This window comes from Hemitrygon akajei, chromosome 3 (assembly GCF_048418815.1).
Source record: "Hemitrygon akajei chromosome 3, sHemAka1.3, whole genome shotgun sequence".
Lineage (NCBI taxonomy): Eukaryota > Metazoa > Chordata > Chondrichthyes > Myliobatiformes > Dasyatidae > Hemitrygon > Hemitrygon akajei.
Window position 1 is genome coordinate 161477952 of NC_133126.1, and position 56395 is coordinate 161534346.

The 56395-nt window shown below is 43.2% G+C and overlaps 1 long non-coding RNA gene across 2 annotated transcripts; it reads right to left on the reverse strand.

The window, feature by feature from the left end:
• Positions 1–929: 929 nt before the first annotated feature.
• Positions 930–54838, reverse strand: LOC140725565 (uncharacterized). 2 transcript variants are annotated; one of them, XR_012098375.1, is made up of 6 exons: positions 53487–54838; positions 50938–51169; positions 46352–46428; positions 28882–28980; positions 28582–28696; positions 930–1025 (listed from the first exon to the last, which is right to left on the reverse strand). It is a non-coding gene; the product is annotated as an uncharacterized lncRNA (long non-coding RNA). The 2 variants fall into 2 exon arrangements; XR_012098374.1 differs by lacking the exon at positions 930–1025 and having other exon boundaries at positions 28433–28696.
• Positions 54839–56395: the final 1557 nt, after the last annotated feature.

The window sequence follows — 56395 nt, forward strand, 5'->3', positions numbered from 1 at the left end:
GCAGCCAGCAACCAACTAAAAAAGGCTCCCTTTATTCCCACTCTTTGCCTCCTGCCAATCAGCCACTTCTTTATCCATGCCTTATCTTTCCAGTAATACCATGGGCTCATGTTTAGCAGCCTTGTATATGGCACCTTGTCAAAGGCCTTCTGAAAATCCAATTACACAACATCACCGATCATCCCTTGTCTATTCTCTTCAAAGAATTCCAACAGATTTGTCAGGCAAGATTTCCCTTGAGGAAACCATGCTGAATGTGACTTATTTTATCATGTGCCCCTAAGTACCATGAAATCACATCCTTAACAATCGACTACAATGTCTTCCCAACCACTGAGGTCAGATTAACTGACCTGTAATTTCCTTTCTTCTGCCTCTCTCCATTCTTGAAGAGTGGAGTGACATTTGCAATTTTTCAGTCTTTCAGAACCATTCCAGAATCTAGTGATTCTTGAAAGATCATTACTAATGCCTCCACAATCTCATCAGCCACCTTTTTCAGAACCCTGGAGGGTACACCAGCTGGTCCAGGTGACTTATTTACTTCAGACCTTTCAGTTTCCCAAGAACCTTCTCTCTAGTTGTGGCAGCTTCACACACTTCATAACTCCTGACACTCTGGAAAGCTTCTACCAACACTGCTAGTGTCTTCCGCAGTGAAGACTAATGCAAAATACTTATTCAGTTCGTCTGCCATTTCCTTGTTCCCCCATTACTACCTCTCCAGCATCATTTTCCAGCAGTCCGATATCCATTCTCACCTTCTTACACTTTATATATCTAAAGAAACTTTTGGTATCCTCTTTAATATTGTTGGCTAGCTTTGATACAGCAACACATGTTCGAATCAGTAAAATTAGCAATGAAATTACCATTTGGTGCAGAAACAATTTTGGCTTACCAGTACCTTCGGAGAAGGAAATCTGTCATCTTTGCCATATGGATGTTTCCAGACCCACCAGTTTGAGTACTTCCTCACTTCAGGGATGGACAATCCATATCCATATGCATGAAACATCCATATCCTATAAGGGAATTAATTAAAATTATAATAATTGCACAAGAGGGGAGGTTTAAACAAAGATGATTAAGTGCAAGGAACTTAATTCAGGTGGTGCTTATGAGATGTCGTAATATCCTCTGATTACATGACTATATAAATCTACACAAAGAGAAAACAATGTTATTGTTTTATAAGGATGCGTATAATTACAGATGCCATCAAAGATGTTATAAAACCTTCTGGCAATGTCATCTATGGAATGCAACTCAAACCAGTGAATAGTGTTGTGTTGGTAGCTTGGAGTTTTCACTTAATTACTTTTGACGGTTAATCGAGAAATGTAATATTTTCATTTCTTTTATTTCTGTAAATTATTTTTATATGACATTTTTATTTCAAATGTAAATTTGTGCACTGTGTAGACTTACAAAGATGACATCATCTTTCGAATTTTGCTGGCGGGATGAGATGGTGAGGGGGATACAGACAAAACAGTAGGACAAGTCGTGTGGGCTGAGTGGCCTATTTCAGTGCCATTCTACTTACTTCCATCATAAGGATTAAAGCATGGTCAAATACATTGCTTTACTCTGTAGGTTCTGTTAAATTTTAAACAATACTTCTAATGTTGATTTCTGAATTTGCTTTATATGCTTTGAAGTTTAATACATGGATGTTTATTTGACTTAGTTTTACTTCTTGCATATTTATGATGTTCATAAGTGCATCTTTGTGAAAACAGCTTACCAGTCAAACAGGAAATTCATCAGCACACTCCAATGGCCTGAATGATTTTACTTAGAACCATGCATGGTTTTCTTGATGTTTTTTAAGAAAACTGCCAAATACACATTTTTCTAACCTGCACAATGGCTTAATGATCTATCCCAATGTTTATTATTTTATAGAAGTAAACTGAACAGAAAGAATTTTCCCTTTTATTAGTGCTAAAATAAGCCCATCATATTATGTCTATAAAGATTGTTCTTTTCAATCAAGTATGTTAGAACAGCAAATTTGCAAATGCTCTCAAAATAGATGGCTATATCACAAACAGGATCATGTTTCAGAAAGCTGCCAATCATATGTTAAGTATAATCTTAAGAGATATAAATTTACTATCCGGATACCTACTGCCCCCAAGAATTCATCCAAAACAATAGGTACTGTAGAATGCCCATGTCAGTGTTTGATCTGTTGTTGAATAACAAATATTTGAACACTATTTACAAGACTTGGCTCATCTGATGTTGTTATACTAACTACTCATTACATCCATCCTTTAATGCTCCTGCTAAATGCTATCCATCCTTATACATATAGTTTCCTAAAAAAAACACCATCAAAATTCTGTCATAATAGTTTTGTGTTGTGACTTTGGAAGGACATGGTTGGAACTTCTAAACACATCTTGTTTACATGATTTTCACCAAATTCCCCAGATTTCCTTTCACAATCACTCTGGGAGTTTAGAAGTATCCTGAAAGGATTGGTAGCTCACTAAGTATAGTGAAAACTTTATTTTTATGTCGTATTTTATATATGAAAAGGCACTACCTTACAGTTATACCATGCTTAGTGAAAATAAATATTCTTTAGTCATACTCTGCCCACTGAATGCCTTCATTGTTCTATCAAACTCTTTGACAGAAGGATAAAAACCTTTGAACGTCTGATGTTGGCTACCTTAGGTCCATTACTGGTTCTCTTCTTGACCTACTACAGGTTGCCTTTAGAGCAAATTGCTCAGTTGAGGATGCAGTTAACTTGTGCCTTCATACATTCTTCAGCATTTGGGCTCCCCCAACACCCATGTGAGGATCTTGTTTGTGGATTTTAGCTCCACCTTCAATACTATGGTTCTAGAGTTGCTCCACACCAAACTAACCCAGTTAGCTCTACCTTACGGTATCTGTCAATGGATTACGAACTTCCTGACAGGAAGAAAGCTGTTTGTAAGGCTGAGCTCCTACCTGTCCAATCCAATGTCTATAAGCAGAGGCTCTCCCCTGGGCTGAGTTCTGTCATTCCTCCTGTTCTCACTTCTACAAGTGACTGTACTTCCACAGGCAAATCCATTAAACTCCTAAAGTTTGTGGATGACACAACTGTAGTTGGTCTCATCTCTAATAATGAGTGACTTGCCATTAAACAGAGGTAGAGTGTTTTGCAGCCTGGTGTGCTCATAATGACTTGGAGTTTAATGCTCTCAAGACAGTGGAAATGAGGACTGACTTCAAATGACAACCTCTTATCTGCCATCCTCACTTGCAAATTAATGCTCAGGCTGTGTCAGTAGTTGAGTCATTCAAATTCCTGGGGACTATCATTACCAATACATTGAAGTGGGACAAGTACGCTATGCTCATTACTAGGAAAGCCCAGAAGAGATCATTCTCCCTACGCAAGCTTAGGAAACTTAACATCTCAGGGTGTATTCTGATGAATTTAAACGCGGTCATCATTGAGAGTGTTGTGACTAACTCTATCACCATTTGGTTTCCGGCTGTCCCATCCCTCTCCAAGTCCCGGTTGCAGTCCACTCAGAGAAGAAGACCATCGGCTATCATTTTCCAATATTAAAATACCTGCTTGTTGGCAGAGCGAAGAAAGAGAGTTGGAAAATCTACTGCTGACTCCACCCACCCTAACAGTCACCTATCGCCAAATTGCCAACAGGAAATGCTACAAGTCCATCACCATCAGGACTACACATCATCTCCAAAGCTTCTTTCCTGTAGCTATCCAAAGGTAACATCCCCAAAACAGATCACAAAGCAATTCCTTTCACTTCTTTTACAGCTTCTTTTCATGTTTGATATGGTTCCACTACTGTTAGAGCCTGTAATCTACATTCTGACTGTATGACTTTGGGCCAAACAGATGATTTGGCACTTTGCTGTCTCTGAGAGGATTCCACGAGGCTGCGACCAAAACGCGCGGTATGGAGGTTAAAAAGCCTGGAGATGGTGCGTGGGCTCATGATCAACTCCATTTCTCACTAATCTCACCAATTAAAGTGCCGAGGCGGGTGTTGACCAGACTGTCGCTTGCTGCTGCCAGAGAAGGGGTCTGTCTGTGTCAGCCTCACCCTCTCTCATTCACTGTGCCCGAGGGGAGGACCTTGCATTCGAGTGATTTCTCTCTCCCTCAACGATGTTGGCAAACAGGGCCAGAGCAAAGTTTAATTGTTGCAGATTGTACATTTGGACTCTAATCCAGTTTTTATGATGTGTTCTATGTCTAGTTCTAGTTGCTCTTTTTTTTTGTTACTACTATTGGGCAATTTTTGAATCGTGTGACCTATAGATAATAAACATTGAGCTGAACTGTGCTGAAATACGCATTTTGTGTTTTATATTCTGTGTTTTAGTTCATAAAACCATAAGAGATAGGAACAGAATTAGGCCATTTGGCCCTTCGAGTCTGCTCTGCCATTTCATCAAGGCAGATCCAGTTTCCCTCTCAGCCCCAATCTCCTGCCTTCTCCCCGTATCCTTTCATGCCCTGACTAATCAAGAATCTATCAACCTCTGCCTTAAATATACCCCATGACTTGGCCTCCACAGATGCCTGTGGTGACAAATTCCAGAGATTCACCATTCTCTGGCGAAAGAAATCCATCCTCATCTCCATTCTAAACAAACACCCCTCTATTCTGAAGCTGAGTCCTCTGGTCTTAGACACTCCCACGATAGGAAACATCTTATCCACATCCATTCCATCAAGGCCTTTCAACATTCAGTATGTCACCCCTCAATCTTCTGAATTCCAATGAGTAGAGGCCCAGAGCCATCATACACTCCTCATACGACAACCCTTTCAATCATGGAATCATTTTCATAAATCCCTTTTAAACCTTCTCCAATGTCAGCATATCATCTTGTTGATAAGGATCCAAAACCACTTAGAATACTCCAAGTGAGGCCTCACCAGGGCTTTATAAAGCCTTAACATTACATCCTTGCTTTTATATACTAGTCTTCTCAAAATGAATGCTAATATCGCATTTGCCTTCCCCACCACTGACTCAACTTGCAACTAAACCTTTAGGGAATCCTGTACAAGGACTCCTAAGTCCGTCTATACCTCAGATTTTTGAATTTTCTCTCCATTTAGAGACTAGTTCATGCTTTTATTTCTTCTACCAAAGTGCATGACTATATACTTCATGACATTGTGTTTCATCTGCAACTTCTTTGCCCATTCTTCTAATCTGATCCTTCTGGAACTTCTCTACTTCCTCCAAAACTACCTGCTCCTCCAACTATCTTCATATCATCAGCAAACTTTGCAACAAAGCCAACAATTCTGTCATCCAACTCATTGATATATAACATGAAAAGCAGTCCCAATGCAGACCCCTGTGGAACACCACTAGTCACCAGCAGCCAACCAGAAAAGGCTCCTTTATTCCCATTCTTTGCCTCCTGCCAATCAGCCGATGCTCTATCTATGCTCGTATCTTTTCTGGAATACCATAGGCTATTAACTTGTTAAGCAGCCTCATGTGTGGCACCTTGTCAAAGGCTTTCTGAAAATTCAAATACACAATATGAACTGATTCTCCTTTGTCTATCCTGCTTGTTATTCCTTCAAAGAATTCCAACTGATTTGAAAGGCAAGATTTCCCTTGAGGAAACCATGCTGACTATGGCTTATTTTACCATGTGCCCCCAAGTACCCTGAAATTACATCCTTAATAATCAACTCCAATGTCTTCCCAACCACTGAGGTCAGACTAACTGGTCTACAGGTTCCTTTTTCTGCCTCTGTGACATTGGCAATTTTCCATTCCTCCAGAAATATACCAGAGTCAACTGATTCTTGAAAGATCATTACTAATGCCTCCACAATCTCTTCAGCCATTTCTTTCAGAACCCTGGGGTGTATTCCATCTGGTCCAGATGATTTATCAGACTTCTGAGTTTCCCAAAAAACCTTCCCCACGGTAATGGCAACTTCTCATACTTCTGCCCCCGGCACTCGTGAACTGCCAGCATACTGCTAGTGTCTTCCACAGCGAAGGCTGAAGGAAAATACTTATTCAGTCTGTCTGCTATTTCCTTAACTCTCATTACTACCTCTCAAGCATCATTTTTCAGCAGTCTTCTATCTACTCTCATCTCTCTTTTACAATTTTTATATTTTGAAAGAAACTTTTGTTATCCTCTTTAATATTATTGGCTTGCTTAACTTTGTATTCCATCTTTTCCTTTTAATGAATTTTTCATTGCCTTCTGTAGATTGTTAAAAGCCTCCCAATCTTCTAACTTCCCACTATTTTTTGCTTTATTGTATGACCTCTCTTTGGCTTTTATGTTAGCTTTGACTTCACTTGTCAGCAGCAGTTGCATCATCCTGCCTGTCGAATACTTCTTCCTCTTTGGGATATGTATCCTGTGCCTTCTGAGTTGTTCCCAGAAATTCCAGCCATTGCTGCTCTGCCATCATCCCTGCTAGTGTTCCTTTCCAATCAATTTCGGTAAGCTCCTCTTTCATGCCTTTACTTCACTGTAATACAGATATATCTTACTTTAGCTTCTCTTTCTCAAACTGCAAGATGAATTCTATAATATTACGATCACTGGCCCCCATGTGTTTCTTTACCTTAAGCCCTCCAATCAATTCCAGTTTATTGTATAACATCTACTCCAGAATTACCTTCCCTCTGGTGGGCTCAACCACGCGTTGCTCTAAAAAGCCATCTTGAAGGCATTCCAAAAAGTTCTATTCCTAGGATTCAACACCAATCTGATTTTCCAAATCTACCTGCTTATTGAAATCTCCCATTACTACATTACTATCATGATATTTCCCTTTTGTCATGTATTTTGTACCTCCTGTTATGATTTGTAGACCACATCTTTATTTTTGATTCTTTTCGATTTTTTTTGTTACTGTTGGGTTTTTTTAACGTGGTGGGGGGGTGTTTAATGTTTAATGTTTTACTTTGAACTGGTTGATTCTGTGGTTCTTTGTTTTGTGACAGTCTGTGGGGAAGTCTGATCTTCATATCATACTGCATACATAGTTTGATAATAAATATACTTCAAACTTTTGACTCCCAACATATTGATGCAGTTATAAAGAAGGCAAGACAGCGGCTATACTTTATTAGGAGTTAGAAGAAATTTGGCACGTCAACAAATATACTCAAAAACTTCTATAGTTGTACCATGGAGAGTATTCTGTTAGGCTGCATCACGGTCTGGTATGGAGGGGCTACTGCACAGGACCGAAAGAAGCTGCAGAAGGTTGTATATCTAGTCAGCTCCATCTTGGGCACTAGCCTACAAAGTACCCAGGACATCTTTAGGGAGCGGCATCTCAGAAAGGCAGCGTCCATTATAAAGGACATCCAGCACCCAGGGCATGCCCTGTCCTCACTGTTACCATCAGATAGGAGACACAGAAGCCTGAAGACACACAGTCAGTGATTCAGGAACAACCTCTTCTCCTGTGCCATCCAATTCCTAAACGGACATTGAAGCTTTGAACACTACTTCACTTTTTTTAATAAACAATATTTCTGTTTTTGTACATTTTTTAATCAATTCAATATACATAATTGATTTACTTGTCTATTATTTATTTTTTTAAATTTTATTTATGATGATGATTATTATTTTCTCTCTGCTATATTATGTATAGCATTGAACTGCTGCTGCTAAGTTAACAAATTTCACGTCACATGCCGGTGATAATAAACCTGATTCTGATTCTGATCCTGATTCAGGTGTTATACCCCAACTGCAGTCTTTCCTGCTGCCATTGTTCTGTTAATACTTATTTGGGCTATTTATATGTTCACAGTTATTTAAGTTTGATTACTGATCGTTAACTTTCTTTCAGCTGTTGATTGCTCATGGCTGTTTGCACTGTTGACTTTTAAGTTGTTGGCTGCTAATGTGTTGTCTACTATGCTGTTGTCCTGTGTTGTATGCTTAGCACCAAACCACAATCACTTCTGGCAATAAAGTGATTCTGATTCACTCACACTGACAGAAAGCAAAAAGTAAACAATGATTTTGCATGGTTTAACCCATTCCTTGCTCTTACCTGTTGCATTTTCCCTGTGACTACTCTCATTCTTTGAAGTTGAACTTGAGGTCTTGCTGGCATCAAGGCTTGTGAGTGAAAACCAGACTTCATATAGTGGATCCCAAACTCCCAGCTCAGGCCATCCTGTTGTCATTTGGACAACTTAATGGCAACAAAGAGCTTCTTAACTGATTTTAAATGCCTCATTCATCAAAAAGGTAGGAAATCAGGTTTATATAGCTACTTAGAATGTTAAAGACAATATATTTATATAAATAGCAAAACAAATTAACTTAAAATTAGCTCAGTGACCCCATCCAAGGCAACGGAGTCAGTCAAGGCTCCATTGGGACGAAGGTAAGGAGACTGATGAGAGGTAGATCCAGTATCCCCAGCTCTGTTGAGCTTTACCCATGGATTGATTGCTGATTCCGGGGGCAGAAACCGAGGACAGATGTACTTGGATCAGACCTCCAATACATTCCCAACCTGGGTTGCAATGCACCGGCACAGGAACACCTGACCCATGGATTGATTGCAGCTAACTAATAATTCACATGAATCTATAAGCATGTGATCAGCATAATCTTTTTCCTTATAGGTATAATGATCATTAAGATGGCGATGATAAGTGGCAACTCTTTGCTCAGTTAGGAATCATCAAATATTCCCATTTAGGACTACTGCAGTTGAAATCTACAGTCACAGCCATGAATATTTCAACAAGCAGCATTGTTTTCAGGCAATTAAAAAAATCTATTAATCCCTTAACCATCAGGCTCTTGAGCAAAGTGGATAACATCACTCAACCCATCAGTGCATTGTCCCCACAACCTATGGACTCACTTTCAAGGAGTCTTCATTTCATTTTCGCAACATCTATTGCTTATTTATTTATTTATTTATTTATTTATTACTATAATTATAATTTTTTCTCTCCTTTCTATTTGCATAGTTTGTTGTCCCTTGCACTTTGGTTGTTTGTCCATCATACTGGGTGCATTTCTTTCATTGGTTCTATTGTGTTTCTTGGATTTACAGTGTATCCTGCAAATGCAAGAATCTCAGGGTCGTATATGGTGACATACTTGTACTTCGAAAATAAATTTACTTTGAACCATGTGCCTGTGCATCAGCCCTTCAATATGATGCCAAAGAGAAGAGATTATTAAGCAAAATTAGGGCACAGCACTGGCCTGAAGTGACAATCAGTTAAGGGACAGAAAGCAGGGATTATGAAGTTTCCTGACGAAGAGTCTTAGCCTAAACTGTTGACACTTTATTCCTTCGAAGTTCATTTACTACAGAATACAACTCTGAGATGTGTCCTCCCGCAGCTAGCCGTGAAACAGAGAAACACAATGGAACCGCTCCCAGAAAAACTTCAAACACCCAATGCGCACAAAAGGGAACAAATTGCGCAAATGACAAAAAGCAGCTGAACAGCACATAGAATATAAGTGTCAAACAGGAGACCAGGAGTAGTCCAGGTCTAGATTAAACTGAACAGTTTAGTTCAGTTCAGCGCTACTAGCTGACTGCAAGCCACAGAGCCAGTCTTCACTGAAGCGCCCCGGTACTTACCCATCGCCCCGATCAACCCGTTCAAAAACAGCAAAAAAAGAGTAACCAGAAACTGGTAATACATGCAACGTGAACCGCAAAGTCCCCAAAACTGAGTCCAGAGCTGTGAGCCTCACCAATCAGTCTTTGTAACATGAAACCCAGGACTCCTGCATTTTCCTCTGTGAGCATAGAATAGTACAGCACATTACAGGCCCTTCAGCCCACAATGTTGTGCTGACCCTCAAACCCTGCCTCACATATAACATCCCACATTAAATTCCTCCATATACTTGTCTAGTAGTCTCTTAAACTTCACTAGTGTGTCTGCCTCCACCACTGACTCAGGCAGTGCATTCCACACACCAACCACTCTCTGAGTGAAAAACCTTCCTCTAATATCCCCCTTGAACTTCCCTCCCCTTAACTTAAAGCCATGTCCTCTTTTACTGAGCAGTGGTGCCCCGGGGAAGAGGCACTGGCTGTCCACTCTGTCTATTCCTCTTAATATCTTGTACACCTCTATCATGTCTCCTCTCATCCTCCTCTCCAAAGAGTAAAGCCCTAGCTCCCTTAATCTCTGATCATAATCCATACTCTCTAAACCAGGCAGCATCCTGGTAAATCTCCTCTGTACCCTTTCCAATGCTTCCACATCCTTCCTATATTGAGGCGACCAGAACTGGACACAGTACTCCAAGTGCGGCCTAACTAGAGTTTTATAGAGCTGCATCATTACATCGCGTCTCTTAAACTCTATCCCTCGACTTATGAAAGCTAACACCCCATAAGCTTTCTTAACTACCCTATCTACCTGTGAGGCAACTTTCAGGGATCCGTGGACATGTACCCCCAGATCCCTCTGCTCCTCCACACTACCAAGTATCCTGCCATTTACTTTGTACTCTGCCTTGGAGTTCGTCCTTCCAAAGTGTACCACCTCACACTTCTCCGGGTTGAACTCCATCTGCCACTGCTCAGCCCACTTCTGCATCCTATCAATGTCTCTCTGCAATCTTTGACAATCGTCTACACTATCTACAACACCACCAATCTTTGTGTCGTCTGCAAACTTGCCAACCCACCCTTCTACCCCCACATCCAGGTTGTTAATAAAAATCACGAAAAGTAGAGGTCCCAGAACAGATCCTTGTGGGACACCACTAGTCACAACCCTCCAATCTAAATGTACTCCCTCCACCACAACCCTCTGCCTTCTGCAGGCAAGCTAATTCTGAATCCACCTGGCCAAACTTCCCTGGATCCCATGCCTTCTGACTTTCTGAATAAGCCTACCGTGTGGAACCTTGTCAAATGCCTTACTAAAATCCATGTAGATCACATCCACTACACTACCCTCATCTATATGCCTGGTCACCTCCTCAAAGAACTCTATCAGGCTTGTTAGACACGATCTGCCCTTCACAAAGCCATGCTGACTGTCCCTGATCAGACCATGATTCTCTAAATGCCCATAGATCCTACCTCCAAAAATCTTTTCCAACAGCTTTCCCACCACAGACGTAAGGCTCACTGGTCTATAATTACCCGGACTATCCCTACTATCTTTTTGAACAAGGGGACAACATTCGCCTCCCTCCAATCCTCCAGTACCATTCCTGTGGACAACGAGGACATAAGGATCCTAGCCAGAGGCTCAGCAATCTCTTCCCTCACCTCATGGAGCAGCCTGGGGAATATTCCATCAGGCCCCGGGGACTTATCCGTCCTAATGTATTTTAACAACTCCAACACCTCCTCTCCCTTAATATCAACATGCTCCAGAACATCAACCTCACTCATATTGTCCTCACCATCATTAAGTTCCCTCTCATTGGTGAATCTGAAGAGAAGTATTCATTGAGGACCTTGCTCACTTCCACAGCCTCCAGGCACATCTTCCCACTTTTATCTCTAATCGGTCCTACCTTTACTCCTGTCATCCTTTTGTTCTTCACATAATTGAAGAATGCCTTGGCGTTTTCCTTTACCCTACTCACCAAGGCCTTCTCATGACCCCTTCTTGCTCTTCTCAGCCCCTTCTTAAGCTCCTTTCTTGCTACCCTATATTCCTCAATAGACCCATCTGGTCCTTGCTTCCTAAACCTCATGTATGCTGCCTTCTTCCACCTGACTAGATTTTCCACCTCACTTGTCACCCATGGTTCCTTCACCCTACCATTCTTTATCTTCCTCACCAGGACAAATTTATCCCTAACATCCTGCAAGATATCCCTAAACATCGACCTCATGTCCATAGTACATTTCCCTGCAAAAACATCATCCCAATTCACACCCGCAAGTTCTAGCCTTATAGTCTCATAATTTGCCCTTCCACAATTAAAAATTTTCCTGTCCTCTCTGATTCTATCCTTTTCCATGATAATGCTATAGGTCAGGGAGCAGTGATCACTGTCCCCCAGATGCTCACCCACTGACAGATCTGTGACCTGACCCAGTTCATTACCTAATACTAGATCTAGTATGGCATTCCCCCTAGTCGGCCTGTCAACATACTGTGACAGGAATCCATCCTGGACACACTTAACAAATTCTGCTCCATCTAAACCCTTGGATCTAATCAAGTGCGAATCAATATTAGGGAAATTAAAGTCACCCATGATAACAACCCTGTTATTTTTGCACCTTTCCAAAATCTGCCTCCCAATCTGCTCCTCGGTATCTCTGCTGCTACCAGGGGGCCTATAGAATACCCCCAGTAGAGTAACTGCTCCCTTCCTGTTCCTGACTTCCACCCATACTGACTCAAAAGAGGATCCTGCTACATTACCCACCCTTTCTGCAACTGTAATAGTATCCCTGACCAGTAATGCCACCCCTCCTCCCCTTTCCCCTCTCTCTATCCCTTTTAAAGCACTGAAATCCAGGAATATTCAGAATCCATTCCTGCCCTGGTGCCAGCCAAGTCTCTGTAATGGCCACTACATCATAATTCCATGTATGTATCCAAGCTCTCAGTTCATAACCTTTGTTCCTGATGCTTCTTGCATTGAAGTACACACACTTTAACCCTTCTACCTTACTACCTTTATACCCTTTATTCTGCTTCTCTTTCCTCAAAACCTCTCTATATGTTAGATCTGGCTTTACTCCATGCACTTCTTTCACTGCTCTATCGCTCCGGGTCCCATCCTCCTTGCAAATTAGTTTAAACACTCCCGAACCATGCTAGCAAACCTACCAGCAAGGATATTGCTCCCCCTCGAGTTCAGGTGCAACCCATCCAATCTGTACAGGTCCCACCTTCCCCAGAAGAGATCCCAATGATCCAAAAATCTAAAACACTGCCCCCTGCACCAACTCCTCAGCCACGCATTCAACTGCCATCTCCTCCAATTCTTACCATCACTATCACATAGTACTGACAGCAATCCTGAGAACGCCACCCTTGAGGTCCTGTTCTTCAGCCTTCTGCCTAGTTCCCAAAACTCACACTTCAGGACCTCATCCCTCTTCCTGCCTATGTCGTTGGTCCGAACATGTATCATGACTTCTGGTTGCTTTCCCTCTCGTACCAGGATGTTGTGCACCCGGTCAGAGACATCCCGGACCCTGGCACCCAGGAGGCAACAAACCATGCGGGTGTCCTTCTCACATCCACAAAATCTCCTGTCTGCTCCCCTGATTATAGAATCTCCAATGACGACAGCTCTCCTCTTCTCCATCCCATCCTTCTGCACCACAGGGTCAGACTCAGTGCCAGAGGCCCTGCCACCGTGGCTCACACCTGGTCGGTCGTCCTCACCAACAGCATCCAGGACGGTAAACTTATTATTCATGGGAATGGCTACAGGGGTGCTCTGCACTACCTGTCTACTCTCCTTTGCTTTCCCCCCTCTGGCTGTCACCTAATGACCTGCTTCCGGCAGCCTAGGTGTGACTACCTCCCTGTAGCTCTCATCTATGACTGCCTCATTCTCCCTTATGAGTCGAAGGTCATCCAGCTGCTGCTCCAGATTCCTCACACGGTCTTCCAGATCGCCCAACCTCAAGCACTTCTGGCAGATGTGACTCTGCGGGAGAGGGGAGTTCCCCCAAGACTGCCACATCTCACAGGAGAGGCACATCACCGTCTCAGAAGGCATTGCAAAGACCAGCTAGCGAGAAGGAGAGGAGGACATGTCAAACGCAGGAGAGCAGCACCAAACACCAGCATGTCCTTCGCTCTCATCTTCGTCGACTTCAAGCTTGCTTGACGCCTCAATCGGAGAGAAGGAATGGACTCAATCAAGAACTCATGCCCCATCTCCAGGCTTCCAGGCCACCAAGCCACACAGTCTGACCCCAAACTCATTGAATTCCCTTGGAGAGAGCGAAGTGCCAGATTGCTCCATTGAACCAAGAGCACAACATCAAAACACTGGTCATGTTATTCACCAGCGCCATCTTTCTGTAGATGCTACCAGACCTGCTTAGATCACCCAGCATTTTGTGTGTGTTGCTCGAGATTTTCAGCATCTGCCGAAGCTCTTGTGTTTATAAATGGGTTATATTTGCATTAAAGGCTGTGACAAAGAGTATTGCAGTGATCAGTGCTAGTTCCCAGTTGTTCAGAATCCAGTTCAATGATTTGCAAGAGTGGATCATGCATCATATATCTAAATTTGCTAAAGACAGAAGATAAAAATAAAATGCTGGAAACACACACCAGCACATGTGGAAAGAGAAACCAACTTAAAGCTTCAGCTCAAGGGCTGTTGATCAGAAATGTGAAAGTGAAAGTAAGAAAATAAATTAAAGTTGCCAAGAGGGTGGGGTAGAAATGGATTGGTCAAATGAAATCTTACTCATAGGGTGAGGTCATGGTTACTGTAATGATAAGCTATGACCTATTAATGATTAGGAAGGGTGTGTGTGTGTGTGTGTGTGTGTGTGTGTGTGTGTGTGTGTGTGTGTGTGTGTGTGTGTGTGTACACGCGCAAGAGAGAGAGGAGGATGAATGGGAGGAAGAGGAGAGGGAGACATACTAAGAAAGGGATGTGTAAAAATTATGAATTGCAAGTTAGTGCTGGAGGAAATATCCATGTCAAGTTAGTGTCAGTGGAGAGGGGAAAATTGTATTACGGATGGACAACCCACAACAGAACTAGCTAGTCCTGACACAGAGAAAGTGAGTTTACTGAAATTGATCCATTTGATATTGAATCCTGAAACTTTCAATGTGCCCTTGAATCAGACGATGAATCAGGTTTAATATCACTGGCATACACCATGAAATTAGTTAACTTTATGGCAGCAGCGGATTTATTCGCCCTTTCAAAGCGAACATAAAAGGTGTAGAGCTTGTCTGGTAGTGAAGCATCACTGCCATTCATGATGTTGGATTTTGCTTTGTAGGAAGTAATGGCCTGCAACCCCTGCCAGAGTTGACAGCAATTGTGTATCAGGGTTCAATTCCCACCATTGCCTGTAAGGAGCTTGTGCTTTTTCCCCGTAACAGCATAGATTTCCTCCAGATGCTCCAGTTTCCTCCCACATTCCAAAATGTATGGTTAAGGTTACTGAGTTGCAGCCAGCACAGTCCTCACTGATTTGTTTTGACACCAATGATGCATTCCAGTGTATGTTTCAATACTTCAATGAAGAAGTATTGAGTACAGCAGTTGAGGTGTTACATTGAAATTGTATAAGATGTTGGTGAGGCCTAATTTGGACTATGGTGTGCAGTTTTTGTCACCTGCCTACAGGAAAGGTGTAAATAAGATTGAAAGAGTAAAGAGAAAATGTACAAGGATTTTGCTGGGATTGGAGGACCTGAGTGGTAAGGAAAGATTGAACAGGTTAGAACTTTATTCTCTGGAACATAGAAGATTGAGAGGAGATTTCATAGAGGTAGACAAAATTATGAGGGGTATAAGTAGGGTAAATGCAAGCAGGCTTTCCCCACTGTTGGATGAGATTACAACTAGAGATCATGGGTTAAAGGTGAAGCTGAATTGCTTAAAGGGATCATGAGGGGAACCTTCTTCACTCAGAGGGTGGTGAGAGTGTGCAACAAGCTGCCAACGCAAGTGTTTTCAATATTTAAGATAAGTTTTGATAGGTACGTGAATGGGAGGGATATGGAGGGCTGTGGTCTGGGTGCAGATCAATGGGAGTAGGCATTTTAAACAGGTTGGCATGGACTAGATGGGCCAAAGGGCCTGTTTCTGTGCTGTAGCTTTCTATGACTATGTGGCCAATAAAGCTAACCTTTTATAATCTTTATAATTCCACCCTGATTCTCCTACCACCCAAACACTCTAGGAGGAAGTTACATTGGCCCATAAACCTACCGACTAGCGCATTGCTGAGGTTGGTAGAGGAAATGGCAGGACCATACAGAAATGAAGTGAAGATACAATCTCCGTACAGAGAGCAATGGGACCCTTGGAGCTGTAAGAGAATAACACAGCCTGCTGTGTCACAGTGCTTTAGGAGCATCTTGAAGCAGAAAGGAGAGGTGGCAGGAACAGGGAATGGGAAGGCTTAACGAGAGGGAATTCATGTTGTCAGAGATTCATCAGCTGAAGGATCAGCTTCTAATGGTGGAGCAACTAATCTCATCGATGAGCATGAAACTGGATATAGGGAAGCTCAAATGCTCTGTAGGCTCAGAGGGCTGGAGACAGAGTTTACTGAGACAGGAGGGGCCGTTGTCATTGGGGGACTCAAAGGGTGAGAACTCTAACAATAGCCAGGAATCAGTGGAGTACAGTTGGAAGAGATTGGACCCAGCCAGCAGTTTTGAATGAACTCAAGTTTATGAGTAGCAAGTGACAATAGGAACGGTTTGCAATAATCAGGGCTAGAGAAAACAAACATAAGGATGAAGAAACAAGAAACTGCAGATACTGGAATCTGGGGCAAAAAAAATATAAGATGCTTTGGGAACTGGGTGGGCCGGGCAGCATCGGCGGCGAGGAATAGACAGCCGATGTTTCGAGAGGAGAAATAAAACACCTGGCAAGCAGGAGGTGCAGATGGCCACGGCGGTGGAGTCCAGGAACCTGGCAAAGCGATCCCATGATGGTACCCAGTCTCCGCGATGTACACATAAGGAGCAGGAGGTGCAACAACCAATACCCAGGCATTTGCATCTGAATGCTTGTCTCACCTGGAAGGGCTGTTCATGGAGGTGGTGAGATTGAAGGCGTAGGGGCAGGTGTTACACTTCTTACAGGGGAAAAGTGCCTAGAGAGAGGGATAACTGGGCTAGAGAATAATCCCCACAGAAAGGAGTGGGGAGGGGAAGAGGTGACTGGTGGTGGAAAAATGGGAATTTCTGCAGCAGCTGAAGTGAGGCTGAGGTGGAGTCAGACAATATTCTGGAAGTAAAAATAGGACATCAAAATTATATCCTATATATACACACACACATACATATAATCTAAAACACAAAATCAGCCCAGGTATGACAAAGTGGGCATGATGGCACAGAGGTTAGCTCAATTGCTTTACACCGCCAGCGATCATCAATTGGAGGTGAATTCCCACCGCTGTCTGTAAGAAGTTTCTTCTTGTGACAATGCGGGATTTTCTCCAGGGATTTCCACCCACATTCCAGAGGCAGAACGGTTAGGGTTAGTGAGTAATCGGCACACAAAACACTGGAGGAACTCAGCAGGCCAGGCAGCCTCTGTGGAAAAGAGTAAACAGTCGATATTTTGGGCCAAGACTCTTCATCAGATCTGGAGGAAAAAAAGATGAGGTCCGAGTAAGAAGGTGGGGGAGGGGAGGAAGGGATTCAAGATAGTAGGCGATAGGTGAAACCAGGAGGGGTAGGGGTGAAGTAAAGAGCTGGGAAGTCGATTGGTGAAAGAGATACAGGGCTGGAGAGGGGGAATCTAATAGGAGAGGACAGAAGGCCGTGGAAGAAAGGGAAGGGGGAGGAACAACAGGGGGAGGTGATAGGCAGGTAAGAAGAATCAGTGAGAGAGGGAAATGAGAATGGTGAGGGAGAGGAGGCGGGCCATTAGCAGAAGTTTGAGAAACCGATGTTCATGCCATCAGGTTGGAGGCTACTCAGATGGAATTTAAGATACAAGGTGCTGCTCCCTTTTGCAGCGACAATAAATTTCTGCTAATCCAGCTTTTTTTTTAACTTACTATTACTTACTGAGATACAGTGTGGAATAGGCTCTTTTGGCCCTTTGAGCCATGCCGCCCAGCAATCCCCTGATTTAATCTGAACCTAATCACTGGGTAATTTACAATTACCAACCAACCTACCAACTGGTCCGTGTCTGGACTGTGGGAGGGAACTGGAGGAAATCCATGCAGTCACAGGGAGAATGCACAGATTCCTTACAGGCAGTGGTGGGAATTGAACCCAGGTCACCTATACTGCAAAGCATTGTGCTAACCACCATGCAACCATGCCCCCCCATTTTGACAGTCTCACAACTTAGACACTAGGGAAAGTTCAAGGTAGTAGGCAAATTTGTAAATCTGGGTGTCATTACAGCCATACAAAACTGATGTAGGACTTTTGAGTGACTGTTATTGAAGGTTGAAATAGCAAAGGGCATGATACAGAAAAGGAACGGCAGGCCTTACAAGGCATTCTCCAGCTAAAGAAGGAACTAGCTGAATGTGATCTCATCATGATATAATCACAGAAAAGTACAGCATAGAAATAGGCCCTTCAGTCCATCTAGTCCAGGCCAAAACCATTTAAACTGCCTAATCCTATCGACCTACACCAGGACCACAGCCCTCCATACCCCTACCTTCCATGTACCCATCCAACCTTTGCCTAAATTTGAAATCGAGCTGTCATGCACTCCTTGCGCCGGCAGCTCATTCTACACTCTCATGACCCTCTGAGTGAAGAAATTTCCCTTCATATTCCCCATAAACTTTCCACCTTTCACCCTTAACGCATAACCTCTGGTTGTAGTCCCACCCAACCTCAGTGAAAAAAGCCTGCTTGCATCTATCTTATCTATACCACTGATAATTTTGAATACCTCTATCAAATCTCCTCTCAATCATCTACATTCTAAGGAATAAAGTTCTAACCTATTTAACTCAGGCCCTGCAGACCCAGCAACATCTTTGTAAATTTTCTCAGTATTCTTTCAACCTTATTTACATCTTTCCTGGAGGTAGGTGACCAAAACTGTACACAATACTCCAAATTAGGCCTCACCAACATCTTACACAACTTCAACATAACATCCCATCTCCTGTACTCAATACTTTGATGGATGGTAAAGAGGAGACATCAGAGGAAGATCATTTGGTCTCCTAAATCAAAGGTTTGAATACTGAGATGTAGATTACCTTTGGCATGCTCACGTTACCTTGATATTATCTTTAATCTGAGCTGTTTAGTTACAGATGGAGGAACCTGATTACTGAGTTACAACATACTCGAAGCTCTGGGTCATTCACAAAGGAATATATTAACAACTTGTTTCAGACTTCAGTTAGTATGTATTGCAGTGGCAAAGTAAGACATTTCTGTTTGTACCTCTGAACTAACCTTAACAACATGTTTTTTATGTAGGGGGTTTATCAGATGTAGGCATAACACTAATAGACTTACCATATGCATTCTTAAAAGGCATCAAAGTTGTAAATCAGATTATCTGCATTTAATACTCAACACCCACATTCTTCTGAAGATTTGCCTTTACATAACTTTAACAAGCATTGTTCTTCCCACGCACAATCACCCAATTATAAAACAAATGAAAAATCTTATCACGCGCTTTAGATTTAAAGGAACGCATTATCTTAGCACCTGTAAATAGACATTGGCAATTGAAAATTAGATCAAAATTCATTACGTGAAATGCATTCAGCTCTCAACTGTGAGAGATCTCAGTTCTGAAAAATTCGAAACCTCCCAAGCACCTACAACTCAGATCAAAATCTATGTACCCACATTCTCTACTTGACATGACTAAATGCTCCACACACACTCTACTAAAGAAACAAGAACTGAGAATTTACTGGATGGCACAGCTCAGTAAGTATAAAAACAAATGACTGACATTGAAAGGAAATGGCCTGTCAATATATCAGAAAGTCCTAATTTCTCTTGTTGGAATGAAACGTTCAAAGTCCCAGAACAATTAAATCCCAGATCTGACAATCTCAAAATAACTTGCAAAATTGGCCATTCTTAAGGCAGTTGAATCATGATTTCTGACAGCTTTTGTGTTGTGCTAGGTAGTGACGAGGATGGGCTACCGTGGGAGAGAGTGAGTCAAGATGCTTGGGCACTGGGTAGTCCAGATGTGTTTTTTATTTGCAGGATTTAATGCTGGACAGAACCAACAGCCGAGTCAGAGCTGCTGAAAGGATAGTTGCTGACTTTGTGATAAGTGATAATGGAGAAAGAATTTTTTATTCAGATAAGGTGTAGGAAGGAAAAGTGTGCCGTGGTGTGAAGGGATATTACAATCGAACAGCAAGAGTCATATGGGAAATGTTTCACAAGCAGATCCCTGCCCCAAGAGCACAGCTCCAATGCAGGAAGATTAATGACCATAGAAGTTTAGAAAAAATGCAATGACAGAGCACACATTAATCTACTACTTAGTCCTTTTAGACTATAGACGAATGTTAACATTTCAAAAATCCAGCAAGGTAAATAAAGCTATGTGGGAATTAAACTCACAATTAAGACCCTTTCTTTTCCCGTGGAATGACTGAGTTATATATATTGCTGTGAAATCTTAAGTTGCAAACATAACTTTTAAAATTTCATCTTCTATAAATATCTGTAAGAGAGAAATTATAGCTCTCCAGTGGGTGTCATTTAAACCCTCTGTCTCAGTACTCATCCAGAGAAATTGACATGTAATTCATGTGAGTGACAAGCCACAGAAGGACAGCACACATCCATTCATCAACCCGAAGGAAGGAAGAAGATAGTGGGCCCACTCGACAGATTTAATGAAGGAAGGATATTATGGAAGGCCATAGTCAGAAAGAGTTACAGTTTCATAAGATTCATTTCAAGATCTCTGTAGGAGCAGATACGCAAGAGAATGCTATTTTGCTGAAAACTTTCTCCTTTATTTCTTCCTGATGAAGAAAGCAATAATAAGCAGAGAGGAAGTAAGACTCAGAAGCTGTTACACAGAAAATATTCATCATTCACCCACACTGTAATTCACAGTTTCATTTGCACTGAACTGCCCAAACAGATATAAATAGCATGAACACAGAAAAGCAGCACAGGAAAGGACCCTACCGACCATTTTGTCAGGGCCAACTTTAATCCCATTTGCCTGCGTGTAATCTGTTCCTGAACTAAGGTTAACCCCTGAAAATACAGATGTTAAAAAGAACATCGATTGCACATGAAGGTACAGCAAAACCATTTGGATATTGTTTGACAAATAGAAAATTTAGCTCACTGAGACCAAAGACAACAAAAATAAGAGCTTTTCCATAATTTCCATACAGCAAGAAAACATTGCTTGGATCTAGATGAAGGTAAAGGCCTCCTACACACAGAAACTTATATGAATGTTAAGGAATGATCTTCAAGATTTGTACACTATAGAGAGGAATATCTTAATATCCAGATCTCAAAACAATTCTACATGACAAACTAGCCTGTGATCAAGCTTGGCAATTCCCAGAATGACCTGCAGCTGGAAATGACTGCAGTATTAGATGAAATTAGTCCAGATGTTCAATGGGATCTACATCTGGAATGTAAAGTATACAGTACACTGGATAGGTTTTGTGTGGACATTTGGAACAAGCAGGCAAGGAGGTTGTTCTACACCTCAATGTCAATGCACCTGCATAATAATGGACATTTGGATGTTATATAGAAGTCACACAATAACCAGCTATTGAAAACTCTTACCTTTAGTTGACACAAGGAAATCATCTTTAACACTGCACTAAAATCTTCCACTTGATACACATTTCTATACAAATATCTAGAAACTAAAAGATCTTTTCTCCTACATTTTCCTCCCACATTTGCACCATCACCAACATTCACCTGTTTCTTTCTCATTTCTCAACTGGGGCCTTCTATGAACCACCAAAGTCCGTTAAGCATATCCAATCAATTCATCTCTCCGAGGAATTGCCTGCAACTCCTTTTACCGGGTCTGGCACGTCAGACGCATCACTAAAAGGCACTAAGTAAAAATTTGAAGATTCACCTCCAGTAATCCACTGACATTCCCCACAATGCTGATTTCAGCGTGTGAGAAATAGGAGTAAATAGTTTTTGAAGCAGGTAACTGCTATTGTGTATCTACAAAGTCCATGCTTAAAGTGATGCAGCTTTGGAAAGAATTAACATCTACATCTCGGGCTTTTGTAGGGAATTGCAGAGGGAGGGCATTGGAAGCCAACATTCAGTCAACATTCAATCAGTCAGTAATTTGCATGATGTATCTGTTCTGTAACACTTGGTTTTATGCAGAATTGTGAACAGGTAAATCCAATAAATGAGGAAATCAAAATGGTGCTGATAAGTGGCCACAATTTGCATGCAGCTCCAAAATCCACAGTCACTGCCCTGAGTACCTCAGAAAGCAATATAATTTTAAGACGTTTAAAAAAATAATTGATCTTCAAAATCAGCAGACCCCAAGCAGCAGACTCAGGTTGCGAGTGCAGTTCCCTTTTAAGAAAATGGAAGTGAACAAGGTGCGCTGATCTACATGTACGATTGAAACGCAGAGGCCTTAGAACCCCACTCCCAACTATCCGGCTGGTGAATGTACAGTCTCGGCAAAATAAAACTGAAGACCACAGAGCAAGATTGCAATATGAGAGGGATGTCAGGGACTGCTGTGGACTTGGCTTCATGGCTAACACCCGCCACTTTGGTTGCAGTGATGTAGTCTAAAGGCTTCACCAGTCACTATAAAGACAGATCAGTTTAAAGGTAAGGGAGGAGGAGAATGCTTCATGATCAGCTCATCGTGGTGCACAGATATGATGTTCTGTCTCAGTCTGGCTCACCTGACCTGGAACACCTAGCGTTAAATGTCATTCATTTTATCTGCCAAGGGAGTTTTCTGGCATTCCACCTCAGACTAATATCAGGCAAGTAATGGAGGTGCTGGGCACTGTATTCACCAGTCACAACACTCTGCACCCTGAGGCCATTGCGGGGGATTTCAACCAGGCCAGCTTGAAGAAGTCTCTGAACAACTACAACCAACGTATCACCTGTGGAACCAGAGGAGCCAACACTCTTGACCACTGATACGCCAACTAGTGGAGTGGTGTCGCAGCAACAACCTGGCACTCAATGTCAGTGAGACGAAAGAGCTGATTGTGGACTTCAGGAGGGGTAAGACGAAGGAACACATACCAATCCTCATAGAGGGATCAGAAGTGGAGAGAGTGAGCAGTTTCAAGTTCCTGGGTGTCAAGATCCCTGAGGATCTAACCTGGTCCCAGTATATTGATGCAGTTATAAAGAAGGCAAGACAGCAGCTATACTTTATTAGGAGTTTGAAGCGATATGGCATGTCAATAAATACACTCAAAAACATCTTCTACAATGGGTGTTTTTCTTAATTATTATGAATTGTACTTTAGATATGTTTGCTTTGCACTGTATAAACCTCTTTTATTGTTTTTCTTTGTTTTGTTGCATTGTAAAGACTCATTAAAAATTAATTTTTAAAAACTTCTATAGTTTTACCGTGGAGAGCATTCTGACAGGCTGCATCACTGTCTGGTATGGAGGGGCTATGTACAGGACCAAAAGAAACTGCAGAGGGTTGTAAATCTAGTCAGTTCCATCTTGGGTATTAGCCTACAAAGTACCCAGGACATCTTCAGAGAGCGGTGTCTCAGAAAGGCAGTGTCCATTATTAAGGACCTCCAGAACCCAGGACATGCCCTTTTCTCACTGTTACCATCAGGTAGGAGGTACAGAAGCCTGAAGGCACACACTCAGTGATTCAGGAACAGCTTCTTCCCCTCTGCCATCCGATTCCTAATTGGACACTGAATCTTTGGACACTTCCTCACTTTCTTTTAATATACGGTATTTCTGTTTTTGCACATTTTTAATCTATTCAATATATGCAATTCATTTATTTGTTTATTTATTATCATTATTAGCATTTTACTTTTTTTTCTCTGCTAGATTATGTATTGGTTTGAACTACAGCTGCTAAGTTAATAAATTTCATGTCACCTGCTGGTGATAATAAACCTGATTCTGATCCTGATCCTGATCCTGTTACACCAGCATCAAGAACACTTACCATACCATCCCACGTCCACACTTTGGAAAGTCGGATCACCAGGCTGTACTTCTGTGGTGAACTACATATACCTGTCTGGACACGCCCCCACCCCCGCTGACTGCTCCTGTGGCTCCTCCCACAGACCCCTGTATAAAGACGATTGGAGGCACTACTCCTCCCTCAGTCTCCAGGATGCTGTGTGGTGGTCTCTTGATGCTGACTGCTCTCTTCCAGATAATAAAAGCCTACCTCTTGCCTCACATCTCCGAGAGTTATTGATGGTGCATCAACTTCTACTCCTGGTGTTTTGACAGAGACTAAAGACCGCAGCACCAGTGGTGAGGATCAAGAAGGAAGGGTCAAGGGAGGTGACAGAGCACTTACAGGACGGCTTTGAGTTATTGGACTGGACAATATTCAAGGATTCATCTTTGAATCTGAATGAATATGCCACAGTTGTCACCAATTTCATCAGAATCTCTGTGGATGAGGGTGCGCCTTTGAGAACATACCGGACATACCTAAACCAAAAGCTGTAAATAAACCAGGAGATTCATATTCTGCTGTGGCATTCAAGACTCGTGATCGAGAACTACACAGGAAGTCCAGGTATAACTATTCTAAGGTTGAGAAAACAATTCCAAATGAAGTTAGAGATGGAATCGGATGTGTGTCAGCTCTGGCAGTGTTTGCCAGCCATTACTTCATAGAAGTGACACCTAACATCATGAATGATTGTGATGCTCCATTCACGGATGAGCTCAATGCCTTTTATGCACGCTTTGTAAGGGAGAATAAAATCACACCTGTGTGAATCCCTGCAGCATTCTGTGATCCCGTAACCTCTGTCTTGGAGGCTGACATCACATCATCTTTCACGAGGGTGGAGCAGAAATAACATCTCTGATGCACCATCAATAACTCTCGGAGACGTGAGTCGAGATAGGCTTTTATTAGCTGGAAGAAAGCACCGTCAGCAGCGAGACCACCACACAGCATCCTGGAGACTGAGGGAGGAGCAGTGCCTCCATTCACCTTTATACCGGGGTCAGTGGGAGGAGCCACAGGAGCAGTCAGCGGGGGGGGGGGGGGGGGTGTCCAGACAGGTATATGTAGTTCACCACATTCTCCTCCTCGACAATCGACACTGGTGCTCCTCAAGGATGTGTGCTTACCCACTGCTCTACTGTCAATACTCCCACAATCCTGTGGCCAGGCACAGCTCAAATGCCATCCATAAATTTGCTAATGGCACAACTATTGGTTGATAGAATTTTGGATGGTGATGAGGAGGCACACAGAAATGAGATAGATCAGCTGGTTGAGGGTCGTCACAACAACAACTTTGCACTCCATGTTAGTGAGAGCAAGGAATTGACTGTGGACTTCAGGAAGGGGGAGTTGAAGGATCACACACTAGTCCTCATCGAGGAACCAGCGGTGTCAACATCTCTGAAGATCGATCCTGGGCCCAACATATTGATGCAATTACAAAAAAGGCACAATAGTGGCTATATATCGTTAGGAGTGGCTACATATTTCAAATTCTGATATATAGTTTTTAAAAATTATGTATTGCAATGCACAGCTGTTGCAAAACAACAAACTTCATGACATCTGCCAGTGATATTAAACCTGATTCTGATTCTGAAATGGAAAACAACCTGACAGTAAAATGTCAGTGTGGTTCACTTGTCTGCCACTTCTAACCTCCACTGGGACAGGCAATCCTTATAAGTGAATAATTAACCTTTAATAATACCTTTCAATATAATTATTTCAGCAAGAGGAAATCATTATTAAAAGCTCTTCATTCACTGCGATATGTAAACACCGGTTAGAAAGTTTCACAATTTATCAGATTACAGAAGAGAATCATATTCCTCACACGCTCAATACGCGCCTGGAGTGCACCGCCTATCTGTTCAATAACCTCACAAAGGTTCCATAGCCATTGAAATCTCATAATGCCTCTATGCAGAGAGGTATTAAAAGGAGCTCCTCCAGGGAAATTAAACTGAGTTGTGAACAATGAGATGCCAACAATCAGAGGTAAAAGAGGATATCTGAATCAGCAGATGGCAAGAGATAGATGATAGCAAGTACTAATCAGTTTGCATAATGCACACGTAGTTGTCAGAATCCAATAGAGTGAAATGGGTACAGCACCCGGTGAAAGTTAGTTCACGGCAAGACTTGAATTACTGCAGAACAGCAAACAGGTAAGCTGGTGACCTACTTTTTGACAGTTAAACCAATTGAAATCGCAAATATTATTCATCCAGTTCTTGCTCCAGTCCACTCCAATTCTTCAAATTTTTTTTATGCGTGCTGTGTACTGGTTGTCATTTTGTCATGATCATTATTTTCTTATGTGAAATATAGCAGAGTACAAAATCTGTAGAGGATTACAGGACAGTACAAAGAACATTTGAAAAAATAATGATTGAAGAGATGTCCACAGAGAACAAATACAGAATACCAAGGTGTCTGTGAGTTTCACAGTGATTTGCCCCGCTAATATGAATGAGACCGAGGCTTTGGGGCCTCTCTGGCTGCTCCGAGCATTTGACTCAATTCAGTTTGGAATGCTGTTGCTTGCTTCTATTGTTTGCATGATTTGTGTTTCTCTCTTCCTCTGCGCATGGGGTGTCAGTCTTCCTTTTTTAAATTGGGTTCTTTCAGGTTTCCTGCTTTGTGGCTGCCTGTAAACAGACAAATCTCGAGGTTGTATAATTTTTACATACTCTGGTAATAAATGCAACTTGAATCCTTTGAACATACAGTACATAACCTGTAACAAGACCAGTGAAACAAGGACTAAAACAGGTGGAGTAATAGAGTCATAAAGTGTGATAAAGGCTCCTTGACCCCACTAGTCCCTACTGACCACAGTGCCCACTCAGCTAGTCCCTGTTTCTCACGATCAGCCCATATGTCTCCAAGCCCCACGCTCCATGTATCCACCCAAGTGTTTCTTCAATGATACTAATGTACCACTTCATCTGTCAGCTTATTCTAAATATTTGCAACCCCCTGTGTGAAAAAGTTTCCCTTCCGGTCTCTTTTAAATCTTTTCCTTCTCACCCTTTACCTATGCTCCCTGGATTTGGACTCCCCTATGCTGGGGAAGAGACTGTTGCCATCCATCTTCTGTGAGCTTCTCATAATTGTAAACATTTCTATAAGGTTGCCAATATTTTCTCCCATGGATAATGACACTTCAACTAAAGAGAACAGCTTCGATCCATCTGCTCTATCCCGGTCTTTGTGATTTTATGTATGTTTATCAGAGAGATACCCTATCATCCAAGCCAAATTGCATTAGAACATCAGACACAGAAATAGGATGAGGTCTTTTGGTTCCTCGTACCTCCTCAATCATGCTGTTGTTTTATTCAGCGCCAATTTCTTAAACAAACACCAGAGCCTTTGATTTGCTCAATATTCTAGTACTTCTGCCTCTTCATCTTAGACATTTCCAGATGCAGGGCCAGATTAAGCTAGTGCAGGGCCTGTAGCATATGCTATAAAGGGGCCCTACATTTTTAAAAATGCACATAAATATTAACACATAAATTATTTACTTGCATAGTAAAGTAATACAATTTTTTCATTTGCTATACAGCCAGATAATACGACAAATATCTGACATTTCAGTAATAGTGTTACTTACATGTAGGTATGAATTTCAAATGTCAAAAGTAACAAAACTACAATTTAAAAGTTGCATTTTCTAGATTTAGCATGAGCAAATATGTTGATGATACTGGAAATGTCTATTTCACGCAGAAATTCATGCTCAATGCTCATTAGAGTGAGATTGTAAAATCTGTTTTGACCCATAGTGCTCCTTAGTTCATTTTTAATCCTTTTCAGTTCTGAAAATGAGCGTTCTCCACTGCAGTTGGTAGCCACGAGTGACAAATAGATGCGCAAGGCATTTTCTACATTTGGAAAACATGACTCCAAAGAATTGTCAGCTATCAAACGGTACAACTGCAACTCTACAAGCTCTTGTTTGGCACCAATATGAGAAGCAAGATCAGTTTTCAACATTTCAGTAAACTACACAAATTCTTCATCAAGACTTTCTTCCAGATCTTCCGGATATGATTTAATAAGATTTGATGACCTTTTTTACAATCTCTTCAGCTGTAAACGACTGTAACTGATGAAAGAATCCAGTCTCCATTTCTTTCACAAGGTGGGAATCAACAAGTTTAGCTTTGTTTTTGTGTATTGGCAGTGAAATTAAAGCTTGTCTATGTGAGGAACTTTCTTCATGTCGATGTAACAGATTGCTTGCATTTTTCCAGTCATTGAACCCCTCTTCACTAAACTTTGATGAACACCCTGAAGTCATAACCTTGTATGGGAAACAGAATAGGCTTCCTTTGCTTTCTGAATAGCATAACCAATTTCTTGCATGTGGCTTGTTTGTAGGTTTATGAACATATATAAAATAAGACTTCTGACAGTGCTGGGATTTCTTTTCATTGTCATACAATTGCATGAATGAAGAGACGTCACTCTCAGCATGTTGACATTCATCAATTCCCTTGGCTATTCACGATCACAATCATCTAGATTGTTTGACCATTCACCAATATCATTAGAGCACTTGTTCTTTCGCATTCAGTGGATGCTGGCTGGTGCTGTATCATGTCTTCTGCCGCATGATAGTACTAGTTCTTCCTATCTTTCCAGCTTCAGCCGTTATAGCACCATCACCATCTCCATGAACATCACAATATTCTGTCAACTTACGTGTTTTTGGTATCACAAGCTGGTCTCTTCTTTCTTTTTCTTCCTTTGCTTTACGTGTTGCTCTTCAAGAAGCATAATGACGTCCAATATCTCTGGCTCTATTGCTCATTGCTATCTGCAATGGAAAAAATAATGAAATATGCACTTAAAAACAAATAGTTTATGTTACAAAAGCCAAGTAGTGGTATCAACAAAGACTAGTGATCAATAACAAATTTATGTGACTGCTGTGGCTATGAGTGAGTGCGTGTGGATCACAGGGACTCAACAACCAACTAGGAGCAGTGTTCTGAAAATTACCTGTTCAGTTGCTTAATGAAACTCATTTCAATTGGGAAATACTGGTTGAAACTCACAGTCTAATCCGATCTTCTATGTTCCTGAGATGGTTTGGACTACCTAAAATCAGGGGGGAGAAAAAGAGGAATCATGAACTGGGTCACATAAAACTGTTGAGTCGCACATCCCTCGTCGCAGGCTCACCGCGGCGGCACACCCTCCGGCGGCGTAACAGCGCACGCTGCAGCGGCTTGGGAGCGTGGGAGATAGCACAACGGTCACTACGACACAGCAAGGACCTGACATGCGCCTGCACACACATACCATACAGCTCCCCCGACATGAAAAGAACAGCGTTGCCAGATCGTCGTGAGAATACGGAGAGATGCTAATTTCACCAGACTTCGACCTGCAAGCATTTAGTGCGGGGCCCATGAAAATGCACAGCCCGTAGCATATGCTACTTTTGCTACTAGGTTAATCCAGCACTGTCCAGATGTCATTGTTATAGAGTTACAAGGCATGGCAAAAAGACCTTCAGCCCTTCAAATCCATGAATAATCAGATGGATAATGCATGAATCTAAAACTTAAACACAGCATCTTGAAGCCAACGACATTAGTATTTGTGGAATATTCTCCACCTCGTGTGTCATCTAGTACATGTAAACCTTTCCTCCAAACCAATTTGCATTCAACTTTCTTTCTGCTAAAATATATGATGATGTGGTTGCACAATGTGGTGATATTTCATCACTACGTGCAACCGCAATCTGGATCAAATAAGCTGCAATACCTGTGTCTGTGTTTGAACCAGCACAGGAAGAGGGACTTCTGCATACTTGTCATACCCCAGAAACGGGTGGGGAAACTGTCCTTGTTGGGTCTCAACACCTCCCTCTGTAATTCTTAACAGTAAGGCCACGCTCAGTCCGGGTGGGCAGCAACATCTCTCGTCCCATGACGCTGTGCACTGGCGCTCCCCAAGGCTGTGTGCTCAGCCCCCTGCTGTTCACACTGCTGAGGCATGACTGCATCGCGGGATCCAGCTCAAACCATGTCACCGAGTTTGCGGATGGCACAACTGTGGTTGGCCTTGTCAAGAACGATGATGGGACGGAGTATAGACAGGAAGTGGAGTGACTGGTAGACAGGTAAGAGAAGAGCAGCCTATGCTTTAACGTGGAGAAGGACCACAGAAATCATTGTGGACTTCAGGACAGGTGTAGACAAGCCATTCCCCTCTGCGTATACATGGCTCCTCCCTAGAGAGAGTTAAGTGCACCAAGTTCCTGGGAGTTCACATCACGGATGACCTCATCTGGTATTAATATTTCTTCCCTGAACAAGAAGGCACAGTATTGCCTGCACATCCTAAAAAGATTGTGGCAAGCAAGGCTCCCAAACCCTCCCCCATCTTAACTGTGTTTTATAGGAGCACTGTTGAGGGTGCCCTGACGAGTTGCATCTCCATCTGACATGGGAACAGTTGAGCATCAGACCGGGAATCCCTTCAAAGGATTGTGAAAACAACTGAGAGGATCACAGGTGTCTCCCTACCATCCATCGGGCATATTTATCAGGAGTGCTACGTACACAGGACCTTAAGTGTTATTGAGGATACCATCCATCCACCATTCTCTTTGACTTTCTACCATTAAGCAGGAGACTATGATACATAAACAAGAATTGTTAGAATGAGGAACAATTTCCTCCCCCAGACCATTAGGCTTCTAAACTCCCGGCTGCAACATATTCAAAGTGTCACTAGTTAATCTGTTCCGTACCGTCCAATATTTAATATTAATGCACTTTAATTTGTTATTCATGTGTGGTTCATCTGTAGATTTTATCCTTACCTTCATAAGTAATTGTGTGGTATGTGTACTACTGTACTTTACACCCTGGTTCGGAGAAACGTTGTTTTGTTTCCATACAGTGTACATTAAATGGTTAAATGCATTGTACGCATGTATATAGTTAAATGACAATAAATTTGACTTGACTTGTCCTGACAGAATCATGGCCCCAGGTCACTGCTCCAGACTCTGCCATCCAACTAGAATGCCTAATCTCTTCTTGGGCGGACAGAAACGCTGTGACCTCTGGCAGGGCCAGTGGAAGAGGACTGTGTGTCTATATCAATAAGAACTGGTGCATGAATACCTCGGTAGAAATGGCCCTCTGCTTACCACAGTTAGAGATTTAAATGGTGAAGACAGGCCCTTTGACTTACTGAGGGAGTTCCCTGCCACTGTTATTATTGCTGCTTACATCCCCCCCCCCGTGTGATAGTGCTGCAGGAGCGCCAAATGCACCTCAAACCCACCCATCCTGATGGTGTCTTCATTGTTGCTGGCAACTTCAATAACGCCAACTCCAAAACAATCTTGCCAAAGTTCTACCAGTGTAACAATTTCGCAACTACAGGAAAAGATATATTAGACACTGTTTATACCAACATTTGTGGAGCCTATGAGACTGCCCTCTCACACTCACCTCAGATACTCAGACCACATATACATTTTGCTAATCCCTGTGTACAGAGCACTGGTTAAACAAGTCAAACCAGTTCACAGGGAGATCAGAACCTGGCCAGAAGGTGCCAACTCAGAGATACGGGACTGCTTCAAAAGCACAGACTGGAACATTTTCAGGGAGTCGGCTGTAATGTATGGATCTATTTCTTTCAAGACAATGACCCTCCACAACCTATGCACTACATATTGATCTGCTGTGCATGTGCTGTTTTCTAAGTAATGCTCTCTCTCACTGCAATGTGAATACACCAGTTAAAGCCATCATCCACATGCTTGCTTTTATTTAGTTGATATGTAGTTGTGCACAGACACAACAAATTGGTGATGAGTATGAATCTGAATGTCAGCGACATCAGGAACTGCATTCACAGTTATGAGATGAAACAGCGAGAGTTAAACAGCACAAGAAAGCCTAAGTACACATGAGTAATAGTGAAAAATGTGCTGAATTTAAAGTGAAAATAACGTAATGATGGCTTCAGTTGGGAAAGGTGACAAATTTGATCATGCCAATGAAGCCTAAGACAAAGTCATATATCGAGTGTTGAACTATATTGTACAGTAATGCGAACAACATGGAAGAGCAAAAGAAAGTCACTACACTTCTTAGCTTATTGAGTCCAAGAACATACAGTCTTTTACACAACTTAGTCACCCCTGAAAAGCCAACAAGGTGTTCGATGAAACTGTTAATAATTTTACAAAATCACTTGAGCCCTAAACCACTGGTAATAGCTGAGAAACTTAGATTTTACAAAAGGAACCAGTCAAAGGATGAAAACTTTTCTGAATACATTGCAGAACTGCACAAATTTCCCAGAACTGTGACTTTAGAGATGGACTTTCTGATGCATTAACGGACGTGCTTGAATGTGGCATGCATAGTCAAAGCACTCAAAAGAGGCTATTATCTGAAAGAGACCAAATCTTGGAATGGGCATTGACAACTGCAAATCATTAGAGACTGCAGCAAAGGATGCTGGTTGAGTGAACTTGGCCTTTTCTCCTTGAAGCAACAGAGGATGAGAGGTGACCTGATAGAGGTCTATAAGATGATGAGGGGCATTGATCGTGTGGATAGCCAGAGGCTTTTTCCCAGGGCTGAAATGGCTAACACGGGGGGGGGGGGCATAGTTTTACGGTGCTTGGAAATAGGTACCGAGGGGATGTCAGGGGTAAGTTTTTCCACACAGAGAGTGATGGGTGCATGGAATGCACTTCTGGCGGCGGTGGTGAAAGTGGATACAATAGGGTCTTTTAAGAGTCTCTTAGATAGGTACATGGAGCTTAGAAACATAGAGGGCTAGGGAAATCCTAGATAGGAAAACCCAGAGTAGGTTACACGGTCGGCACAACATTGTGGGCTGAAGGGCCTGTGATGTGCTGTAAATTTCTATGTTCTATGATGCAACAGAACTACAGAAAAGGCAGATAAAAAGCACAACCAAGCGAAAAATCTCAAACACAAAACTAAGCAAATGGATAAAGTTACTGAATGTAAAACAGAATCAGACAACACAGAGTCTGACAAAGGTAAAATGTCATGCTTGGAACTGCATAGTGTAACTGAAATAGATCACAAAATCATCTGGATCCCAACAGATGTGTCTGGTGTAAAACTGAAAATGGAGCTGGATACAGGGTCAGCTTTTCCATAATTTTCAGAGGCCAACTAAAACAGACTATTTTCTAAGATACCATTAGGGAAGACCTCAGTGATGCTGAGGACTTAAACAGGTGAATAAATGTCTCCCAAAGGCAAACTGAAAGCAAATGTGACGTAATGAGGCCAATCACAGCAGTCAGAGCTTGATGTATTGAAAAATGTAAGGCCAGCAATTTTCAGACATGAATGATTGAGAAAAATCCAACTAAACAGGCACTCAATCAAAGCTCTCAATGTGACATCAACAGGCAATGGCAGCCCAAATTAGATAGAGCTAGAAAGAGCTCTTAAAGATAGCAGAGTCAAGGGATATGGGGAGAAGGCAGGAACGGGGTACTGATTGCGGATGATCAGCCATGATCACAGTGAGTGGCGGTGCTGGCTCAAAGGGCCAAATGGCCTGGTCCTGCACCTATTGTCTATTGTCAAATAGTAGCATTAACCAGAGACGGGCACAGCTGCTTAATGCTAATGAGGTGTTCAAGAAGGGAATTGGTAAACTCAAAGGCATGAAGGCCAGAATTGAACTATGTGAAACAGCAACACCAAGATTCCATAAACCACGGGTAATGCCTTATGCGCTACATCCTAAAGTGGATGCTGAACTGCAGAGTTTGGAAGCACCCGGAATTCTCTCCAAGGCTGAGTGGAGGGATTGGGTCATGCCCGTTGTCCCAGTGATCAAGAAGGCCAGAGCCACACAAGGTAAACATCAACCTGGTGCCGCGTACTTCACACCGCCATGAATGGAAGATGCATTTTCTTCTTTGGCTTTCAAAGATTGACTTGTCACAAGCTGATCTGCAAGTGTAGATTGATGAGTCATGCAGGAAGCTCCTCACAATCAACACTTACAGGGGACTGTTCCAGTATAATCGTCTCGCCTTTGGCATCGCATCAGCTCCAGCAATCTGGTAAAGTTCTCCAAATAGCCCAGGAACACACTCTTACCTTGATGACATCATCATGACAGGCAAGAATGATGAAGATCACCTCCAGCACCTTGATAAAGTGCTTACCAGGCTGATTGAGTATGGTGTACACACAAAGAGAGAAATATCTGAGTTTTTCAAGACTGAAATCTCATACTATGGACATGGCATGGCGTACATAAGTCACAAAAGAAGACTGAAGCAGTGCTACAGGCACCTAAACCAGATAATGTATCACAACCCAGGTCATACTTGGGCCTCGTAAACTACTACCATTGGTTTCTCACAAATATTGCTACAGTGTTGCACCAATTGAATGCACTACTGTTACAGACAGCAGCAAAGTGGGAATTGTCAGAAAGATGTGAAAAAGCAATCAAGGAAATAAAAACTAATATCTTTCGATGAACTGCTCACCCATTATGACCCATCCCTGCCCACCAGACGGATGTGCGATGCATCCTCTTATGGCATTGGGCTGAAAGCCCAGTTGTGCTTGCTTCAAGGTCACTGACAAGCACAAAATGCAAACAGAGAGGAGGTAGAGAGGCTTGTCAAGACATGCGAGAACAACAACCTGAGTCTCAATGTGGGCAACTCAAAAGAGGTGATTGTGAACTTCAGGAGACGTAGGTCGACCACTCCCTATTGCACATCAATGGCTCTGCCGTAGAAAGAGTGAAGAGCACAAAGCTTCTTGTGTGCACATAACAGATTATCTAAACCGGACCCGTAACACTTCCTCACTAATCAAGAAGGCACAACAGTGTCTACACTTTCTGAGGAGATTGAGGCAAGCAAGACTCGCTGTCCCCGTTCTAACAACTTTCTTCAAGAGCATCACCGCAAGAGTCCTGTATCATTGTGTGGTAAGGAAGTTGCAAGGCATCGAAATACAAGACCCTACAGTGGATAGTAAAAACTGGTGAGAGGATCACTGGGTCCTTCCTCCTCCCTCCCCCCACCCCCCCCCACCATTTGTGACATTTACTTGGAGCACAGCAGATGAAGATCATTGTCACTCATCCCACTATCTCCTTCACCCACTGAAGGAGGGACAGGAGCATCAGAACTAGGACTGCCAGACTGGGTAACAGCTTCTTCCTCTAGGCTGTGAGACTAATGAATAACCTGCCACCACCGAGGTCTTGTCAATAGGTTATCAAGTTCTTTACAGTTTACCTGAGCACTACATGCATTTTGAATTATATTTTATTAACTTATTTATGGTACTATTTTGGGATTATGTTATATGTTTTGTGGGTGCACTGTGATCTGGAGTAACGTAGTCAGTGAACAATGAACTTGACTTTGAACTTGTTAATGTCCACCCATCCCCATCTGGCCTGAGAGTATGTCTGATTTTGAAGAATGAGATAGAGAGCCCTGGATTGGAACCATGTACCTCTCATATGTCTTCCAAGATAACTGTGCAGAGATAGTTTCTTTGGCAGTTTGTCCTTTCTTTGCTCTCTGCCTGTCCTAGTGCTTAAGTGCGAGTTGTTCAGAGAAAATGATAAGTTCCAGGTTAACCATGTGACACTAAAGTGCTGGTATCAAATATTCCCGTTACAGTCTGCTACCACTGAGTGCCACTGAGGTCTGTATAGTTAGTAACATCGTTTTAAGGTGATTAAAAAATCTATTGCTTATATAAAGTCGACAGAACTCAAACTGCAGTCTTTAAGACAGTGGAAGAGACTATGTCACTCTGGTTTAAAAGTTTGTCTAAGAAAGCATGGTTTTCAACTCCCTCTACCAACCACCTTGCTGGCAAACACACTGTCTCTGGTAAATAAAATTGAAGACGTCAGGGCTAGATTGCTATACCAGAGGAACATTAGGACCAGTTGTGTTTTTTTGGTTCACGGAATTTTATCACTGACTTCATTGGATGAATGTGTGCCTATGAGAAAATATTCTATATACCCAAATCAAAAGCCACGGATGACCCAGGAGGTTTGTAGTCTGCTGAGGGCTAGATCTGTGGTATTCAAGCTGGACATCCCAGGTCTGTACAGGAAAACCAGGTATGATTTGCGGAGAGCTATTTCAAGAATAAAGGTACAATTCTGGACGAGGATGGAGGCAGACTCAAATGCACGTCAACTCTGGCAGGGGTTTGCAGGCCAGTACTTCCCACAAAGCAAAACCCAACATCATGAACGCCAGCGATGCTTCACTTCCAGATGAGCTCAGTGCCTTTTATGTTTGCTTTGAAAGGGAGAATTATACTACAGCTACGTGGATCCCTGCAGCATCCTGTGACCCTGAGATCTCTGCCTGGGAAGCCAATGTCAGGCTGTCTTTTAAGAGGGTGAACCCTTGCAAGGTGACAGACCCTGATGGAGTATCTGGTAGGGCTCTGAAAACCCGTGCCAACCAGCTGGTGGTGGTGTTCAAAGGCATTTTCAATCTCTCATTGCTGAGTGTGGCCTCATCATGACAGTAGACGAGGCCATGGATAGACATGTCAGAATGGGAATTAAAATGGGTGGCCACTGTGAGATCCTGCTTTTTCTGGTGGACACTCAGGTTAGAGGAATAACACCTTATATTCTATCTGGGTAGTCTCAATCTTAATGGCATACCCTTTTCTCTCTCTCACCTCATCTCCTTGCCTGCCCATCACCTCCTTCTGGTGCTCCTCCCCCTTTTCTTTCTTCCATGGCCTTCTGTCCTCCCCTATTAGATTCCCCTTTCTCCAGCCCTATATTCCTTTTGCCAATCAACTTCCCAACTCTTTACTTCACCCCTTCCCCCTCCCAGTTTCACCTATCACCTTGTGTTTCTCCCTCTCCCTTCCCCCCCCCCCCTCCACTTTCTAACTCCTGACTCCTCATCTTTTTCCCCCCAGTTCTGCTGAAGGATTTCGGCCTGAAACATCGACTGTACTCTTTTCCATAGATGCTGCCTGACCTGCAGATTTCCTCCAGCATTTTGTGTATGTTGCCTGGATTTCCTGCATCTGCTGATTTCTGATTCTGACTGGGTTCAGTTTAGGGGCCACTGGTTTGACAGAGCTATGTAATCTTCTTTGTATTGGGTGTGGCTGGAATGTTGATTAACTAATTCACTCTGCTCAGAGTGCTGGGCACAACAGGCTGTACACAGTTTCTTTGTGGATACTGCTGAATCTGCTGGATAATTCATCATTTTTGTGTACGTCTCTTTAACCAGGAACACAGAAAATTCTCAAATCATGTTTATATATCTGGTTCCCCATCTCCAAAGAAGTGACAGTAACATAGAACCATAGAACATTACAGCACTGAAACAGGCCTTTTGGCCCTTCTTGGCTGTGCCGAACCATTTTTCTGCCTAGTCCCACTGACCTGCCCCTGGCCCATATCCCTCCATACACCTCTCATCCATGTACCTGTCCAAGTTTTTCTTAAATGTTAAAAGTGAGCCCACATTTACCACTTCATCTGACAGCTCATTCCACACTCCCACCACTCTCTGTGTGAAGAAGCCCCCCACTAATGTTCCATTTAAACTTTTCCCCCTTCACCCTTAACCCATATCCTCTGGTTTTTTTCTCCCCTAGCCTCAGTGGAAAAAGCCTGCTTGCATTCACTCTATCTATACCTATCATAATTTTATATACCTCTATCAAGTTTCCCCTCATTCTTCTATGCTCCAGGGAATAAAGTCCCAACCTATTCAACCTTTCTCTGTAACTCAGTTTCTCAAGTCCCGGCAACATCCTTGTAAACCTTCTCCGCACTCTTTCAACCTTATTAATATCCTTCCTGTAATTTGGTGACCAAAACTGCACAACAATACTCCAAATTCGGCCTCACCAATGCCTTATACATCCTCACCATAACATTCCAACTCCTATACTCAATAAAAACACAAAATGCTGGCAGAACCCAGCAGGCCAGACAGCATCTATGGGAGGAGGTAGTGACAACGTTTCGGGCCGAAACCTTTCATCAGGAGAGCTGATGAAGGGTTGATGAACCCTCCTGATGAAGGGTTTCAGCCCGAAATGTCGTCACTACCTCTTCCCTTAGAACCTTATATGTTCGACCTTGTTTTTTTCTTCCAAAGTGCAATACCTCACACTTGTCTGTATTAAACTCCATCTGCCATTTTTCAGCCCATTTTTCCAGCTGGTCCAAATCCCTCTGCAAGCTTTGAAAACCTTCCTCACTGTCCACTACACCTCCAATCTTTGTATCATCAGCAAATTTGCTGATCCAATTCGCCACATTATCATCCAGATCATTGATATAGATTACAAATAATAATGGACCCAGCACTGATCCCTACGGCACACCACTAGTCACAGGCCTCCACTCAAAGAAGCAATCCTCCACTATCACTCTCTGACTTCTCCCATTGAGCCAATGTCTAATCCAATTTACTACCTCTCCATATATACCTAGCGACTGAATCTTCCTAACTAACCTCCCATTCAGGACCTTGTCAAAGGCCTTACTGAAGTCCATGTAGACAACATCCACTGCCTTCCCTTCATCCACTTTCCTGGTAACCTCCTTGAAAAACTCTAATAGATTTGTTAAACATGACCTACCACGCACAAAACCGTGTTGACTCTCCCTAATAAGTCCCTGTCTATCTAAATACTTGTAGATCCTATCTCTTAGTACTCCTTCCAATAACTTACCTAATACCGATGTCAAACTTAACGGCCTATAATTTCCTGGATTACTTTTAGAGGCTTTTTTAAACAACGGAACAACATGAGCTATCCTCCAATCCTCTGGCACCTCACCCGTAGATACCGACACTTTAAATATAACTGCCAAGACCCCTGCAATTTCAACACTAGTCTCCTTCAAGGTCTGAGAGAATACCCTGTCAGGTCCTGGGGATTTATCTACTCTGATTTGCCTGGAGATAGCCAGCACCTCCTCCTCTTCAATCTGTATAAGTTCCATGACCTCACTACTTGTTTGCCTTATTTCCATTGACTCTATGCCAGTTTCCTTAGATGCAAAAAACTGATTTAAGATCTCCCCCATTTCTTTTGGTTCCATACATAGCCGACCAGTCTGATCTTCAAGAGGACCAATTTTATCCCTTACTATCCTTTTGCTCTAATATACCTGTAGAAGCTCTTTGGATTATCCTTCACTTTGACTGCCAAAGCTACCTCTTGTCTTCTTTTATTCCTCCTGATTTCTTTCTTAAGTATTTTTTTGCACTTTTTATACTCCTCAAGCACCTTATTTGCTCCCTGTTTCCTATACATATCATACATCTCTCTCTTCTTCTTTATCAGAGTTCCAATATCCCTCGAGAACCAAGGTTCCTTATTCTTATTCACTTTGCCTTTAATCCTGACAGGAACATACAAACTCTGCACTCTCAAAATTTCTCCTTTGAAGGCCTCCCACTTACCAATGACATCCTTGACAGAGAATAACCTGACCCAGTCCACTCTTTTTAGATCTTTTCTCATTTCTTCAAATTTAGCCTTTTTCCAGTTTAGAACCTCAACCCAGGGACCAGATATATCTTTATCCATGATCAAGTTGAAACTAATGGTGTTATGATCACTGGAACCAAAGTGTTCCCCTACACACACTTCCATCACCTGTCCTAACTCGTTTCCTAATAGGAGATCTAATATTGCATCCTCTCTAGTCGGTACCTCTATATATTGATTTAGAAAACTTTCCTGAACACATTTTACAAACTCTAACCTGTCTAGACCTTTAACAGTATGGGAGTCCCAATCAATATGTGGAAAATTAAAATCCCCTACTATCACAACTTTATGTTTCCTGCAGTTGTCTGCTATCTCTCTGCAGATTTGCTCCTCTAATTCTCGCTGACTATTGGGTGGTCTATAATATAACCCCATTAATGTGGTCATACCTTTTACATCACCAATAAAGTGACCATCTCCTTTTTGTTCCTCCATTGTACCCATTTTGTCATATTTTTAAATCTTTCTATATTATTAGCATTAATGGATTCCTTAATCAATATTGCATTGCTACCCCATCCCCTACATCTCCCAGCATTCCTTGCCCTGTCAAATCTGTACTTGCTACAACATGAAATGTTGAGTTGCCATTTTTGCCCTTCTCTGTGATATCTTATTTCCACATGCTGATCAATACTCTAAGTTCATCGGTCTTAGTAGTCAGATTCCAACCATTAAGGTGAGTGATTCAGCCTTGCATTCCTCTCATGTGCCTTATCATGGCCATCAACAAGAGATTCTGCAGATGCTGCAAATCTTAAACAGCAAACACAAAACGCTGGACAAACTCAACAAATCAAAGCTCTGTTTACCAGACTGACAGACATTTCTCCTCTATTTAAAGACACTTCTCCACCAATTATATGTTAATTTTGGGTCCCATTCCCCTGCTAAATAAGTTTAAACACTTCCCTACATAACTAACAAATCTTCCCCTGTTCCATAATATCTTCTGATTTACAAACAGAAGATATTAAAAGCACACAGGTTAAACTCATTTCAGTTACAGCACATCCTCAAAACTTCTCAAATTCCAATGCTGCCTCGTAATCAAATCCCTATAGATCAGTATAATCAATGCTCCATCTAATCAATCACCATCAATCCTGCAAATAGCAGCAAAACATTTTACACAGCAAAAGTGAGGGACTTCCAAAACCTCCGTTCTCTGTGCACACTGCAGCCACAGGACTATGGCAGTTTTTTAATTTGAAAGCACTGGTAACATATCAGCACTACAAGAATAATCTTCTCACTTTGTCAATTTGTGCTTACCGAATAGTACAATATTTCTTTCACAATTTTTGGTAGCATACAGAACAAATAAAAAATATTTAAACCAACTTAAACAATAAGGAAATTTTTCATAACCTTCTCCCAGCAGCCGGTATCTCTTACTCACTTCTAAAGAGAATGTTGTGCTTGTGCCTGCATAACCCTTCAGGCACCAGGGATTCCAAGAGGAATTTAGTGGAACAGCAAAGGCAAATGTATGAAAGATATTTCCAGGGTAGTTATGGAATACAGGACTTCCACAGGAAAACACAGTTAATCCCAGTCAAATTGAGGATCTAGGACAGTATGTCTGACATCATAGGACTCAGGTGGTGCCTTGCAACACAGGTGCAGTGCCATATTGCAGACAAAATACAACAATGACGTAACACTGTCCTTTCAGAGTGATGCAAAAGATTCGATGACACACCTCAAAGAGGGTTTTTTGCCCATCATCTCTCAATTTAATACTATTAATACAGATTTTCCTACCATTTAGCTTACTGTTCATTAGACACAGCTGTGTGTAAACTGACTAAAATATTTTAAATTTTAAATATTCTTCAAAAGTGCTTCTTTTGAATATTCTTTTCACCGGATGCGGTGCAAAGCGGGGGGCGAACATAAGTGGAGATGTGGAGAAAGCGAACCAGCTGAACAACTTCTTCAACAGGTTCGACAGCTCAATCTCATCCTCACCGCAGAAATCCACACCAGGCTTACTTCCCTCACAGGAAAATAGCCACTCACAGGAGACCTTGCCCTCGCCCAGGATTACGGCTGCACAGGTGGAAGGTCAACTGAGGAAGATCTGTACCAGCAAGGCGGCTGGACCGGATGGAGTTTCCCCACGATTAATGAGGGCCTGTGCGACTGAGCTGGGAGAACCACTACAGCGCATCTTCAACATGAGCCTGGAGCAGAGAAGAGTACCCAGACAGTGGAAAACATCCTGTATTGTCCCGGTACCGAAGAAACCACAACCAAAAGAGTTGAATGACTTCAGACCTGTTGCCTTGACGTCGCACGTGATGAAGACCATGGAGCGGCTGATAATACAGAATCTGAGGCCACAAACCAGGCACGCCCAGGATCCTCTTCAGTTTGCGTATAAGGAGAAGGTGGGAGTGGAGGATGCTATCACGTATTTGCTGCACAAATCACTCTCTCACCTAGAGGGGGTCAGTTGTGCTGTGAGGATTACATTCCTTGACTTCTCTAGTGCCTTTAACACCATCCAGCCCAAGATCTTAAGGCACAAACTAACGGAGATGGGAGTAGACTCTCACATGGTGGATTGGATAGTGGACTACTTGACAGATAGACCTCAGTATGTGCGGTTGGGAGACTGTAGGTCTGACACAGTGGTCAGCAGCACAGGGGCGCCGCAGGGAACCGTACTCTCTCCGGTCCTGTTCACCCTGTACACATCAGACTTCCAATATAACTCGGAGTCCTGCCATGTGCAGAAGTTCGCTGATGACGCGGCCATAGTGGGGTGTGTCAGGAATGGACAGGAGGAGGAGTATAGGAAACTGATACAGGACTTTGTGATATGGTGCAACTCAAACTACCTGCGTCTCAATATCACCAAGACCAAGGAAATGGTGGTGGACTTTAGGAGATCTAGGCCTCATATGGAGCCAGTGATCATTAATGGAGAATGTGTGGAGCAGGTTAAGACCTACAAGTACCTGGGAGTACAGTTAGACGAGAAGCTAGACTGGACTGCCAACACAGATGCCTTGTGCAGGAAGGCACAGAGTCGACTGTACTTCCTAAGAAGATTGGCGTCATTCAATGTCTGTAGTGAGATGCTGAAGATGTTCTATAGGTCAGTTGTGGAGAGCGCCCTCTTCTTTGTGGTGGCGTGTTGGGGAGGAAGCATTAAGAAGAGGGACGCCTCACGTCTTAATAAGCTGGTAAGGAAGGCGGGCTCTGTCGTGGGCAAAGTACTGGAGGGTTTAACATCGGTAGCTGAGCGAAGGGCGCTGAGTAGGCTACGGTCAATTATGGATAACTCTGAACATCCTCTACATAGCACCATCCAGAGACAGAGAAGCAGTTTCAGCGACAGGTTACTATCGATGCAATGCTCCTCAGACAGGATGAAGAGGTCAATACTCCCCAATGCCATTAGGCTTTACAATTCTACCGTCAGGACTTAAGAACTTTTTAAAAGCTATTATTAATGCTTTTTGAGATAGTGATTTAGATGCATATCATATTTTTTACTGAGTTAAGTATTGTATGTAATTAGTTTTGCTACAACAAGTGTATGGGACATTGGAAAAAAAGTTGAATTTCCCCATGGGGATGAATAAAGTATCTATCTATCTATCTACCTCTATCTATCTATCTTCAGCTCTGAAGCTTTTGGACCTATTACAGGTACTAGATAAAAGAAGATGTTGATTTTTAAATTAACATAGTTTCCCTTTTAAGTGAATTTACTTTTCCTTACTTTTCTCTTCATCTCTTTTATCCTGCATTCTTGGTGTCTTTTGAAGTCCTGACGCAGGTTTACCTTATTAAACTATTTGTCATCTTGTATTAGTTGATACCCTTCAATGCTCATGTTTCGCTTGCCATTTTTTCCAGATTTTGCCCTTCAAACTAATGAACTATATGCATAATTGCTCTTCTTTATATCCTGTTTAGAATTCTTGTCCAAAACCAAAGATGTTCAGCGTGGTTTAGCTTGTTTTCTATGGATTAATGTTAGTCTTTAAATATCTAACTTGCAAGAATTAAAGGATCCCTGATTATTCTTAGCTAATCTTTACAAGCTGAAACACTTTTAATGCAAAGCTGAAAGTGTGTAAGCAGGTTTGGGAGTGTTTCTCACCAAATTTGGAGTTTGACAAATGTACTGTATATTTTTCCTTCAGCATTGCAGCTTTTTAGTAAATGACTCCATGAATGCAGTTTGTTGATTTTCCACTTGCCTCCTAAATAAGGCTGCAGTACCACAGTCAGCACCTGCAGATTTATGTTCAACACTGGTATTACTATAGCTGCAATGGTAGCACAGCAGTTAGCACAATGCTTTGCAATGCCAGCAATCATCTGTTTGTAGGGAGTTTGTACAGTACGTTCTCTCTGTGACCCGTGTGGGCTCTTCAATTTCCTCCCACGTTCCAAAGGCATATGGTTAGGGGAAGGCTTAGTGAGTTGTGACGGCACCAGAAGTGTAACACTAGCGGGCTGACACCACACAGCATAATCCTCAGACTGTGATGGTCATTGATGCACAATGATATTTCACCATGTTTTGACGTACATGTGACAAATAAAGTTAATCTTTATATAGGTGATATCTGTTTAACTTGAAATTGGAGATGTCTGTGGGACCCAGGCAAAAGGATCTTTTTAGAGTCTTCATTTGCATTGTGGTTAGAGGTAGAGATTTTTGCACTTTGCTACATGGTGCCATCTATTCAAAACTTTATCCCTATAGAGCACTGGATTGAGTAAGCATATAGTTTTGGAAGGATTGCTCAATTTCATCCTGTGCAAGATGCCGACATGCTGTATGCATTTAACCTTATGGGAACTGTGTCTGAACACTGAAATATATTGCAGCTTAATGGGATTTTATTCCAGCACCGTACAGCTGGTGTGTGTCATGTGAATTAATTCTAATAGCTTGGCATCAGTCAGGATGTCTTTATTTTCCAGTAGTCTGTTATTCCAACTGCATTTGAACTACCAAATACACCAATGGACAGCAAGAACCAGATCTACAGTCAACACAGCTCATGACTTGGATGTGAAAGTGTGACTGTGCAGTACATTAGTGTGCTGCAATGATACTCTCGACATCAATACCACTGATAGATTGTTGAAAGCTGTCATACGGACTTGGCCCCATCCATATTATATGGCATAATACCGCAGGACAGGAAAAGGAAGAAGGAAATTTTATTCAACTCATCTGAGCACAATACTCATTATGTCTATGCTAACTCCCTCTGGAGTTAACTGCAATGCAGATTTAAACAAAACAAGACAAGCTGGAGCTTTAGGAACAAAAATATTGTGCTATTATATAGAAAGGTCATCTAACCGGGAGACTGTTTTCGTGTTGCCTAATGTTCCTACACATGCCTGTTGCATGGCTGAAGGAAGACTGCTGAGTTTCAGTGGAGGAGACTACAACTTGCCTCACAGGATGATCTCAAACAGCTCTTTATCCAGAAGCTTGCAAACACCTGTGCCAGCAGACAAGAAAGGCTTTGGTAGAATGCCAGGAGAGAGCGAAGTATACTCCTGATCCATCTAGTCACCACAAAGTGGATGAGACCCATCCGTCCTGGCACATTTTTGAATATGGTTTCCTGGTTAGTTCTAAAAGCCTGTAAGCCATCTCGAGCACAGGTGTCTGAAAGCTGAGTTACTGTTATGGCCTGGGGATATTGTGTGGCTTTGGCTTGTGCACAAGAGATATCAGTGATTAGATACCACCCATAGTGTGTCGGTGTTGGGCCCAGCAGAGATCTTCAGAGATATTGACACCCAGAAACTTGAAACTGCTCACACTTTCCACTGCCAATCTCTCAATAAGTACTGGTGTATGTTCTCTCAACTTCCCCTTCCTGAAGTCCACAATCAACATTGTGTGTAAGGTTGTTGTTTCAACACCATTCAACCAGCTGGTCTTTCTCAAACCTATACACCTCCATGTCACCATCTGAAATTTTGCCAACAATAGTTGTGTCATTGGCAAATTCATAGATTTTGTTTGAGTTGAGCCTGGCCATACAGTCATGGATATAGAGAGAGTAGAGCAGTAGGCTATGAACACTTACTTGAGGTACAATTTCCAGGTACTACCAATCTTTAAAGTTTGTCAATTGTACGAAGTGTGTTTTACAACCACAAGAGAATCTACAAGTATTGTGGTTACAGTGTACCGTAGAGAGCAGAAAGTGTATGGATATCAATAGATCTCTGGATTTGTGGAATTTAGAAGGAAATAGGATTTGAAACAGTATTAATCATGACCTCATTAATTAATGGTGGGGCAAGCTCCAGAGAACATATCACTTATTACTTATCTTAGGGTTTTATGCTTTCATGGCAACATTGGCCATTTTCAGAATATGATTGGACTGCCACTGGTGTGCACAGCCTATGGAAAGTGATATCAGAGCCGTTGGCGTTTCGGTCCATGAAATCAGTGACCGCTTTCATTCCCCCACTTAGTTCCTTGTAATCAATCTCCCACACATGCCCATTTACACCTCGTCTTTCCCTGTGACTCAGCTGAACTAGGGGGTTCTTGCCCCAGTGCCACTGCACCACTCAATCAACTCATTTCATGAAATATGGAAAATACATTCCTGACCAGAGCTGTGGAGTCACCAGTAATAAAGAGAAAATAATTAAATGCAATAGCATTTGTGTGCAAAACTTAACTGCACTTTTTAGTAGCTGGACTGGTACAGAAATCTGATAGTATGTATATTGCATTCAAGCTTATGATATGCCATGTAAATTCCTGCCCTGTGTATAATTCCCAGTAATGTTTAGCACACTACAATATTGCATTGTTAAGAAGTAGGTGTACTTTCAGTCCAAAACCAACAAGCTGATTTGAGGGGACTTACATTTCAAATAGGTTTGCTCTTTATTCCGCTTTCAAAGTTGATTTTCTCCAATGCACATGCTCAGTCTTTGTGGAGTTCTGAAAAATATGAAACAGGAACTTCCAGGCACTCACATCAAACTTCTGGTTTACTGATGTTCCAGTTCACTTATTCTGCTTATTGTAACTGACACATACTGTAAAGAATCCATTTGATACACTAACCTTAACCAGCTCATACATATGTACACTTTTAGACATTTAAAATTTCAACCTGTGATTAATTGTAATTGTTAAAGCCTTCCATGTTAAATAAAACAGAACGCAAATCCTTTACAATTCCAATCTAGCTGTAAGACTTTTAGTCTGGTTTTTCTACACTCCCACATGCACCCAAGCCTTACAGTATTTAATATTGATAGTGAACATTATGGACCACATTTGAACATATAAAATTAAAGATTTTTTTATTAATACAAGAGATTCTGCAGATGTTGGAAATCTTGAGCAATGCATACAAAATACAGGAGGAACTCAGTAAGCTAGGCAGCATCTACAGAGGGGAATAAACAGCTGACGTTTTGGACCAGGAAAGCAGAAAACTGTTGGAGAGATGAGAAGTGTCAATAGGATTTTGGACACTGAGGAGTTCAAAGGAAATGGAAATTGGATTGCAAAGTGGACTTAAAGTAGAGAATCAATCATGATCTTATTGTTTAGTGTCAGGTTCTTCTGGTTTCTACTGATGATACAGTCTAATTATTATGCCAGTGGAACCTCTCTACAAAATTTGCAATTAAGGTCTTACACTCAAAAGCCATGCCAGTTAATTCGTCTCTCATTAATAACACTGACACCACAGCTGTAGACAGCTGTTTATTTTTCATGCTTCCTTTAAAGTATGAGTACTTTTTCCAAACCAGATATTAAATAACCTGCAAAGACTTTTCAAATAAGGATCTTGAAGGGTTAAGTTGTTCCGTGCCTTGGCATTTCAATTGTGAGATTACTGGTACAAATCGATACATGCTCTATTTCTTGGAATGGACGGGTGTTTGCAGCTCTCTGTGCTGTAGCTTACTGAGGACATGGCTGCAATAGTGATAGAAATTAGCCCTAAACATGTGTTTCAGGAAATGAGTCGGCACAAGTTGGGAACGTCTGGAAGATTACATATCTGATTTTCTAACAATTCAGTTTGCAAAAACAACTGGTGTCACATTAAACATTGACTAGTTGACTGAAGCCACTATATAACATGAAACATGACATACCATATACCACAGGAGCTAATATATAGCAATAAAATTCAGGAATTTGCCAAGGTGTTTGCAAAAGTAAGTCAACTAATGAATGTGTATGTTTTGACCTAGATGCAGTGGCAATATTCAAAAAGTCATTTAGGAACACTAACCACTGGCAGATCAGAAAAATAGGTGGGAGTTCAAAGACTCATGTGATATCTAAACACTGCAAATATTCTCATATTAATTAATAAAGGGACAACTTAAGAACCAAGAACCACTGCAATTAAGAAAAAAAATCATCACAGACACGAGTTTTGCAACATCAGATTGTTGAAGGGAGAACAAGGGAAAAATACAAAGTTTACGGATATAATAAAGTAGGCAAAGAAAAAGGAGGACACATTGAAAGAGCTGTAAGAATGCTAGTAATGAATACTTGGATAATGAACCATCAAAGAATATAAGGACAATGAGCCAGTGGACTCAATGAAGCCAGTTGTCCAAGCTGCAAGTCTCCCCTCTCCACGCAACCGATGTTGTCCAAGGGAAGGGCATTAGGACCCATACAGCTTGGTACCGGTGACGTCGCAGAGCAATGTGTGGTTAAGTGCCTTGCTCAAGGACACACACAGCCTCAGCCACGGCTCGAACTAGTGACCACCAGATCACTAGACGAACACCTTAACCACTTGGCTACGCGCCAACACAATTTTACCCGTAGATATTAAGGGTATCAAAAGACTCTGGATGTGATTGTGCTCAAGAGAATGTAGGAGATTCACCAAGATATTACCGGGATTGGAGAACTATAATTAGGGAGAAGGATTGGACAGGCTGGACTTGCTTTCTCTGGAGGCTGAGAAGTGATTTGAAAGAAGTATACAAGATCATCAGAAACAGATAGGGAGGAGAGTCAATATCTTTTTCCCCTCATGGTAGGTGCATCACAAGCAAGAGGGTATACCTTTAAGATGAGAGGTAGGAAATTTAGGAAGAAACTTAATGGTAATTTTTAAAATTATTATACAGAATGTGGTAGATATCTGGAACCTGTTGACTGAGGAGGAAATGATGGAATCAGATACAATTATTATGGTTAAGAGTCATTTAGACCGACACTCGTATAGGCAAGGTATAGAAGGAGCAACAGAGAAAAAGCATTGATGAATTCAGAAGGTCATGCAACATCAATGGAAGGATATATTTTGGGATGAGACCCTTCATCAGGACTGAATCAAAAAACAGGGGAGAGATGGGGGATGGGAGGGAATGGAACACAAGATGAGTGACAGGTGGATTCAGGTGGATCCAGTTAAGGCAGGTTATAGGCAGATGAGGCAAGGGCAATGGAAGAATGATGCAAGAAGCTGGGAGGTGACAGGTGGAAGTGACAAAGGGCTGAAAGAGATGGAATCTGATTGGAGAGGATTGTGGACCCATGGAATAAAGGAAAGGAGGTGAGGAGGGAACCTGGAGGGAGGAATGTGGTGGGTAATGGTCAGCTTGTGAGGTTGGGATAGCAAAAGAAATAGCATGATGGGGGCTGGTGGAATAAGGGAAAAAAAGGGACAGAAGGCAGTGATTACCTGAAGTCAGAGAAATCGATGTTCATGATGTCAGGATGGAAACCTACCAAGGGAAATGATGAGGTGCTGTTCCACTATCTACATCTCACCTCAGCTGGACAGCAGAGGAGGCCATGCTGGTGTGGGGATGGAAACTGGAAGTAAAGTGGCTGGCCACTGGGATATCCCAGCTGCTACAGTGGATGAAGCAAAGGTACTGGACAAAATAATTGCCCGATCTATGTGTCAAGTATTATTGAACTAGAGGAGGCGCACCAGATGCAATAAATAACACCACTGGATTCACAGATGAAGGACTGCCTCACCTAGAGGACTGTTTAGGATCCTGAATGGTGGTGAAGGGAGGTGCAGAACAGGTGAATTGGTTGCAGGAGTAAGTGGCTGGAAGGAGATGGCAGGGAGGGACGTGGATAAGGGAGATACGGAGAATGCATTCCCTGCGGAAAGTGGAGAGGGGAAGTAAGGAAAGGTGTAAGATCGCCATGGTAGCGCTGCTGTTAGTGTGACACTATTACAGCTCAGGGCGTTCCAGAATTGGGAGTTCAGCTCCAGCGCTGTTCTGTAAGGAGTCTCTGTACATCCTCTCCGTGGAATGCATGGGTTTTCTCTGGGCCCTCCAGTTTCCTTCAAAACTCCAAAGACATACTGGGGAGGTTAATTGGTCATTATCAATTGTCCCTCGACGAGCTAAGGGTTAATTTGGTTTCTGGGGGTTGCTGGAGCAACGTGGCTCAAAGGGCCATCAGGACCAGCTCCGCCCGGTATCACTAAATAAATAGATGGTTCTCGTGGGCAAATGGGATTTCTGTAAATGGACAAAAGGGAGGGGTGAAGGCCCAATCACAAACAAGGGAAAAACTTGCAGATGTTGAGAAATCCAAGCAAACACACACACAATGCTGGAGGAACTCAGCAGGCCAGGCAGCATCTATGGAAAAGAGTCAACAGTCAACGGTTCAGGCTGAAACCCTGCATTGGGACCAGAGAAACAAAAAAGATGAGGAGTCAGAGTAGCTCCCATTTTCTTACTCCAACTCCTCATCTTTTTTCCAGTCCAGAGAAAGGTTTCTGCCCAAAACATCGACTGTTTACTCCTTTCCATAGATGCTACCTGGCCTGATGAGTTCCTCCAGGTGTGGGTGTGTGTGTGTTGGGTGAAGGGCCTAATTCTGTGCTTTACAATTCTACAACTCAGTAAAGGATATGGGATTAGTCACTGTGTGATGCACCATCAATAACTCTCTGAGACGTGAGGCGAGATATAGGCTTTTATTGACTGGAAGAAGGAACAAGCAGCAATTGACCACCATGCTACATCCTGGAGACTGAGGGCAGGGCTCAGGCCCCAATCGCCTTTATACCGGGGTCTGTGGGAGGAGCCACAGGAGCAGTCAGCGGGGGGTGCGTGTCCAGACAGGTATATGTAGTTCACCACATTCACCCCCCCTTTGTTTTAAAAGAGAGTCCCCATGGGGCGAAGTTTCTTACAAGTATATTTACAGGTTAAGTCTATCAGGTGTTCGAATCTGTCGCTGCGATCTATGTAGCACCGGCTGTGATTGCACAGGTGCCGGTGGTGATTGCACCGGAGACGGTGGTTGTGCTGGTTCCGGCCTAACTGGAGGTGTCAGTCCACTAGGCGTCAGTGATCCCTCATGTGTGTGCGAGGTGGCTGGTATATGCGCGTGCGAGACGCCTGGTATAGGAGTGTCGTGAGGAGTCTGTGTAGCGCTCGGTGTGTGCGGTGTCACCTCGGGTACAGGGTTCATAGTTACCGTGGAGTGTTCGGGGTAGGGGTCGGCTGCTCCTGCGGGCGCCAGGTCGCGGACGGAGACCGTGTCCTCCCGCCCATCAGGTAAGACCACGTAGGCATACTGGGGGTTCGCATGTAGAAGGTGAACCCTCTCGACCAGCAGGGAGTATTTATTGCTCCTCACATGTTTCCGGAGCAGCACTGGCCCTGGGGATGTCAGTCAAGCTGGTAGGGTGGTCCCAGTGGCAGACTTCCTGGGAAAAGAGAATAGGTGCTCGTGAGGTGTGGCATTGGTGGACGTACATAACAGAGAGCGGATGGAGTGGAGTGCCTCGGGGAGGACCTCCTGCCATCGAGAGACCGGCAACCCTTTTGACTTAAGGGCTAAAAGTGTGGCCTTCCACACTGTGGCATTCTCCCTCTCCACCTGTCCATTTCCCCGGGGATTATAGCTCGTGGTCCTACTAGTAGCAATGCCCCTAGCTAGAAGGAACCGGCGCAACTCGTCACTCATAAAGGAGGACCCTCTATCACTGTGGATATAGCAGGGGTATCCGAACAGAGTGAAGAGGTGGCGCAGGGCTTTTATGACGGACGTGGCAGTGGTGTCGGGGCAGGGGATAGCAAAGGGGAACCGCGAGTACTCGTCGATAACGTTGAGAAAGTAGACATTGCGGTCGGTGGAGGGAAGGGGGCCCTTAAAGTCAACACTCAGTCGCTCAAAGGGGCGGGTGGCCTTGACAAGTTGTGCCTTTTCAGGACGGTAGAAGTGCGGTTTGCACTCAGCGCAGACTTGGCAGTCCCTGCTCATCGTCCTGATGTCCTCAAGGGAGTACGGCAAGGTTCCGGGCTTTCACGAAATGGTAAAATCGAGTGACCCCCGGATGGCAAAGATGTGCATGGAGGGCGTATAGCTGTTCGAGCTGCGCGCTGGCACACACTCCCCGGGATAGGGCATCAGGGGGCTCATTGAGCCTTCCAGGCCGGTACAGGATATCATTAGTTGTAGGTGGAGAGTTCTATTCTCCACTGCAAAATTTTATCATTTTTGATTTTGCCCCGCTGTTGGTTGCTGAACATGAACGCAACTGAGCGCTGGTCGGTCAGCAAGGTGAACCTTTTGCCGGCGAGATAGTGCCTCCAGTGCCTAATAGCTTCCACTATGGCCTGGGCTTCTTTCTCCACTGCAGAGTGCCGAATTTCAGGGCCTTGAAGGGTACGAGAGAAGAATGCTACTGGCCTTCCTGCCTGATTGAGGGTAGCAGCCAGCGCGAAGTCGGAGGCGTCATTCTCTACTTGGAAGGGAATGGTCTCATCCACCGCGTGCATCGTTGCTTTGGCAATGTCCCCTCTAATGCAGCTGAAGGCCGCGCAGGCCTCGGCAGAGAGGGGAAAAGTGGTAGACTTGACCAGGGGGCGGGCCTTGTCTTCGTAATGGGGGACCCATTGGGCGTAATAGGAAAAGAAGCCCAGGCACCGCCTGAGGGCTTTGAAGGTGGTGGGAAGAGGGAGTTCTAACAGAGGGTGCATACGGTCGGGATCAGGGCCAATGACCCCGTTTTCCACGACATACCCAAGGATAGCGAGTCGGGTGGTTCCGAACACACACTTGTCCCTGTTATAAGTAAGGTTCAGGGCTTTGGCCACTTGGAAAAATCGTTGGAGGTTGGCGTTGTGATCCAACCAGTCGTGACCACAGATGGTGATGTTATCCAGATAGGGAAATGTGGCCTTCAGTTGGCACTGGTCCACCATCCAGTCCATTTCCCTCTGGAAGACAGAGACACCATTTGTGACACCAAATGGGACGTGCAGGAAGTGATAGAACCTGCCGCCCGCCTCGAAGGCGCTGTAGGGGCGGTCCTCTGGGCGGATGGGGAGCTGGTGGTAAGCGGATTTCAGATCTATGGTCGAGTACACCTTGTACTGAGCTATCTGGTTGACCATATCCGCGATGCGGGGTAGGGGGTACGCGTCAAGCTGCGTGAACCTATTGATGGTTTGGCTATAGTCCACGACCATCCTATTTTTCTGCCCGGTCCGACCAACAACCACCTGGGCCCTCCAAGGATTTGTGCTTGGCTCAATGATCCCCTCCCTGAGCAGCCGCTGCACCTCTGACTGAATGAAGGCCCTGTCCCCCGCGCTGTACCTCCTGCTTTTAGTTGCCACAGGTTTACAGTCGGGGGTCAGGTTGGCGAACAGCAGTGGGGGAGGGATCTTGAGGGTGGAGTGGCTGCAAGTGGTGTCAGTAGCGCAGCTGTCGGCATGGTGCTGGGTGGGATGTGTGGTTCAGTGTGTGTGTGTGGTCAGTAGCGGGGTATATGACAAAGTCCCACAAAACTGAGGATTCCTGACAGTGAGTGGTGGGAGGGGCCCGTCATATGCCATAGTCACACTTTCGAGGTGGCTCTGGAAGTCCAGCCCCAATAGCACAGGCGCGCACAGTTGAGGCATGACCAGTAGCGCAAAGTCCCGATATTCTGTGCCCTGCACCACCAATGTCACTACACAACCCACCCAGATGTCTGTGGAATGCGACCCAGAAGCCATGGTGACCCTCTGGCTTACCGGCCGTGTCACAAGTCCGCAGCGTTGCACCGTGTCCAGGTCAATAAAACTCTCAGTGCTGCCCGTGTCAAACAGGCAGCTAGTCCTGTGCCCCACCACCAGGATGTCCATCATTGACCTTGCAAGCTGATGTGGGGCGCTTTGGTCGAGGGTTACGGAGGCCAGAGTTGAACTGCCGTCTTGGTGCCCGGTAAGCACCCGTGGGTCGGGGGTGGGGCGAGGTGGCGTCGACAAAGATGGCTGCCCCCATCCGGGCAGGCAAGATGGCAGCCCCCATGCCTCACACGCAGCACTGCCCGACCCCGCTCGTGGTTTATACTTACAGACCTTGGCGAAATGGCCCTACTTCCCGCAGCTGGAGCAGGTCGCTTCTTAGGCTGGGCAGCGTTTTCAGGGGTGCTTTCCGAGTCCGCAGAAGTAACACAGAAGTTGCAACCGGCAGCAGTTGTGGTTGGGTTCGGGGAGTTCGTGGAATCACGACTGGCAGCGGTGTTGGCAAATTCGCTCGCGGGAACCGGCGGCTGCAGGGTCTGAGGTGTCCACGGGACCTGCGGGGTATCACGCGGCTGGACAGCATCAGTGTTGTGCAGAGCGGCCTCCAGCGTGTCAGCCGTCTCGATCGCCGAGCGTAAGGTAAGATCGGCATTTTCCAGCAGCCGCTGGCGCCCGTACACTGACCTGATCCCCGTAACGAAGGCGCCTCTTACCAGGAGCTCCGCATGCTGTTCCACCGTGAGAGCTTTGCAGTCGCAAGTTCGCACGAGTGTCTGTAGGGCTCGGAGAAACTCGGCGCTCGACTCATCGGGTTGCTGTCGTCACGTCGCTAAGCGATGTCTTGCGTAGACGGTGTTCACTGGCCGCAGGTACTGTCTTTTGAGGGCGTCCAGTGCCCCTTGGTAGGTCGGCAGGTCTCTGATAAGGGAGAATACTTTCGGGCTGACCCTGGAAAGGAGGATTTTGTGCATGATAGCGGGCTCAGTCACGTGAATCTCTTCCAAGTATGATTGGAAGCATGCAAGCCAGAGTTCAAAGGCAAGAGCTGCTTCAGGGGCTTGGGGGTCCAAGTCCAATTTTTCCGGACATAAAATACTTTCCATGTTTTAAAACTTCCAGTCAATAAAATTGATGCACCATCAATAACTCTCTGAGACGTGAGGCGAGATATCGGCTTTTATTGACTGGAAGAAAGAACAAGCAGCAATTGACCACAATGCTACATCCTGGAGACTGAGGGCTGGGCTCAGGCTTCAATCGCCTTTATACCGGGGTCTGTGGGAGGAACCACGGTCAGTGGGAGGAGCCACAGGAGCAGTCAGCGGGGGGTGCGTGTCCAGACAGGTATATGTAGTTCACCACACTGTGCAGTGCTGAAAAATGGCACCAAAGTGAAAGGGCAGCAGGCCGAATGGACTTCCCTAGCTTTCCTCAGTCAGGAGTCTTGGGAATCCTCTTTCTCACAGGGCAGTGACAGCAGTGTGTCTGATTTTTTTTTTAAAAAGGCAAGGGTAGGTAGAGGTTATTAAACGAGATGAATCAGATGGGAATGCAGTTAGTTCACATCAAATCAATGAATTAGCAGGGGTAAGTAACTCAACTCTTGCGCATAATTCATATGCTCATATTGTATATTCCTTAATTTTTCTTCAGTTCCTAAACTAAAATACTGAGGAATCAACAAAAAAGAAAAAAAATTAAATGGTTGAGCTATTTATTTAAACAAATGAGAATTCACATTTTCAGTTATTTCAGAGTTGTTGTTAAATAGTAATTACATCTTAGAATGTGGTTCAAAACTCATTTACACCTCATACTGCAAAGCACATTTTCACTTTAAGATTAATTCAAAATACCTGACAGCCTCACCTACTCACTGATTTATAACGACTGTGCTGGAGAATGTTGCAACACAGTACAGTGTTCAAGTGCAAGAAATCAATGCAGGCAATGTTGCTGTGTCAAGTTAAATTGGTGACAAATGGAGACAGTTTCACCTTTAATATAACGCACAAGATCCAAGCATTAACTTCACAAACAGGCCATGTAAAATTACTGAGGCAAATAAAAAGTGTATTGTTGCTCATGGACTCAGTTAATCGTGAGAAAGGCTTGCTGGTTCAGCTCACTCACATTGAACAGATTAGCAGAATTAGGGTTTGCATTTTCTGTTTATTCGACTGAGGAAATAAAAATTCCAAAGCTATTCATAATCCTTTCTTAAAAATTCATTGGCAGGAATGTGCCATTGTAGGCAAAGTCAAAATCCCTATATCACTTGCAAAGACAGTGGTGAGCTGTCTTTTTGAACCATACCGTGATGGCATTCCACAGTGAGACAGTTCCAAGGTTTTTGACCTGGTGATGATAAGACATAATACCAGAATTCAACCATTCAGCCCATCGAGTCCCTTCTGCTATTCTGTCATAACTGACTTTTCATACCTCTTAACCACATTCTTCTGCCTTTTCTCCATAACCTTTTGATGGCTCTAATTCAGAAACAATGACATGACTTCCACAGCCATCTGTGGTAGGGAATTCTACAGATTCACCACCCTCTGGCCAAAGAAATTCCTTCTAATCTATAACAAACACATATTTCCAAGTGAGGATGGTGTGAGTCTTGAAGGATAACCCACAGATGGTAGCACTTTTACGTGCTGCTATGATTAAAGTTCTTGGAGGTAGAGGTTAATGCTCTGGGAAGCCTTGTTGAAGAAAACTCAATGATTTATTACTGCTCACCTGGTAGATGGTGTGTGGAAAGCTAAATTGTGCTGGAGGTAGAGAAGCAGTGGAAAGGACCTATTACTCAATTGCTCTATTTTGTCCTTGTTAGTGTAGAGTTTGTTGAATGTTTTTGAAGCTGTACCTGTCCAAGCCACCCAGAAGTTCATGAGCTCCATGTAAAG